Raw genomic sequence first — 71,460 nt, 5'->3', positions numbered from 1 at the left:
CTCACTCCTTTTCATTTGTCGGTTGATCAGCTTTCCTCCCCTCGCCTCCTCCATTCCCCATCTGGATTTGAGTGATTTCTCTTCCTCTGCCGACGATCCCTTCACAGATCTCTTCGAAGCCTTCAGAAAGTGGGATGAAGATGTGGGTTGTGAGTGCTTTAGAGAGAAGCACAAGACATGGAAGCCCAATGCTTATGCCGTGTAGAGCGTGATGGAGGACCATCCGAGTGAGCACGTCACGATGCGCCATCAACCCCTTTGCGGAACCCGAGCTAACGTGAAGAACCTCACTTCCACTACCAAGTTTGAAAATTCCCAGTCATTTCGTCTTGTTATGCGTCGTGTTCTGTTATGTTCGTGACAGCCTATTCCTTGTGTATGGGCTCGTCGTCCCTTTGTTTTTTTTTTTGTTTTACCTTTCATCGTCGTCCTTGACTATAGGGAGGCTCCCACCTGCGCGTGTACGGGCCTCCCCCAGATACATTTGTGTCTATGTTGTTCATTGTTGATCTACACCTTGGGGGGGGGAGGAAGCCTAGATGGACTTCCTTTTTCTCCCTAAAGGATCCTCTTAAGGGGAAGCCCAATAAGCTTCCCCTTAAGAGAGGCCCATCATGGACCCATAACGGTCGCCCATTTTCCACTATATGAAAAGGGGGAGGGTGAACATGGAGGACAGGCTTGACTGTTTTTGAATCCAGATCTCGTTTGTTTTTTGGCAGTTAATTATTGTGTTTTGTTGAAGAAGGTGTTTTTCCCTTATCATCCTGGATTTTCCAACCCTGATCCATCACGAAAGGGAAGAGAGATCCCTCTGTCAATAGACGGGTCTGTTATTTGTTGAATCGGTCGCTGAAGTGATTCTAGATTTCCAGGCGCAGTATCATCATGAATCTCCATCGTTCAACAACGATCTCGTTCACAGAAGATTATTCTCTCATCTAAATATTTGACGTTCGTCCTCGAATCCCACAGTGAAGAAATTTTGCCCACAAATGCAATCCGACATTGGGATTTCTTCTCGCGATCATTACATCAGAGGTGATCTTTGGTCTTTTGATTTCCAAGGCTTCCCGATTCTGCCACTGTCGATCAGGTAACTGCCTTTAAAAAAATAAAGGAATTCCCCTCACATTCCAGAGTTCATCAGGTGAAGATCAAACGACAACATTGTGTCTCTACGACTGTCGAATCTTCTGCTTTGCCAAAGAATCGACAGTGTTTTGATTTCTCCTGGATATTGTCCTCTATTTCTACTAAAGACTGCCTAGATCGATCCCACTCCGACGTATAGAGACATCAATGAAGCGATCACGAACAGTTCGAACCTCCAATCACCTTGACTCACGGAGTAGGATTCACCACCCCTATCTATTGTAATTTGTGTGTTTCGTGGTCAACCAATTGAACGAAGCTACTACAAAGAAACTGCAAGGAACGGTGATGCAGTGACGCAAATCCTTCCATTCAACGGGCGCCCCTTTGATCGATCAAGTGATACGTTCCATATTGCAATCGACTCACCACGGACTTTGTCTGCTTGATGTTCCCGACCACTTGCTCAATGTGGTTACGAAGACCCTTCTGATAAGAAATGACGCTGCTAATCTCAATTAACTGTCCGATGTGGTTACTTCCGAAAGATTACTGCTCTTCTGTCGAATCTAGTGGTGCAGTCCTGGGGGTTCCATCATGGTTGATTCTTCAATTCACTATTTCGAGATCATCTAGATGTCAACGGAGTTGCTGCTGCACTCGTGGACATATTTCTCTGCGCAACCAGACAGGGATCCGGAATCACTGCTAGCCCGGCTTGAAGCACCAGCACAACTAGTGGATCCAGCCCTACAAGACGTCATCGTCACGCTACGCTATCCTCTCCGAGAATTCTCTCTCCCATCACCGGGCCTTCTCATCATGCTAGGACAGTTTCTCCGCATCAGGTTGCTGGTGGTGCCACAGGTTACGTCTACCCCTCTTTTATTTTGCAGTATTAATTACGTCTTTCAGTGCCGATCTCTAAATTACTCATTGCCACGAGTGAGTTTTAACGTGAATTTAAGGGTTAGACACCATATTTGTTTTAGAGAATTTCTTAACGGTGTCGGGTCTGATCGTTGACGGTGTGGACGCTCTTGGATGAGGTGGTTCCCAACTCGTCGTCTTTTGAACTGCTCACACGGGAGTTTGCTCATGAGATAACATGTCAGTGTTGTAGATTGGTCACACCTAGGATCTTCTGACTACTGTAGTGCTTCTTGTTAATTATCTAAATCTAATCATCATTTCACTTCATTAACATCGCATTTAGAGTTTATCCACCAGACGTAGCATGAAGTGTCGATTCCGACCATCGTGTTACATCAGAGCGAGATCAGCGTAGATTGCCAAGGCTTTGGCCAGTCTTCTTATCTTCGCATTATGGTCAAGGAATGGACATAGATTCGTGATAACTTGGACCAGCTCTACGCTTGCTGTTGTGGCTTGAGCTGCCTTTGGACTAAGTCTCCGATATTGGCTGATAAACCTGATGCTCTGTTATTTGAGAATTCCTTCCCACCCCCAATCGTAGAAGCCATATTCTTTTCTATGTAGAAAGTTTTGTTTCTTCTTCTATCAAGTGGGTTCCCACCCTTTGTTGCTTGATCACGAGGAATAATAAATATTTAGGGAATTCATAGACACTAATGAGAAAATTTACATAAATTAATAAAAAATTATTGACTAAACATGTTATGTCACATGTTCAAAATTCATCTTGTGCTATTTGGACTTGACCATCAAAGTGGATAATTTTAGAAAATTTAAGATTTGAATTCAAATAATCAAGCCAACAATTATTGGAATTAATATAAGTTCACCAAAATTCCAACTTGAACAAGGTTCATTGATGTGGATTCCAATCAAGCCCTTACTATCAATAACTTCAATGGCCGAGAGTTCCCAAAGTTAGTCCTTATGATGTTATGATTCAGATCCTCAAGGAAATTAAGTTTCTCCATGGACACAAGGAAACTAGGAAGACTGTGATGATAAACACGAAGCACATCAAGATGTAGAAACAGAATCAATCCAACCCCTCAAATCAACAACATCAAAGATAAAGAAAAGGAGGTAGACTGAAGCAATAGTTTCTAATCCAACCATTGGTTAATCCCTGAAGTGCATTTCACACAGATCAGCAGAAAGTTCTATTCTTAGAATAAATTATTAATTAATTAATTGAGAATCATATTATTCAAAAGGGGAAAGACCCATGTGCAACTACTATCTAATAGGAGACAAGATCATGATATTATCTAGATATCCACAAGACTCAGTTCCAAGTGTCAATATTATGCCTAAAATCATACATGGTAAATTTATTTTAGGTGAGTTATAAAACCTAGTATGTAGTATTTGAAATTTTGCAATGGATTCATGATAATCTCAATTTTAGGGGTTTTAATTTGTCGTTGCTAATTGAGATTATTTAATAAAATATATTTAACCGTATGTAAGAATGTTTAATTAGTGATGAGCAAGGATTGTCTCCACAAGGAACGGTGATTAAAGAATTAATTTCTTATGATAGTGATGATTAACGCGAAAAGAGATGAAGACGAGAGTAAATTATGGGAGCTAGTGATATCGAGTAAAAAGATGTAAGTTATAGGTTCATTTAACTTAAATAAAAGAGTAAGTGAACATGAAGGACACGATGATGGTCGATGGTATGAACGATGGTAGTGGTTGAATGCAGAATGGTATGATGGAGAGGATAGAGAGACGAGATAAGAGAATATAAATGACTAAAATGTAAGTGACGATATGATAAAAAACACTAATTAAGCGAATGATGGTGTTAGAAAAGTAGCAATGTAAGGCAAAGACACTTACCTTAGATCCTTACGTTCCGCCCAAATCAAGGTGATTTATGAGTGCCGATAAGTTCTCCGTCTTCTCCGATGCTTCTCCCCACACACCAAAGACACCAAGAACACTCTTGATGGATCTCAAAACTCACTATCTTTCAATCTACCCACACAAGTAGGAAGAAATTTCAAGATGAATTTCACAGTGATCCAGGCCTTTATTTATAGTTCAATGGTTATGGATGGAAAGAGAAGGGGAAGATGAAGCAATGCTGAAAATTTCAGCTCAATCGGAGTTGTAGATCAAAAGTTATGGCCGTTTGAAGTTTAGCCAATCATAGCCCTTGATTTCCTTCTCTCTCCTCGTCAGCACCCGCGTTTTCTGTTTCCTGATTCTACGCTTTTCGTATTCCGTGCATGCACATTTCGAAGTCTACATGTACCTGAAAAAGGACAAGAAAGAAAGGCAAAGAAAATCAGAAAGAATGATTCTTTCTCGCGAATGGCGTGGCGCCGCGTCAGCGCGCGCCACATCGTCTTTTTTCTTTCTCTCTCTTCTTTTTTATTAATTTATTTTCTCAGAAGTGATATGAGCGCGCCACGCGTTCAATCACGGGCCACGTGTACACGTGGCGGCCCCTTCCGCGCCCATGTTGCTCGTCATTAGGATCAAAAGAAAAAAATGAAAAGTACTTTTTTGTCGTTTTGTACATCGCCATTGTGCGCATTTATTGCGAAAAAAAGGGTGTCTTTTTTTTTTATTTGGCCACGTCATCCTGCGCAGAAAAAAAATAAACATTTGACATGTCAGTCATAAATGCAATCATCGCTTCATGAATCACGAAGCGATGAATTGCATGGCTAATGATTGGTCGACGCCAATCATCAGCGAGCGCTATGATTTGTTGACGTTCGACAAATCGAACAGCAACACGTGGCAGCATGAATAAAAGGACTGGAAAATACTTTAAAATTCATTATAATCAAAATAAAAGCCCAAAAAATACTTATATATATAAATTCTGACTTAGAAACTTCATATATTTCCAAATTTAATGTCAAAAGAATCCAGAAAAATTATATTCTGTCTAAAAAATTATATTCTTTTAGAATCTATATTCAGAAAATTCCCATAAAATATACGAAAGATGTAGAAAATGCAGGAATTCATTCTAAAACTAGATTTAATCATTTTAAGCTTGATAACATGCAAATATGAGTGATCTAATGCAATTAAACATGTGAATATGATCATATTAATGTACTAAATATGCATGTTATCAATTCATTAGATGAGTGAATGGATGTTAAATATTACGCAAATAGTTAAAGAATTTCTTATTTTCAGAAGGCCTCATTGTCATCAATATGAGAGTAATTGAAAACCCACGCCATGCACCTATATTATTATGCAACCTTTTCTTGCCATTGCAAAATCTGTTGCTTATTGGGATGAAGGGGAAATGGAATTTAAATTGGGGTGAAATTTGAAGATATATAATCTTAAGAGATTATCCTTGTGTGAACCATGAAGAGTCCTATCACTATAATTATCATATTCTAGGATATGACGACAAATTATAATAAGATCGTTTGACATCAATGAAATGGATATTAAAAGTGAATAATCTAAACCTACATATTTCTCTTCCAAATAAAATACATAACATGAAGCCCTGAACTCTTAATTCAAATACGCCTTCTTAGGTCCTACGGAGACTCTGTTTGTTATCATATCATCAAATCTAACTCTTAAACAATAGCATGATATTCTCAAGAATGCATAAGTCAGCCCAATGAAGGTAGTTTGGTGAAATAAAATATAGAATCTGGTACATTGTCAAGGAAAATAAAAAAATATTTAATTTACTATGTAATGAGTTTAAAGAAAAAAATTGTGAATTTTTAATATTTTCTATGCTATTTAGATAGATATTGGGTTGGTAAAGTCCATATGGCAACTAAAAACACTAGAATAACTCAAGATGAAAATATAGGGGTAATGATTACAAACTAAAATTTCCATCAGTTGGAGAGTATGTATAGAATATAGGGCTATTAATTTGGGAACAAAAAATGTCAGTACAAGATACCATTAATGGGTCAGATCTTAGAAAGTCTTTTTAACTGAAATTATTTTTTCTTTAACGTCTATACATTATATAATTTTAATTAATTTTTATTTTGAATATTAATATAAAACCTTTTTTGTGTACAGAAACCTTTGCCTTTAGAATAATGACTTTCAGATGATGTAGTTGTCAAGGCACCTTTCAAAGATGTATGAATGCTATGATTTCTGAACTAGAAGGTGGCTAAGATCTTTATATGCATGATTTTCCTGTTTTTGGATCATCATGTGAATCATTCCTGTATAACCCCAAACTTAATTACAAATATTTCACAAATAATATATTACTAAGTTGGGTCAATTGTCTTTTTATTATGGTTCTAAGGTCATTCCTGGACGTATTTGTTCTAGTGCAGGGAGTCAACAAGAACATGATGGCGTTAGACAATCCCAAAATCAAAGTGATCAAGAAATTAATACTGCCCATAAATTTAAAGAAACTTAGAGGTTTCCTCACCACAGAAGATTCCACGAGACATTCATTAAAAAAATTGCTAAGATAACCAAACCCCTAATCAATCTACATTCCAAATATTTTGAGTATCTCACTACAAAAATAATATAACTATATTTACATCTAGTATAGATGGTCCAATTAACATCTAGTACAGATATGTTACATTTAAACTGATTATTTACTTATTGTGTCAAAAAATGTGTTTGTAATTGTGTAGAAAAATGTGTTTGTCCCTGGTTCACCCAAAAGAGCTACATGATTCTGCTTTTCAGGCAACCCATGATCAAGAGAAAAGATGTGGACAAAGAAGGAGAGTAAGAAGAAATAGAAGAAATAAAGAGATAGAAAGGTGGTAAAAACTTTGAGGGGGGATAAGGAAGACAAAATGGACGAAGAAGAAATGGAGGATGAAGGTTAGAGGAAGGAGAAGAAAAAACATAGAAGCTAAAAATAATTGGAAGCCAAAAATGGAGTAAGATTTGATGGAAAAATGAGAGGTTTCCTTTATTTGTAATTTGGAGTCAAGTTTAAAGAAGTAGCATATTCCAGAGAAGTTAATCAAATTTCTTTTTTATCAGTATAATAAGAAAATTGGATCTTCAAACTTAGAAAGTACAATTTCAAGTCTTAAAAATACCTTAACTTCATCATACGCCTAAATCTCAGGTGTCTTTTCCAATTTAAAGAACATTTTAAGGTCCTAGATATGTACTGGGTAATTCACCCGAAACATATGTTGAATAAAATGGTACAGTTGTTTAGGATCCAAAAACTTTCTAAGGAATTTGAAATTAAATATCTGCAAAAATATGTATCTTCGTGACGTTAACAAGCCATATCAAGTCAAATCTAGGATTCCCCTTGTTGGTGAAAACTGTCCCGTTGTTTATTCCACCAGTGATAAGTAGTTAATTTCATGTCTTATAGTCAACCTTCTTTCTTTTAAGATTTTTTATCCTTAAATAGCTTGTGTTCATATTTCTGAGGTATTTATTGACACTCTAATCAGTATCTTTAAAAAAATCAAAGCAACAGCACTGCAATCATCTATATTCATATGCTTATTTTCAAATTAGTAAAAAATAATACTGTGAACACCATTTGATTCCAGTATTAGGGCTTCCTATTCCTCCCAAGAGGAAATCCTTTTTCTTACCTTGCTTAGTATTCTAGACTTAATGTTCTAGCCAAGTCAGGAAATGGCTTAGAGTCTTCGCCGAATCATGCGGCTGTCCAAGAACAGAAGAAAGAAATCTAAAATTTTAAAAAAAATGAGAATCCGAAGACACATCGAAGAACTCGCATAGAAACTAAAACTCAAGATGAAATAATATACGGCAAAAACTTGAGACCAAAAACCAAAAGTACTTGCATAACCACGCCTCACAGAATACAAGAAGATTAAGAATTGAGCATAGAAGACGACCTAGTTTACAGGATACAAAAGCTAAAGAACTGGGTTTATAATCGCCCAAGAGTTGGCATTTTGACATGAAAGAGAAAAGACTTTGATCCATGGACTGGACTGAAGAGTCAGCTCTTAGTTTTGAATTTCATGCATCATCATTAATCAAAGAAAATATTCATGAGATGAAAATAAATTGGACAAATAAAAGAAAAGTGCACAAAATCAAACCGGCCCCGTGCGCAGAGCATCGTCAAGGTCTTCAATTAGATCATTCACATCCTCAATTCCCACAGAGATACGAATGAGGTCTTCAGTAAGGCCCCTGGCTTCTCTGACTGAAGCCGGAATGCTCGCATGGGACATGAAACAGGGCAGGCTTATCAGAGACTTCACGCTGCCTGTGGAACATTAGTGGAGTGGACATACAGATATATTTAATGAACACTGGCTGCCTATTTTTTGCAAAATTATACTTAAGAATCAATGATACGCGTATTGAAATAGTTCTTAACCTATATATCACTTTCTCTTACTTTGCTTAGTGGGGCTAATCCATTCAGCTTCTCTTTCTCCATAAATACTGTTGTAACACTAATTTTTGGAATCAACAAGTGGATTTATAATTCTATCCTTCTTGCCTCTCTGCCTCTACCCTTCATGGCCGCTCTTATCAGGGTGCCTAATTTTTTGGAAAGTTTAAACTTGGAATCAATTAAGGCTCTCTTCGCATAATTTTTTTAAGGGCTTTACCCAATTTTTTGAAAATCAGAGGTAATTAAAATGTCTTTTAGAAAGTAAAGAACAGGAGGCAGTGAGCAATTTATTACCAAAGCTGACTGTAACGCTGAAGTACTTGGTAGTTTCAACAATGTGCTTTGAGAGAGCCAGTGATCCTGTCAAGAAGCTCAGGACAGAGCCAGCGCCTTTAGCCTTAGAGAGGAAAAAACGACAATTACAGAGAGAAAGAGATATTTAGCCGTAATTAGAATAGCTAATCCAGAGCGTAAGATTTTTATAGCTATCGTTTCCCCACAAGAAACCTGAGAGTAGTGCAAACTGCGGCCTGGGTGACCAGAAAGCCCGGCGTAGTTGACTTTCTTCACCCGAGGGTGTGATGCCAAGAATTCAGCGATCTTCTGAGCACTTTCCTGCAAAATGCATCAAATGGTAGTTAGATAGGAATATGATGCTCCTAATATGGTCCGCAGACGGTGATAAATTTGACATTATCATCGTCATTCCCAAATCTCATCATCCGTCATCTGGTATGAGACAAGTGACATGACAATGATGAGACGATGATGAATTCATGAGCGAGAAAATTTGCGGGCATGTGATGTTGATTCTTCGTTGTCATCGACTGGTGTGCCGAGAAGAACAGCAAGGGAAAGCGACGATCAATCAAGAGATAAGGAAAGAGATCGATCAGAGATGTCTACTGAAGATCCAGTGATGTAGAGATAATCACAGGGGCAGGGAATCGCTGATGACTTAATAGAGGGGACCAAGATGTAGGGAGGAGCATGGAGAAGGATAGGATAGAAGAACCCATGCTATTTAAGGCTAACATCCATGGTGTGACCAAAATACCCTTATTAGGTAAAATGACAGAAATACCACAGAAGGGTTGGGAATCGTATCATAATTTAACCTGGACATTGAATCATAATTGAGCACCGTTTTTGCCATTAAAAGATAGGTAGGAGCAAAAGATTCAGGTCAAAATGGGATGATAGTTGATCCTACCTGCTGCCTCTCCACCCTCAAGGCCATGGTTTTAATGCCTCGCAAGCAGAGCCAGCAATCAAATGGAGCTAACCCAGTGCCTTCAGCATTCTGCAAGAAGGCCAATTCTTTGACCAATCTGGATAAAGAAAAAAATACCGATGAAGCTACACCAAATCTTGTTTAATCAGACCCATCAATCTGTTTCCAAAGACTAAGGGAAGAAGATGAGGAGAGAGAAACCTTTCACCCTTAACAGCAAGAACCCCCGCCATGATATCACTGTGGCCACCCAAAAACTTCGTAGCCGAGTGCATGACAATGTCTGGATTTGGGAAAGAAAAGATTATCCACAAATGTCAAAGATGCATGGGCAGAAATACACAGTATTCATAGCACTAACCTGCCCCAAGTTCCAACGGACGTGATAGAACAGGTGACATAATACTATTATCCACCAAGACGATGGCATCATGAGCATGAGCTAATTCCGAGATTCTCTGCAGTGAACAAACAATATAGCATTTTAATAACGTCAATCAAAATCAAAACAAGCTCACAATATTCGATTAGAAACAAGCTCAGAAATTTAATTTCATTAGAATAAATCGTACACGTATATCTGAAATTTGCAGACGGGGGTTTGTTGGGCTCTCTAACCAAACGAGCCTCGTGTTTGGCCCAATAGCAGACGAAACTTCAGCCAGATCAGAGGTATTAACTCTCCTGTTAGATGATGAGCATTCAAATCAAAATTTATCAAAAACCTGCCGATTTTACTAAAATACGTCTACTTAAGTGATACAGCAAATAAAAAATGAAGCCACACCTCACATGTATTCCTTGTTTTGGGACGACCTTTGAAAGAAGTCGGTCAGAACCACCGTATATGTCATCACCCGCGACTATTTCACTACCTGGTACACAGTTTCCAAACGGATTAATAAATAGATGAATCATACAGCCTTCAAGGACACGAACTAGGCATAATGTTCACTGTCACCAATGAGGATGATGAGAGGCCAGTGACAAGTCATTGTCATCCACATCCTTTTCCTTCGCCAAAACGACGATCAAGATGATAAATTGTCGCCGTCGACATACTTTTCCCATGCCAGGATGATCATGACGATGACAAGACGAAATTGCCGCCCTTTCTCATCATAAATGACGATGATGACAAAATGGTCATCGTCATTCATCAGGAGGTAATGTCAAAATGGACATCCTCATTCGTCACGAGGATGACGAAACATTAGCATCACTCAAGCTGTGGATGATGACAACAGATATGATGATGACGAGTTTCTCGCGACAACAATTTTTGTTATCGTCCACAAACTCTACCCAGGCATATGAGGAAGATCAGCTACCTGTTTCAAGGAGACGGGTCACTGCAGCTAAAGCAGCCATTCCACTGGTGAAGCAAAATGCCTTATCAGCCTTCTCAAGCTTGGCCAGGAGACTGAAGATGTTCAGAGAACATTAACCGAATTAATAACATTACTTTAAGCTCATTACAGAGTTGAAAATGAGTGATGAACTAATCACCCTTTCACCTTTCTAAGACATCTCGAGTAGGATTTCCACTCCTTGTGTAGTCATAAGGACCGTTCTCTGTTGCTGAAGGCTACAAACATATAAAAGTAATAGCTAAATAAGCTGTGAACCAGGGAAACTGCGCAGAGTGCAGAAAAAAGTAACATGAATCATAGAACTGAATAAGGGATTCAGATTTCCCTCATAATTATAATTCCTAAAAGGGAAAGTTGACTCAATCATTGAAGGTTCTTGGACTGGCAGGCTAGCGCTCAGTGCTAATCGAGCGCAGAATAACACTTAGGGAAGTATAACTTGGGAAAAAGATGTAAAATTCCGTCATTTTTAATCGGGGATAAATTACAAGATCCAAGTCAGTACCTGCTTGAAAGTGGCAGTCTGGTAAAGCGGCGTGCTCAAAGCATCGTATGGATCGGAGCCGTTGTCGAAACCAGTAAGTATAGTGGATATGCTGGGATCCTTATCTTTCGTCACTGATGATTATAGGTCCGCAAATTTCGTAAACACAACGGAAAACACATCACAGATTAAAGAATATTTCCAAGAAACAAACCGAAATTCGACGGAGACTCCCGACATTGATCCAGATCACCGCCAACCAGCGCCAAATTAGCCACGTCACCGTCTCCGCTCATCTGTCCACGGCACCTCAGATCGCCGTTTGAAGATGCCATCGACGCAGCAGAAAACACGTTCCGAACGCGAAGAAAAGTTAGAGAACTTCTGGATCCCAAAGAATTACCAAATCCCTGCCGAAAACGATCAAAAATCAAGCAAAAATGACAACCTAGTAGGGAATTCCGAGAAAAAGTGCAACGATCCGAGGAAAACTGATCACCTGAATCGGGGACGTGCAGCCATACAAGCTCTTGGGAGCGACGCTGGTCATCGGATCTAGGGTTTTGGTTTCTTATCTGGATTGAAGACGATTCCAATGGCAAGTAGAAGCTGGAGCTTGGCGCTGAAAGGTAGAGAGTTTAGCAACTTCTTCCGACAGTTAAGCACGAAGTCGGTATATAAAGGGGCAAATTAGTCTTTTCAGAAAGAATCTTGTCCTACGTGGCATCTGACGTAAGCCACCTTATCTAATTATGATTTTTATGAGTATAATTTCTGAATTTTTGTGAGTACTACGGTATATAAAGGGCCAATGATTGGACCAATTTCTGAATTTTTGGGCCTAATAGAGGCAGACAGTTTTCAGGAATGGTCTCATCTTGTGCCGTGCCCGGTTTCATGGTCGTTGTGCTGTGCGGTTGTGCGATTTTGTGGCCGTTATTTTCCAATAATAATTGAAGAATTTGCAAAAACCCATCAATAAATCTACTACAACCCTTCAAAAATCAACAAGGAATCTTAAAAATGAGAAAGATTTCGATAATCGGGTCAAAGGAAAGATCCCTTCTCAAGCCCGAGACTCTGCTTTCTTTCACGAGTCAGATCTAGCATATCCCAAAAGAGAAGCTAGTGATCCGCTCAATAGAACGAATTAATCCGACATCACCGAAGGGCGGGAAAAACCAGCTTTCGTTCCAACTCAAATCAGAGATTTCCGAATTGTTTGTCTAATAAAAGAAAGAAAAGAACTCCGATCACACCCATATAAAATCTCAATTTCATACTCCCCTGATTCCCACATTGGCCAGAGCCTCAGGCAGATTGGTTATGCAATTTTGGGATAATTATTTTCCATTCTTCTCTCCAACCTCTTTTATAATCTCTCCATCTCTCTGTCATTTGGCATCTCTTGTTTATCATATCTCTGGCGTTGCTCGTTTCTCACATATCTAGTTATCTCATTTCTCATGTCTCTCTGGCCAGTTTGAGCGGTGTGCGCTTCGGGTTCCCAGCCATGAACCACCCGACTCATCACGCGAGTTCGGAGCTATCAGAAATTTGTCAACATGGGGCGAATTTCCACGCCAAACTGCGTGACCATCATTAACAATAGTTACTAGTTTTGAGACAATCATGAATGTCAGTATCGTCACCCGTATCACAGGCACCTTAAGTGGCAGTGAAGAACTCGTGATCATCATCCTCCTACAGACTGTTGTAGATGTGGTCATTCTGTTTTTTTTTTGTGTAAATTGTTCATTCTGTTTGGTTTCCGAACAGAACAAAACAAATTCGAACAGAACATTGCACAGACCCGTGTGCGGTTCTTTTGTTCACTTTGTGCAAATTTTGTTCTAGTTTTGTTCGTTTAAAAAAAAAGAACAGAACAAAGAACAAGGCCCTGTGCGGTTCTTTGGTGCAAATTTTTTGTTCATTTCAAACGAACAGAACAGAACAACCATGTCTACTCTGCTGTTAAGGAATAATTAACAGTAGTTTAAAAGGAGGGAAAGACGCCGAATTAGGACACACCTTACAGTAAACCAATGAGAAGCCCAAAACCGGCCCAATTTTTACCCCGTAGGACCGAATAAACGCCCATTGTATTAAGCGATAATTAACAGTCTAATGAACGGGGAGAAGAGTATTTAGTGTTAACCTCCTTTGAAGGCGTACTCCTCGAACAAGCCGTCCACTGGGCTGGTCCTCATCCGTGGGGCCGACGCCTCTGGACTGTCCAAATCGAGATCGACGCACTCGATGCGCCTGCTCTTGGCCGACTCCACTGCAGCTTCGGCAAAATCATCCTCCCAACTAATGGTTGCGCGTATTCCCCCCCCTGCAGTCACGGCCGCCCGTCGCCGTTTCGACACCTCCCCCCCACTGCCACCGCCACCACTGTTGCTCGTCCTCGTAAACTCGTCGAGTGTCAGCTCGATCGTCTCCAGAACCCTGTCGCCGTACTTGTTCACCTTGGCCCTGCGTGCAAATCCCAGTCAACGCGGATCGAAATCTCAAGTCAACGGACGCACGTCAGGCTGAGAACTCACTTCCCGATGCCGTTGATTTCGAGGAGTTCCTCTTTAGTCCTGGGCAGTCTCTTGCTGATCTGCTGCAGAGTTGCATTTCTAGACATTCCCAGGTTGGTTAACGGAGCCGAAAAAGTCAACGTAAAATATTATGTAAAAGTCAAAGTCAATGGTCTCACAGGAAGATATGGTAGGCCATGACCCCGTCCCCTGCCTCCTTGACGAGGGCTGTCCGAAGCGCCTTCAAAGCAGAGAAGAGCTTCTCCGAGAGTTTCTGTGTTTGTTGACCAAATGGCGTTGACCACTAAAGTTTGACCACATACCATTGACCTAGCGTGCAAGTAATAATACCTGGTCAACTTCGCTCTGAGTTGACATGGCAGCGGTCTTCCCCATCGAAAGCGAGCCCTTAGCTGGTGTCTCGTCAATTCTGCCAGCAACTTTCGTTGGCTTCGCCGGAGCCGGAAACCTATATAAATAAATAACCCAAGATTGATTCAGGATCCCGAGATAAACATACAAGATTGATTCAATACGTACTTTATAATGATAGGATGTGCATTCGACGTAAGTTTGCACACCTTGGCTTCGTTAACCTGCCCAAAGAAAAGAAAATTAAGAAACAGTTTCTTTTTGCAGTAATCTTTTGGGGAGAAAGATGAACCTTCAAGACGGAGGAGACGGATCCGTAGAGATCGCTCTTCTTGACCTCCTCTCTGAGGAAATCTTCGACAACAAGATGCCGCAAGATCCTGGACGCTTCGTCCTTGCCTAGATGTCTGCCGGCACCATGAAGGCTAAGATTCTCATGTCTGTTTTTTTTAACCTGAAATAAGAAAGAGAGATTGGCCCAGAGTTCATCTTCTGGGCAATTGTTGGGCCGAAAATTGGATCCACTTACAGCTTGGCTGAGGGACCCTTTGTACACATCCAGAAGATGAGAAGAAGAGTACTGCTGTCCCGTTGACTTCACAAGGTCAACCTTTGAAGGATGAACAGAGAAAAGTCAACCAAATGAAAAAAAAAGTAAAAGAAATATATTTGAGTATGTATTACGCTTACCAGCTGCTTTGCGATGGGAGTGACATCTTTATTGACCCAGCTGACCACTCTCGAACAGTTGTCGCAAGTTCTTCCACAGTTCGCTGGGTCGAATTTCTCCCCAAAATGTATGAGTTGCATCAGGCGTCGGCAGTCTGCTTCGTTCTCACAATAATTTACCTGTTGGCGTATAGATCCAGGTGAGTGAATAATTAATTAAATAAATTCAAAATAAAATTAAGGCACCATTCGTCCAAGGTTTCCGATGTTTGATTCAATCACGCTCCCCGGATTGGGACTCCGCCTTGGGCCCAACGCTGAGGGGTTTTGTTCGGCAGCGCTCTGGGTCAGCATGTGCTTCACACGAATCTGCACAGACCCAATATATTACTAATTACTATATTAAAAATATATTAAATAATTATTTTTTTCAAAATTAACAAAAATAAATCAAAACAGATTAAAAAATGAAACCTAGGAAATAAGAAGTGGAATTAACGTAAAATTTAGGACAAATATTTTAATTACAATTATAAATTTAAATTAGGTGGAAAGAGACATAGTCACTGTAGCTGTAGTACAGCACACACGATGATCGTTGACCGTCTCTGCCAGCTCGCCCGCACTCCTGAAAAATGCATTTCAAAATCATGCACAGCATAAGCACGCAGAGTTCAATTAAAGTAATAAATGGAAACAAACCTGATGATAACCCTCAATTGATTTTGGAAGAGAATGGTGAATAACGAAACGAACATCGGGTTTGTTGATTCCTAAATTAGGAATATTAATGAGTGTAAAAGAAAAATTAAATAAAAAATTGTATAACATATAAAATGAATAATCAATACCCATCCCAAATGCCACAGTGGCGCATATTATGTTGACTTCATCCTTGCTCCACTGCTTTTGAACTTGCGTTCTCTGATGAGGATCCATACTTCCATGATAGAACGCAGTTTTGTGGCCCAATTCCTGAAGTACAGTAGACAAGCCATAAGGTTATGGGACGGAAGACAGAATAGAACGAACAGGACTTGACGGGACAGAACGGAATGGAATTTCGGTCCGTTATCTGTCCAAGGGAGAGGAGGAACGGATGACAGAACAGACAGAGGGAGGTTGTAAACATAGAATGATCACCAGCGCTTGATGAGCTAACGAGAGGGAACGGAAAGGAACAGAAGGTACGAAGGCTTGCATTCTGTTTCCGAACGAGGTCAGAACCGATGACTGATGGCAGTAATGAATTGAAAAGATGACGGATCGGCATCCATCCACAAGCCTTAATGAGTCCGTATAGGACTAATTAAGATTTTTTTTTTGAATAAGGAAGAAAATTGGTGGTTAACCTGTTACCATTAATAATGGAAAATATGTACATTAAGATAATTAAGATAATTATGAGTATAAAAGATAAGACAACCAGTAATTTTTCTGCCACTTTCTCGCAGTCCATCCTTGAGAGACAATAAATGATCCCACATTCGTCAAAATGATTTTCCTTGATGAATTTGTCGATGTCTTCCATACATTTTTTTGTCTTTGGCATGACAGAGAACCTGTAAAGCCCTCAAAGAAAAAATAATCTCAGGGAAACTTAAAATAATTTATGTCGAGAAAAGGATATTACCGTAGGTTTGGTCTGTTGAAACTTTGGCGGAACACAATGCAATTGACTAGACTAAGGGCTTGAACAACATCTTCTTTTACACTGGCTGTCGCAGTTGCAGTTAAGGCAAGCACAGGAGTCTTTGGAAACTTCTGTTTCAGAATTCCAAGGCCCTTCCCAAAAAAGATTTTTTTAATTTTGGGATGATTTTACAGGAGAAGTAATTCAATGTCGAAGTTATTATCCAGCTAACCTGGTAATCCGGACGAAAATCGTGTCCCCATTGACTAACGCAGTGAGCTTCGTCAATAACAATTCTAGAGAGTGATCCAGTGGTGTTCAAAGTTTCTAAATGCCTTAAGAGGACGTCACTTCTGCATTCAGAAAGGATTATACATTTTAAATACCGTTAAGTAAGAACCGCCGACTGTAACACATTGTTATTCAGGTCTATGCTGTTTTCAAGTCATTGTTCTCTACATGTTTCAGTTTCACCATGATGAAGAAATCATTCTCAAGAGAGAAAGAGAGAGATGACCAAGATTACTGACCTGGCAACTTTTTCTGGTGTAACATAGAGAAGTTTATATTTGCAATTGGGAGAAACCAACTCTCTCAGGACCTCATGCTGCTCCGCCCACTCCATGTTGGCGCTCAGATATGCAGCAGGAATGTTCGCCTTAAAAATACGGAAAAACTATTTTGTAAAATCCAAATGTTCATCAAGTTTCAAAAGAGTGATCATTTAGGGAAAAATATATATCACCTGTTGCAAATGCATTATTTGGTCTTGAATGAGAGAGACAAGAGGAGAAACAACCAGCGTGACTCCTTGGCAAATAAGAGCGGGAAGCTAGGAAAAAATAGAGAGATACAAAATAATAAATCAAATTGAAGAAATATTTATTTTCAGAACTTATACCTCCATGGTAACCTAAAAAAGACATTTACACAAAATCAATCACAGATTTTCATACGAGTTGGACCCATTGTTTGAATTGACTGCATCAATCTCCAGTACTTGATTTGGACAATTCACGCAGACAATTGAAAGCTTGCCACTCGTTAGTGTAGCTGAGATTACACCCTTTCATTGAATATCACGACTTAGGGAGAACTAAGGCCTACGGATGCATATAGATGATATCATCATTTCAGGAATTTATAAAGATGGGTTTTCCACTTTGAGCGGCCAGCTTTCAGATGGGTTTGACACTAAGAACATGGGCCAGTTGATATAATCTTTGGGCATTCTGCATGTATCCATAATCTCAAAAAACATAGATTTTACCGATATAAAATTCATCTCATCTTCATAAAGTCGACAAATAGAGATGAACTCTTAAATAATCTGGAAGAGGTAGAAACAATAGACCACAGCCTGCATTAATGGATGGTAACCAAAATGATATTATTTTTATGATACACACCTTGATATTATCTTTCATTAGTGTTCCCAGTTTAATTCGTTCATAATCCCAAACGTCACCACTAGTGCATAATCCTAAACCTTGATTGCTCGGTAAAGCAAGAACCGAGAGGTTATGGCACATTACATAGCCAAGGCTAAGTACCAAGCTACGACTCCCAAGGCATTGTCAGAAGATTTAAAAGTAATAATCCAGAGAAAAATGCAATTCCTCTTCGACGCAAATCAAGAATTAGGGTAACTCACGACATAAAACTACACTAAACATATCAAAGTCCATCGTTAGTTTACCAAGGAAAGCTGGCAATGCTCTCATCAGTACCTCCCTATGTAAAGTCATCAGATTGTGAATAAACCCATAAAGGGACTAATAAAAACGGTCTTTAAAAAATTCAAAAGTTGAAGCAGAGAAATGATGACACAACTTGAGGGATGCCCATATAAGGTTACATTCCTTATTGTCCTTTTTACACTTCAGCCCGCTGAAAGGTACATCATTATGTTATGCACATTACTGATATTGGGTCAGTTTTGTAAGGTTCATTCTTTGGGTTAAGCCCTGTTAAGTACTAGATTAAGCATTAGTTATATTTTGTTAATGGGGCTGAACTCATTGACAAACCTCATTATAAATACTGAGGATATGTCCCTTTATCATTTCAAATAAAGTTTACTGTTTCACGACTACGAGAAACTGCTGAACATGGTATGGATTCATCTGTAGGGCGACATATCTCAAGAGAACATTGAAAACTCCACTTCTATTCATCTACTAAGAGGTCATGGCTCAGATGCTAGGCGTGTTCCTCTTCTGATCATTAACACTAATACACCATAGAGTAATAAAATTCCCAATTCGAAAATATAAAACCCAAACCCCTCCAAATTTTATAAAATGGTATGAGAGGAAGTGCAGAGAGAGAGATTTTAAACCTGATAGGTGAGACTCTTTCCGCCACCGGTTGGCATGAGAACAAAAACATCATACCCACTCATAGTCGCATTGATTATCTCTCTTTGGTTTGGACGAAATGAGTGATTGCCAAATACTTTCCTGTTGTTGGCCTGCACCGCAGCTTTTTGGGTTAGAGATCTATACAGCGGGACAAAGACCAATAAACACCTTACAGGAACATACTTCAAGTTTCCTTGTCCATGAGAAATCCACACTGCTCCATCGTTTATCATTTGATCCTTCGATGTAATTAACCTCAATAAGCTTTGGAATAAACGCTTCTCTTTCTGAATATCTTGGTGCACTGGTAAAACTATCTATGGGATAAGAAGTAGGGCTCCAATTCTGGCATCCTTCGCTTGGCACGTACGTCTGAGATTCAAACCTTATTGAACCTGTCCGCAAAGCACTCACTGGAGTCTCGCATTGAAATCTTTGAGAGGAAGCAGTTGAAGCAGACATATGTGATTTCTGCCTTTCTTCAACTTGACCCATAGCCTGAAGATAATTTTCTAGAGAAGAAATTTTCTTGTTGAGTAACAATCTGCCATTAACAAACACATAAGGACTCTAATAAATCTTGAAAGAAGTATTTTCAAATTTCAAGTTTTTATATAAGGAGATTCAACCGCTCTTGTCGTAGTTCCTTCAATTGTTGAGCGCTAAGATCTTCCGCATCATCAAGAAGTTTATTTGATATGGAAATAAGCTTATCTTTCCACTCCTGCAAATGACTCTTTGCTTCCGGGCAACTTGCCAGCTGAATAATGCAATTTTAGTTATACTAAATAGTAACTTCCAGATGATGGTGGATAACAGAAAGAAGAGACCCAATACAGAAAACGTACCTCCAAATTATGGCAACATTTTTCACAGAGATCTTCTGGGACTTCATTTCTGCGATGCAACGGAACATTTCTGCCATTTTCAACAGGAGTAAATGGAGAAAACTTTGATTCATTGCCATCAGGTGTACTTGTAGCTTGATAATGCGCAAGGACTATCTGGTCTACATCAATATCCTGCCACCAAAGTTTATCTAACATTACATCAACCTAAAATTCCTTCTAAAGTAAAGAACATGAATTTAAAAGAAAAGGCCTTATAACTTACCTTCAGAATTTCATCATCTTCATCCTCAACATTGTTAACAGGATTGCAGAAACTCGAGTTCTTTACAAAACCATTCAGTTGGTTTGAATGTAATGAGGGCAGAGACGACGTCTCTCTTCTACCTTTACATAGAAATTTCCGCAGGATTAAAGCTAAAAATCTAAAGGATATACATCACACAGAAAGAAACTTGGGAAATCCAGAAACTGATCACCTTGGCTCTGCATGCCATTTGGACGTGCATAAAAACTTCCATCTGTTCGGTTATTCGACAGGCCGACAGTTTCTATGGGACTAATAGCTTCAGCTTGTCCACTACGTTTAGAAGACCCTAAAGGGTGAGGGAAACTACTGTTTCCATTTGTACCTTGACAGGGCATTGTTGATCCGGGCTTCACATATTGTCTGCTGGCTACCTGAAGGCAAGAAAGACTCTTCCAAGCCTACAATGTATTTTCCATATGATAATTTATAGACATCAGACATACAGAGCAGACAAAGTAAATAACAAACCTTATCGACATCTGACTCTCGCACTTTTTCAATCCTCTGGAAATTATTAATCAGAGGCCTGCAGAAAGAAAAGTTTACAACCGACTGAATTGGTGGCTTAAATACCACGCACAAATAAAATATTCTGGCTTCGGCTGTTAGATGGTTTCGCAATAACAAAGAAGTCTGAAGGAGACTTGAAGACACATGTTTTCCATTATTATGGTCCATTTTACATTCTACAGTTGGTTTGCCTTTTGTCGTTAGAAGTAGGAACTTCGAATTAAATACTTCCAGCATTGAGATTCCCAGCATCGACAACAGATCATTGAGATTTCCAGCATGATTTGATTAAAATTGTCAGCTTCTATCGTTAACCTTTTCAGATAACTTCTGCATTTATACTAATCACCTCGAGATTATTACCGTCAGGGCTTTTGTTCTAAGGTTAGACCTCTAACAAAAAATGAAACCAGGAGATAAGGGGGGAAGGAGGGTTGGTCCACATTTATGTCCTTGCATTTGCTTTTGACCTCAGAACATCAGAAAAGGTGATTAAATAGTAATCTTCCTCAAGGGTTCAAGAGTTAAGTCAGGGAATTGTTTTCTACACTATAGCTGTAGTAAGAAAGAACCCTGAATCTGTATTACACCATCTTACCACACTGAGATGAACGTGCTACTTCTGCATATCCAGAAAATCACCAGATAATGGGAAAACTCTTCCTGAATGCCAGTACAATAGCTGAATGGTCAACCAGGGTACAGTCTCTTTTCTTAAGGCCATGTTGGACATGTTGCTGGAGTAAATGTCCACCGCTGCTTACAGGCATCCAAATCAGATAACATATAATATTCACTTCTGTCAAGACATGATAGATCATCCCAGAAGCTCAGAACAAGGAACGCCATATCAGGCCCGTCAGGCCCATTATCGGATTCTCTAGCTTTCCCTCTTTTACCAAATAACGGCTAGAAAAATAGCCGTTAACCTAGCCGTTGGAGGCATGTATAAGAACGGGATACTCATCGTCTGTAGATGTAACGTCTTGAGTAATAACAAGTAGTTCTGTCTCTTCTTCTAACTCTCAGTCCCAGATCCATAGTTAACAACTTCCATTGAATTCAACAGATGGTCTAAAAGTGTGGCATAAATGTACTGGATGGGATCACTGCTATCTCAAGCTTGCAGCTGGATGGGATAAGATGTACTGGCAGCATAAAAATGATGTATTCTTGTGGCCCTTGAAATAAAGAACATAACTCAGTCACTCATTATAATTGCATCCAGTCAATCGATGACCATTGGACTTTAGAGTAACCAAGGAGAGAGGAAGGCAGGATGATGGGAAGAACACAGTGCCCTGGAAGCTCAAAAAAACATGAGAAATTCATAAAAAACAGCTAACATCTTACTTAGCTCAATCTGCCTTAAATCGGCAGATTGGAGGTTACAAAATTTATAGGTCCGTGATAAGATAGAGACTGAGATTTCATCTCCGATGTCTGACACCCGCCTCAAGCTAGTAATGAACTGCTTGCATTGCCAGCTGGAAGGTTTTGCACAGGGTAGAGAAAAGAAAGAGGATATCCTGCTGATGGTCTAGCACCTCGGATGATGTGGCCGAACCTACTGATGTGGTGGTGCTCTCTAATGTGGCAGTTCTTGCTGATGTGGCAGGGTCCACTGATATGGCACATCCATTGACATGGCAGACCCACCAGAAGCGGTTGCCTTTTGTAGTGGCCACTGTGTGAACGTGGCACAGTCCATCATGATGATGCCACCCACTTTGATGATGTGGAATGTCTATGTGACATGGCTAACTTTGCTGATGCGTCTCCTCACGCTGACACAGCCCAACTCTCGACATGGCCCTGCTGTTCAGATGTAGCACAATAATAGCCTACTTCGTTGATATGGCTTGTTTTTATGATGTGACCCCCTAATGATGTGACTCGTTCAGCTGACTTTCTGATGACAACCTGTTGTTGCTAACTTGGCGCTGATGTTGTCGCAGCAATGTTGCCTTGCAGCTATGACACACAGACATGCCCTACACACAACGCCGCCTGCTGATTTAACAGTACTTCGGCATTGAAGTAGCATTTTTTGGTGCTGGCCTGCGGGCACTATTACTGACTTGGCGAGCCTCAGGCACTCGCCTGGCCCCACTTGTGATGCCTAGATGGTGCTTCTTGGCCCTTCTCCCAAGGTCAACCCCTCAGCCAAACCCATGGTCAAGCCATGGTCAAAGCTGCTGAGAATGGCACAGTCAATATGCGCTCATTCCCACTGACAAACCTGTGGTCATACTTGCATTCAACGCTTCAGTCATGTCCACAGTCAACAGCATGGACATACTGATATGATCTCGTCTAAAGACGTACCGTCTCCGATGTAATTTGAGGACAAGGAGAGTTCCCGGGGTGAAGAAGAGAACGGGAATGGTCAGGAAGAGCCGAACAGAGGGGTAGGGATCAGCCGAGGACAAGCCGCCTGAAGATGCGGTTACGAAGAGACGATCACGAGAACGGGGATGGTAGAGAGGGAGAGAGGACCCAGACGTGGAGAGGGGAGACAGAAAACCTTACTACAATCTTCTTCTTTGCCTCCCTCCTAAAGGGAGGGCATCCCTATTTAAAGGAATTATACAATAGAGAAATGACTAAAATGCCCTTATGGGCTAATACGACGAGACTACCCCTAGATAGGTTCAGAATCCTATCAAGGATCCTATCACATACCCATGATCCTCATCACAGTGAAGGCCGCGTTTAAACTCACAGTCATACCCACAGTTAATGCCATGGTAAATATTGCCACGATGAGTGTGTTTATGCCTCCAAGTCATTAAATCAACTTCCTGGATATGAGTCCCTCCACCTCCAGGTCTTTACCAAAGGCAGGACTAGTGACTGGAGTGAAGCCACAGCAAGGTATCTGTACCGGAAGGTGCGGCTGGATCACCTCCTTTTCACTGAGAGCTAATTCTTTATGTTGGTTTGTCACTGCTTCACACCCAAAAAAAGCAGCAACTGCCTGGATATGAATCTCTCCCCCTCCAGGTCTTCACATCAACTGCCTCCACAACTACACTTCAGCCTTAAGATCCCAATTATGCTCTGATATATTGTTGGACTTTGGATTATTGACCAAAAAGAGGGAGCTAATGTAAAGGGAGGACCCCACAGTCTGGGATCTCAAAAATAGGAGAGAAATTCACTAGAAGAACCCACATAATTTGTACCTCAGTCTGCCTTGAAAAGCCAGATAGGAGGTTACGATTTTACACAGACGCCCCAATTAAGATAGGCCTTGACATCTTACAAGGACTACTTATCAATTATTGATCACTTAGAACTACTTGACTCAGACCAGTTGGGTGCAGACAAAGCCAATGTGGAATCGATTTAGCTGTGATATGTCGATTTGACTCAGAAATGATCTAAAATACACTGTTCTTGGAGGCCTGACAAAATAAGCAGGACAGCACAACAGGCACCGCATGATCAGAAGAAGCTAACAGTACCAATAAACGGGCCATGGGCAGTCGATGGGAATGGCATCACTGACAGGGCAGCTAACAGAGGCAGTTTACAGATAATGATGGGGAAGGGCCTGCCAATGAATTTATGGCAGAGGAATCAAGAACGATCGACATTGTGTCAATCACCACGCTGATACTATGACGTAAGAACTCCTCTCATTGATCTCCGGTAGCCTTGGCAGTTGAAGGAATTTTTTTTTGAAATGTTCCCCATTCTCTCATTTGAAGAAACCTAGTTTATAATTGGGGTGTGACACGATCCATATCAAAATTGTGAGTAAGCTTATGAAATTCAAGTACGGATTAAAAATATCGAGTTTCTCCTGCAATCCAAATACTGGTCTACTGCCTTGCAACCAGCATCCCATTATCCTCATCCAAGTCTTTAAGCCTGTCAGTGCAAGCACCTCTCTGAAACCCCAAGGTCGAATATAACCCCCACCTAAGGAGATCTCCCGCTTCCTTGGGTGATTTCAGATCCAGAGAAGTATAACTGCTTATCCCACCTGTTTCCCCTTTTTACACCATGCTCTTTGGATCCTCCTCTTCTCGGACCAGGTCCCAACTAAGTCCCGATGAGGCATCATGTGCAGGGTCATATGATGGCTGATTAGCCTTCTTTCTTCAAGTGTTCCCTTTGGGGATATATCCATTTCTCCGCTGCTCCTCTCTTAATTTCTTCATATATATAGTTTCTTTCTAAGGTAGCCAATTAAAGGTAGGATCATATAAGGGTGTTACAAGTAGGGGCTCAATGCGCCATGATATACCGACGCAATAGGAGAAACCCTTATATGGACACAATGACAAGGAACATATTTAAAAATAATAAGGATATCGAGAAAAAGATAAATGTACAGGATATGGGAAGAAATGTTGCAAGCTGCCATATTCTGATAATAAATTGTGGTTCTAGTGGCATGACATCTTGTATGTCATGAAAGAACAAAACATTTGGTGAAGGACAGACATCAAAGAAAAGATAGAATTTAGTACTATAGCCCAATATACCCATAGCCATAAAAAGGATAGAGTATCAAAGAATAGGAATTAGTAAAGCAAAGTGAGGAACTGAATCTCTTATATCTTCTTCACTCATCCCTCTCTACCACCAAATCGTCTGCAACAATATGTTAGCGATCATTGTTGTACATTACCGTTAGTAACATGACCACAAAAAAAATGTTGAGGCCAACTATTAGTTTGTCAGACAATTGAAAAGCCATTAACGACTGACATTAAATGACAAGTCATCTGAGCCGTGTGTAAAACTATTTTCAAAGTGGCTAGCCAAAGCATTGTTTCTGATGCTTCTGAGTATGCTTTCATACTCGTCTGTCAGCTCAAGAATGAGCGTGGTAGAAAAATGGGGTAGAACTCTTTTATAATCCAATCCTCCTTAACTTATGCGTTATCTAGGTACCCTGATTTTACATTGAGTCACTTTTTACCGCTGGGACACAGACTCATGTCCAGACCTAGAACAACCAATTGTCTTTCGAAATCTAATCTAACCTACTTGATTAGGTGTGCATCTTTTGTTGGAGTACTTTCTTGATTACTAAAGAGTTCACCCGCTTTGCAGCTGTGAGAGCTAGATCATCTCCGCTGAGACAAACCATGTGTTTGGACTATCAAGCTTTGTATGATCAGACATATGAATAAATGTAGAAAACTTCAAAAAAAAATTAAATGATCCGAACCTTGAGCGTAACATTCTCTCAGCGCTGGGTTTCTGATTATGTAGAGAGAAATAAAAATTTGAGGTTAGAAAATTTTCTTGAGATTTGAAGTCATTGTGAGCTTTGGCGTGCTGCGACCAATTTACTTTGGGAGGTCTCCCTGCTCTTTCGATATTATCCTTTGAGTTTTCTCTGCAGTATATCAGAAGAAGCAAAAGAAAATTGAACTGAAGCATGAGTCTTAAATAGGAGTTTAATTAGAAGAGAAATATAACTAAGGAAAGAATGCAGAGATATTGATCTTACATTACAGATCTTTCTTTCGACATCAGTCAGCTTGCCCGACACTTTACACATGGAATCAACGGCAAGTGCCCCGATGAAGAGAAAATATTAAAGAAGCAGAAATCGTACCAGTTGTCCTGATTTTTTTTTGGAAACGCCCCAAAATTAAGTGTTAAATATCACGCTACAGCTGACTATCTGGTTTCCATTCTCCACCACATGCATCTAAACAAAGAGAACCAAATTTTAAAACTTCTGTAATTCATTTCCGTCAGTAGTATCAGAGAGTTGGAAAGAGGACAGCAAAAGAAGCTTCTCATTGCTCAAAGAACAAGGTGTAATAAAAATAGATGATACGACAATAAAATGCACATTACAGCTATAGAAAATTGGAGAACCCTCCTTATAACAGATGCATCGATTATAACCATTGAAGGGGTTAAGACCCGACCCATCTTTGCTAAACTTGGTGAGAATTTACCATCTTAATGAGAAACTTTTCAGGAAACAGCGGACGGAAGTTATTTTTAAAAAAAGGCAAAGAAGACGGGGTGGGGTGGGTGGTACTCCCCCCCCCCAAGAAGCTTTCAATTTCTTTGGCCAAACAATATAAAATAAACTGTTACGTATTTTCACACGAACAAGGCCTCTCTACAACAGTGTAAATCCTTCTGGAGCAACAGTCTCTATTGTTATGTCAACATTACAAAGTTTGCCGTATCTTGCCAGATTCAAAGCGTATCAGTATCACAAACTGAATTTCGTGGAATCAAATACTTCCAGTAAACAATCTACCCAAACGGGAGTAAGACGAAAGTCGGAACGCATTAATAAAAATGACAAGCACTCAAAAATAAAATAAAAAATTAATACCACGAAGCGGTCGGAACGACAATCTCTATTGCTTTCTCTACCTCACACAGTTTCCCCAACCTTGCTGGATTCGAATTGAGAAGCATATTTCAATCTGAATTTCGTTGAATAAAATCATTCCATCGAACAATATAAAAAACTACAATAGGTCTGAGCGCAAGAATACTAATGACAAGCAAAAAAATAAAGATTAAACAAATTCCTTGCACGAAGAGTTCGGAACGACAATCTCGATTGCTTTCTCTATCGAGCTTCCCCTACCTCACCGGATTTAAATTGAGGAGCGAATTTCAGGCTGAATTTCATTCAATAAAAATCATTACAGCGAACCATATAAAAAACTACAATAGGTCTGAGCGCACAAATACAAATGACAAGCACAAAAACTAAAAATTAAACAAATTACTAGCACGAAGTGTGCGGAACGACAATCTCGGTTGCTTTCTCTATCACGCACAGTTTCCCGTAACTCGCCGGACTCAAACTGAGAAGCAAATTTCAAGCTCAATTTTATTGGAACAAAATCAGTCCCCGGAACAATATAACAAGAGATTGGTGGCCTGAGCTCAAGAATACAAATGGCAAGCACAAAAAAAATAAAATAAATGAATATCACGAAGTTTTCGGAACGACAAAATCTATTGCTCTCTGTACATCACACAATTTCCCCTACCGCTCCCGATTGGAATTGAGACGCGAGTGTAAAGCTGAATTTCGTCGAGCACAATCATCCCAGCGAAAAATATAACAAGCGATAAAAGGTCGAAGCGCAAGAATTCAAATAACAAACACAAAAAACAAAATAAAAATAAATGAGAAATAGAGAAGCGTATTTCAAGCAGAATTTCGTTGAAAAAAATTATTAAGACGAACAATATGACAAGCGACGGAAGGTCAGAGCGCAAGAATACAAATGTCAAGCACAAAAAGATAAAATAAAAGTAAATAAACGAATAGCACGAAGTGGTTTGAACCATATATTGCAAAGCGTATTTCAAGCAGATCTTTGTTAGACAAATTTATTCCACCGGACAATATAACAAGCGGTAAAGTGTCTGATCGCAATAATGCAAACATTAGCACAAAAAAAAAATTACAAATTGACTAACCGCAGGTAGAAATCGTAAAGTACGAAATCTGAATGCCGCCTGCTGAGGATGAGATCAATGCAACGGCAAAGAGAAGCATATTCCAAGCAGATTTCGTTGAACAAAATTATTCCAGCGGACAATATAACAAGCGATAGAATGTTCGAGCGCAAAAATACAAAATACTAGCACAAAAAAAAATTAAAATATTGAAAAATTGACTACCGCGAGGAAGAAATCGAAAAGTACGAAATCCGTATGCCAACCTGCTGAGGATGAGATCAACGCCACGTCAAAGAGGAAAGATTTACACTTGATGCGAACAATCCAGGAGCGAAAATGGAAGAGAGAGGATCGTCTCTATGAGATTTTTCCCGCGTTCATAGGCGCCAAAATGAAGTAAAGGCGCTATTTAAACTAGTCCTTAGTTTACCTGTTATTTTTTTCACCCTCCTTTTATGAAAATTACGAAAATAGACTTTATTGTAATTTTTTTCCCAGATTATTGGCAAACCTTAGGAAATAAATATAACTTTCAATGGCTGCAGGGTGGCCAAGCTTTGTGGTAGAGTGAGATTAGTCAAACATATTTCTCTGATTGGCATTTTGATTTTATTCATAACATTTTATTTTCTTAAGTAGGTATTTACTACCTTTATTTTCCATCACATTTTTCACATCGTAAGTTAACATATTTTTATGATTTGTTAACGAGTAGTTTATGTTGCATGCAGTAGATTTATGTGAAAGGGGCATAATATATCTTGAAGGTTACAATTATAAGCATTCTCCAATACTAATCTACATTTATTTTACTCATTTGGTGTGTAAATATTAGAAGTTTTCCTTGAGATTACATGCATTTAGTGCCAATTTTTCAGATTTATTTTATGAAGAAAAAATAAAATAGTTAACTCCATACGCAGAGGAGAATCGGTGGGAATAAAGCCCCTTGCCTGTACAGGTTGTCCAGATAGGAAAAAGAGGAACAAAGCCCAATAAAATCATGTGTTTTTTAACTTCATCTACTTCTCCTTTCCTTTCGTGTATTCATCCTCCTCTGTCTTTCTCTAAGAGGTACGTTGTGATGTATAATAGTAAGTTGTGAGTGTCTTGCAATTTTTAAGAAAACTGAGAACAATTTTCACCCCAACATATATCACAGATACCCATTTTATATGTATTGAGCAATAGTGGGCCTTCAAAGATCATTCCCTTCATCCATCACTGTCATCATTAGGCTAAATAATGATGGGGATGGCATGATGATATGGGGAGGATAATTTTATTTATTCATGATATTTCTTTTCCCAACAAGTGGCATTCTCTCTATCTCTCTTGTCATTTTCTCTGTCATTTGATTGTTGTGTGATGATGAGTTCATCCTCTCCTTTTGACATCACCACTATACATTAGCTTGGATGAAGATGAATATATCATCGTCCATATCCTAATGATAATGATAATGGATTCATCATCATCCTCATACCATGGTTCTCTTTTGATTGGATAAACCTCCTTCGCTTTACCATTCATTTTTTTCTGTTGGGAAAACATTATATCGACGATAACCATTTGATGTTTGGTCCTATTCCATGTAGGAAACTTTGCGTTCATAACAAACTTCATGATTTTGTTATTTTTTTCTTTGGTTAATGTACATGACATTTGATTTCACATACCTATTTGACATGTGTGGGCACATTATTCCCAATGCTCCATAAAATCGGGTTCATATTAGAGTGCAGACAACTAGTACTTGTTTTGGCCTTCGCCAGGTATTTTCCTCATTCTATTTAGATTTTCTAAGTTGTATGTTTGGGATACAAATTTTTGCATTAGATTCCTCATCCTATGACTAAATTTTCGTTATTCTTTATAAAAGCAGTACATGACAATATTTTTTGATTGGTCTATTTTAACTCTGAATGGTCAACCAGATGGGACATTACCATACCAATACCGGGCCAAACTTTAGGTTAGGTTTTGGCCTTTACTAGAAATACCAGACTATCCAGCCCTACATGTAACATATACTAACAAAATTGTATGATTGGATTTATTTGTCCAATAAAATCCAAGGAGGATTTCCTCGCATAACAAATCTAACTATCCTACACTTGTAGTTTCTTTAATATAAACACCACATTTGTCATGAAAAACTGTCTTTATGTTTCCAGCTCTTCAAACTGAAGACATGCCTCATTATATTGAAATCTCATAAATTGAAATGAGAAATTAAAAGACTTGTGTATGTACCTTATATGAAACTCAGGTCTTATCAACTAGATGTCTTTGTTTTCAGGAAATCGTTGTGACTCCTACTCTCACCCTGATTGGTTACCCTAATCTAACATTTTTATTACTTTAGATGTTACCTAATACATTTGATTGAAACATGACAGAACTTTTGCAATTTATTTATCAACATCCCCATGTTTGAAATAGATTCCTTATATGCTTAGTTTTTTCCACTAGAATCTATAACTAATTTTGTGTTTGTCACTTGCAATGACATTTTTTGTATTTTAATGAAAAAATTACATACTGATACCTTTTTCAATAATAATTGGACTTTAAAATCATAATTTCAATTACTCCAGCCTTTTATTGTTTGCCCCGTCAGTTCATACCATTGATAAGAGTGATCTAATTTGTTCATACAGTAAATATCTAGGTCAAAAAAACCTTATGAAAGCACAATAAATTATATAATGTACATTTCCATGGAAATTTTGTTCGTCAATGGACTTTATCATTGGGTCATTATGTGGATGGTGCGGCCAAAGGGAACCTGGGACCAACAGGAGGGGGTGGTTTCCTTCGTGACCACACAGAGAGTATTCTCTTTGCCTTTTCATCTTTTTATGGTATCCAAACTAACACAGCAGTCGAGGCTATGGCAATTCGTGATGGTTTGCTCCTCTGTGAGGCGCGAAACCTTCACAATTTTGTTGTAGAATCGGACTCATATGTGTTAATAAACTTGCTCTGTGCAGGTACCTGCTCCCAGTGGTCGCTGCAGCAAGTATGGCACGACATCATACAATTTCGCCCCCGCTTGATTAGCATCCGACACCAATTGCGCAAGGGCAACTAGACTGTAAATGCCCTTGCCAACCATGCGGTATGAACTCAAGCCCCTTCTATTCTTTACTCATCTTGACATGATCTCCCTCGGGCAGCTCATGGTTGCCACCGCGTTGAGCTCCTCGGATTGCCGGTTCTTCGCACGCGCCGCACTCTGACAAAGGATAGACCCCGAGATTGGCATATGTCATGGAGCACTGGAGGCGAGAGTGCTTGCCCTCTCGCCTGATTGATGTCCCGCCACGTGCCTCAACGATGCCACCTGTTGACGACATGGAGAGCTCCACACACTCCATGCATCATCACTGCTACGGGGGACCTAGTGAGATGTTGACATGAGCGCCTTTCTCCGAGCACTTACTAGGTATCACTCATATACCTTTTTCTTTTCTTGCACATGGTGTGGATGAGTAGTATCCGATTGTAATTGGGATATTTATGTTCGCTCCACACTTATAGTCACTGATAAAAAATCCACTTCGTATATAAAATCCCCCTAGGTTGCGTCTAGGGCACAGCTGGATTGGTCTACGGGGACAACCACAGAGTTGGACATACCCGGCACAGTGTATTTGCCAATAGAAAAAATATATTGATGAGTTCCTAATTGACCAAAAAAATGAAAGATGTTTCATTCGTATTCACACAATGTTTGTTCTCTTGATGGTGACCATCTAGCACCATAGACCGGTCTCAGCTAGCGCGTGGAGCTTGGGCTAAAGGAGAGACCAGGCCTTCAAGTATTTGACCTAGACAATGAGCCCCCGGAGGTTGACATTATCTTTGTTGTGTTTTTGCCGATTCATTCTAGTTTTGATGGCCATGTTTGTTCGCCTACGTGTTCGTACGAATGGGCCCGTTTTGATCTTGAGTACCCCTCGTACCCCTTTAGCGGGACTCTCTCCCATTCCTTTAGAGGGGAGGCCCATATGACACCCCATGTAAGGGGGGGAGGAAACCCTCCTTTGGGAGGCTTGTTTTATCTTATTTTTATTGTATGTTTTATTTTTCAAGTTATTTACAAAAATGCCACGACAAATTTGAAAATTTGGAAACCCTAGCCTGTTGTCGCTGCCATTGCTGCATTCGTTGCCCACGGCCCACTCAGCCAACACGCCCGCCTAGCCGCCTACACCCCCCGCTTGGCCACCCGCGTTTGTGCCCACACACCTCTTTCCCTATCTCATGCTCATTTATTTCTGTTAGTACCTCCCGGGCATGTCACCACCGCTAGGGTAAGGGCAATATAGATAGGGTCAATGTTATGAGAGTTAGGATTTCTATACGTACATCCTTGGTTGGACCCATCAAGGGTGTGCGCACTAGCGGCAGTAGCCTTGCTGACACCCACGGTCTACAACCCGACGTGTGGGTCATTGGGAGCCTAGTGGCGTGGCCATGTTCTGCTTACCGTGACCTAGTGGTCATCGTCGTTTATTGAAGACGGTCTTGTACTTTCTCATCAATTTTCTCGATGCTTTAGCATTGTCATTCACATGCATCACCCCTGACCAATTGAATCTAGAATTGTCTTCAATCCCGACACGTCGTTTTGCATCAACTTCATTATTGTTAATGTGTTGTTTTGTGTTGATTTTTGCCGAGACTTATCATCTTTGAATTTCTCATTGTGAATCCAAGTAAAAATGTTTGTGGATCTACCAAATTTGGATCTCAAAGTGATTTTCTAAAATTTGGACGTCATAGAGTTCAAACCATTTTGGCCCTCAAATATCAAGGATAAACTTAGAGGGCTTCGAGCATTGGGGGTGTCTTTATTAAAGCCTTTGTCTTATGTCATAATGACAGCCATTAGAATTGAAAGATTTTCTCATGAGCCATCTTTTTATCCTTTTTAATATACGAAGAGTGCAAGCCAATCACACATTATACATCTCATTTTATACTTAACGATAATATATATATTATAATTAAAGTTCATGAATACATTCAATGACTAAGTGAATTGTGTTGAAATCACAAAATGACGATCCTCAGTCTTTAAACACATGTTCTTTAAACACATGTTCTAAACATTTCTATTCAAAGGATACTCAAGAAGGACATCAAGACATACATATAGTATAGTCATGTCTGATCCCACTCATGTGATGAGTAAGGGCGATCCTATAGCCACAAGTGTAGAGATGTTAAGGATATGGGAAGGACAATTTTATTTATTCATGATTTTTTTTTTTTAATAAGGGTATTCTCTCTGTCTTGCTTGTCATTGCCCTCATCATTTGATTGTTGTGTAATTATGAGTTCATCCTCTCCTTTGACATCACCACTGTACATTGGCTTAGATGAAGATGACTATATCATCGTCCATATCCTAACAATAATGATGATGGATTCATCGTCATCCTCATAACCTGGTTCTGTTTTGATTGGATAAACCTCCTTCCCTCACTCATTCATCTGTTTCTGTTGGGAAATCATTATACCTATGATAAACATTTGATTCTTGGTCTTAATTCATGTAGAAAACTTTGAGTTCATAAAAAATTTCATGATTCTGTTTTTTTTCTTTGGTTAATGTCCATGACATTTGATTTCACACGCCTATTCGACATATGCGGGTACAGTATTTCCAATGTTCCATAAAAACTGGATCCATATTAGAGTGCATACAACTAGTACTTGTGCTGGCCTTCGCCGGGTATTTCCTCATTCTCTTTAGTTTGTCTAAGTAGTATGTTTTGTAATGCAAAATTTTGCATTAGATTCTGCATCTTATGATTGAATTATTAATATTCTATGTAAAGCAGTCCATGTCAATATTTTTTGATTGTTCTATTTTAATTCTGAATGGTAAACCTATTGGGACAGGACCGTACCAATATCAGACCAAACTTTAGGTAAGGTTTTGGTATTTACTATAAATACCGGACCATCCAGCCCTACATGTTGTTGGGTTCGAGAGGCCTAGATCTGAACGAACAATCAAAACGATACGTAGCGAAAGACATTTGCGAATCGAACGGCATCATAAAAACTATTGAAATGATGTACCTTTCCACGGATCGAATCTGTAATTTATTGGATTACGGAGTGAGACAAGTCGAGCTGCTCACGTGTGCAGCCTCTAGACGTATCCACACAATCCTCGGCACGTTGAATCACCTCCTTCTTGTTAACGAGCCACGTTCTACCTCCACCGTCGTCGTTACGTCGTCCTGATCGCATCAGGCATGGACAGGGGTTGTGGGGAGAAGGGAGAAGAAGGGGAAAGGCCCCTGAACAATTCTTGCTTGGGTCAATTTCGTTCAAGGCCTTCCCCTATTTATACTAAGTGGATATAATTCATAAAAAAACCCCCAAAACTTAAGTATATCTTCCAACATCCTAAAGACCATTTGCGTGTGACCCTCTAGGCCCATGTATTAGTCTAGTTAATGACTCCAACGACCCAACAACCTTTAGTGGCCTTCCAAATTAATTAATTATATCAACATATAGATTAATTAATGTCAGATCAATTTAACCCTATCAATAGGTCGAGTCTCCGACACGTGGGGTGCCAAGCTACACCTCGTGTCCTAGAAGATACAAAGGAGTGTATATTGACTCACTCATGGAACCTGTTCATCATCAGTTACCGTGTATGTATAATCCTTCATCCACTTGATGCTCCTTGGACGACTTAGGGTACGGTCAATTGTCAAACCCTAATCGGTCATCCGAGTTAGTACTGATGCATTCGGAAATCATCGGGAACTCTTCTTCGATATTTCACTAGCTTGGCCAAGGACTTCACCGCATCGTCTTCCTTTAGCTTTCACCTTTTATACCGAGGGTGGACAATCCCATATTGACCACTCAATTGTCTTTGTGAACTTCTTGATGCACCCAAACTAAGGCCGTTTAGAATCCCATAATTAGAGACTCGTTGGCCATAGCCAAAGTGCAACCGTCCGTCCACAAGACGTCTTTGGTGTCTCAAGTCTAAGGACCACTTACACAATTGTGAAGCGAAACAACCTGATTGACAGTTCGGTATAAAACCATTCAGGGATTCGTGTGGATCAATTCAGTGAACTCTTTCCACTAAAGAGCACCCGCTATCTATCCTTAGTGTCTCCACACTAATGGCTACATGAACGACCATACTCATCATATATGTGAGGCTAGATAGTGTTATTCTATCCAGTTACTTTGATGTCCTTCTCATGTATTCTTTTAGTAAGAATGTTTAGAACACATGCTTAAAGACTAGTGATCTCCGTATTACGATATGATCATAATTTACTAAATTCAATCATGTATTCATGGACCTCATTATAAGCATCACACGTGCACTATAATGAATATGATGTATTAATGAACATGGAACGATGTGTGGAATGTGTGATTGGCTTGCCGGCCACATATATTTCCATCACATGTAACATATACTAACAAAATCGTTGATGGGAGACCATCTCGCCAACAACACCAAAGGATGCCAGCAGCCAATTTGAGCCGCTCGTGTTGACGTTTGCGACCCGACTTTCAAGTACACATTCTAACGACATGTCGTGATCATTTTATTTCAGTTTATTTTCATGTCTTTTATTTTAATTTCGAATTGTGGATGGGCCTTCGTGTTTGGGCCTCGTCCATTATGTGTTGTTTTCCTTAACGTTTGTTAAGGGAAGACCTCTCGTCACGAGATGGTTTCTCCCTGTTTGGCCCAATTGGACATACCCCCTACACTATATAAAGGGAGGCATGCCCAAGGAAGGCCTTTGGGAGTTGATTTGAAAGTTGAGTTTCTTCAATTGGCTCTTGCCCTCCTCCTCTTGGAATTTTATCATTTTCTAGCTCAGCATAAATAGTGGGAATCGCCCACCCGACGTCCTACCCTCGTCGAGATTCACCATGGAGGAATCATCGTTGATAATCTCAATTTTAGGGTTAAAATTTGTCGTTGGTGATTAAGATTGTTCAATAAAATATATTTAACCGTACTTAAAAATACTTAGTTAGTGATGAGTACGGATTGTCTCCACAGGGAATGATGATTAAGGAATTACTTTCTTATACTAGTGATGATGGACGAGAGGATCGACGAAAGCAAGATTTGAGGATGTGAGGTAGTGATATCGATAAAAGATACGTCATTATAAGCTAATTTCACTTAAAGAAAAGAGTAAGTGAGTGTGATGGATATGATGATGAACGACGGTATGAACGAGGATAGTGGTTCGATATGCAGTGGTACGATGGCATGGATGGAGAGATGAGAGAATGGGGACGTAAGTAAGTGAAGTGATAATGAAACGTTGATGAAAACCTATAACTATGATAACGATGATGTTGGGAGAGAAACAACGTAACGCGAAGACACTTACCTTAGATCCTTACGTTCTGCCAAGATCACGGCGATTTGCAAGTGCCGGTAAGCTCCCCCTCTTCTCTTTTGTCTCTTCCCACACACCCAAGACACCAAGAACACTCTTGATGGATCTCAAAACTCACTCTCTTTCAATCAGCCCACAAAAGTGGGAAGCAAGTTCAAGATGGTTTTTACAATGATCCAGGCCTCTATTTATAGATTAGAGGGTATGGATAGAAAGAGGAGGGGAAGATGACAAGTTATGGCCGCTAGAAGTTGAAGCAATCCTAGCCTTTAATTTATTCTCTCTCCTCATCAATGTCATCAGTTTGTGCATGTTAAGAAGTCAAAGCACTTGGTATTCTGTGGCTTTTCGTATTCCGTGGCTTTTCATATTCCATGTCTTTTTGTATTCCATGGTTTTTCATATTCCATGGCTTTTCGTATTCCGTGGCTTTTCGTATTTCGCGACTTTTCATATTCCGTGCCACATGTACATGTCAAAAGGACAAAAAACAAAGAAAAAATCTCTTTCTCAACGCTGACGTGGCGGCGCATCCGCACGCCACATCACATTATGCCATAAAAAAACCAAAATACTTAAAATTTCATATTAAATCAAATAAAAGCCCAAAAAATACGTATAAATATATATTTTGAATCAGAAAAATCATATCTTTCCAAATTTAATATCCAAAAATTCCAGAAAAATCATATTCTTTCTCAAAAAATTATATTATTTTAGAATATACTATTAGAAAAATCCTAAAAATATAGAAAATTCAGAAATTTGTTCTAAAAATAGATTTAATCATTTTAAGCTTGATAACATGCAAATATGAGCAATTTAATGCATAAAGACACATAAATATAATAATATAAGGCACTAAAAATGCATGTTATCAATCGTCACCACACCCCTGTAGCTGTTTCTTGGAGCTTGCATCAAGAACGTGAGTTCTTGATCAGTTCTTGTTCAAGAAGTACCAAGTGTTGGGTTCGATGCTTTGGTTCGTCCATGGAAATCACATTTCCATGGATGCAGAAGCGTGGTTGATAGATTCTCAATCGATCTTTTAAAAAAACATTGGAAGTATCTTTTGGGGAACTCGTTCCACCCTTGACTTTGCCGCTCTGAGATCGTTCTAAAGCTGTTCACGCATCCAACCTCTAGAAATGTCCATGCGATCACTCGACGTTTGGATCTCTACGTCTTCTTCTTCAACTCTTCTTGAAAATCTAGAAGATCTCCTCACCATGAAGACACTCTTCCTTGGATGAGTGGAAAAGAGAGTGAAGAGGGGGAGAGGCTTTGAAATCAGGCTTGCATGGGTGCTTCCACTAAGACCCCTTTCCCTCTTTATATTTCACTTAAGGTTTTTTCTCAAAAACTCTATAAAGTAAAATATAGCCGCCAATGCCCTTATGACCTTGTGCCTGTGACCCTCTAGGCCCATGTATCATTCTAGTTGATAACTTTAATGGCCCAATAACATTTATTGACCAACCTTATTAATTTACTATATCAACATATAGATTAATTAAATAAGGATCGATTTAACCCAATCGATAGGTTAAGTTTCCAGCCCGTGGGGTGCCAAGCTACACCTTGTGCTCTAGAAGATACCAAGTAGTCTCGAACTCTCTCATGGAACCTTTACCATCATCGGTTACCGTATATGTATAATCCATCATCCGCGTGAGACTCTTGAATGACTTAGAGTATGGTTTATTGTCAAACCCTAATCCGTCATTTGATTAGTACTGATGTGTAACGGGGATCATTGGAGAACACCTTTCTCCAATATCCTCACTACCCTGGCCATAGATTTTTCTGCATCGTCTTTCTCGAGTCAATCTCCTCTTATACCGAGGCGGATGATCTCATCTTGACCACTCAATCATCTCCGTAAGCTTCTTACTACATCCGATCTATAACTTATTTGAATCACATGATTAGAGGCTCGTAAGTCATAGTCAAAATGTAGTCGTCCACTCGCGAGATGTCCTTGGTGTCTCAGGTCAGTGGATCACTTATACAAATGTGACTTGAATCAACTTGATTGACGTTTAGGTATAATACCATTCAGGGATTCATACGGATCAATTCAGTGAACTATTTCTCCAAAGAGCACCCACTATCTGTCCTTAGTGTCACCACACTAATAGCCACAAGATCAGCTATACTTACCAAATAAGTAGGATTAGCTAGTGTTATTCTATGCGGATAATTCGATGTCCATCTCGACTATCCATTGAATAGAAATATTTAGAATACATGTTTAAAGACCAGTGATCACTGTATTATGATATCATCATAATTCACTCAGTCATTGCACGTATTCGTGGACTTCATTATAAACATCACTTAGAATAATAATGAACGTAAGTATTTTATTCAATGGACTTAAATAAACACGGTAGTGTGATTGGCTTGACGGCCACATAATATCCATCACCATGAACCCTTTTCTTGGACTGTTCTTGAAGCTGCCACTACCGTCATCGCCGTAGCCACGCCGTTGCCACCGCCATTGTTGTCCGCGCCTGCGCGCCCTTTGCCACACGCCCTTCATGCCCTAGTGCTCGTGCGCCCGCACACCTTCACTCCCGTGCGCCCGCACGCCCCAGCCTGCGTGCCCCAGCTCCCGCGTGCCCGTACAACCAGCAACCTGCGCCCCCCCCCCCCCACAAAACCACAACCGCCCCTCGTCCACCGTGGCCGTCATCGTCCAAGCGTCAACCCGCCTACGCGGAGCGCGCGCAGGACCACGACCACGCCTACGCAGAGCGCGCGAGATTGGATATCACCTGTGAGACGACTCCTTGCCACGGAATTTTGGGTCTCGACCCATTAGGTACTGTCGTCCCCCTTCGTTCGCAGTTGAATTACTTCTTACAATGACATTGATTTTGTGTTCCGTCGCCCTCAAATTTGCTGCATTGTGATAGGATTAGCCACCCAAAATATTGAGAGTTAGACTATTTCCTTGTGAAACCGCTAGACCTTGTCGATAGAGGCTTGGACACCACTGGGTATTAACAATACCTCTCATTACTTAATCGTCTAGTTGGTCCAAAGGGACATTGAGGAGTCTGATTCTGACTAGTCAAACTTCACTACTTAAATTTCACGTCCGAATCTGTCAGCCCTGTCGAATATTAATTCATTGATTTTACATGTTCATTTAATCGCCATCCTTGCATCCTTGACCATTCCTCGCCTTCCTCGTGTTGTAACATGTGTCGATCAATCATTGCCGCATCGTGTTACATCAATCATATGATTGGATTTATTTGTCCAATAAAATCCAAGGAGGCTTTCCTCGCATAACAAATCTAACTATCCTACACTTGTAGTTTCTTTTATATAAACACCACATTTGTCGTGAAAAAACTGTTTTTATGTTTCCAGCTCTTCAAATTGAAGACAGACCTCATTATATTGAAATCGATGAAGCCTTAATGAACTTTCACTTTTTTTAATCTCATAAATAGACATGAGAAATTAAAAGACTTGTGTATGTACCTTATATGAAACTTGGGTCTTATCAACTAGATGTCTTTGTTTTCAGGAAATCGTTGTGGCTCCTACTCTCACCCTGATTGGTTACCCTAATCTAACATTTTTATTACTTTAGATGTTACCTAATACATTTGATTGAAACATGACAGAACTTTTGCAATTGATTTATCAACATCCCCATGTTTGAAATATATTCCTTATATGCTTAGTTTTTTCCACTAGAATCTATAACTAATTTTGTGTTTGTCACTTGCAATGACATTTTTTTGTATTTTAATGAAAAAATTACATAATGATACCTTTTTCAATAATAATTAGACTTTAAAATCACAATTTGTAATGCAACAAAAATACGAGATCCAGATTACATAAGCATATTATTTCAATTATTCCAGCCTTTTATTGTTTGCCCCTTCAGTTCATGTCATTGATAAGAGTGATCTAATATGTTCTTGACAGTAAATATCTAGGTCAACAAGACACAAGAAAGCACATTAAATTAAATAATGTACCTTTCCATGGAATTTTGTTCGTCAATGGACTTCATCATGGGGTCATTATGTTGCATCTTTAATTATTGATGAGTTCCTAATTGACCAAAAAATGAAAGATGTTTCATTTTCATTCACACAAGCTTTGTGTTCCTGATGGAGACCATCTAGTACCGTAGACCAGTCTCAGCTAGTGCGCGAAGCATGGGCCGAAGAAGAGACCTGGCCTTCATGTATTTGGCCTAGTCAACGAGCCCGCGGAGGTTGACATTATCTTCGTCGCATTTTTACCAATTCATTCTAGTTTTGAAGGCCATGTATGTGGGCCTACGTGTTCGTACGAATGGGCACGTTTCCATATAGAGTACCCTCGTACCCCTTTAATGGGCCTCTCGCCCATCCTTTAGAGGGGAGGCCCATATGACACCCCTATGTAGAGGGGGGAGGAAACCCTCCTTTGGGAAGGAAGAAAAAGCGAAAAGCTTGTTTTATCTTTTTTTATAGTATTTTTATTTTTCAAGTTATTTACAAAAATGCCACGGTGGATTTGAAAATTTGGAAACCCTAGTCTATTGTTGCCGCCATTGCAGCGTTCGCTGCCCACGGCCTTCTTGGCCACCCTGCCTGCCTAGCTGCCTATGCCCCACTCGGGCACCCGTGCCTGCGCCCACACACCTCTTTCCTTTTGTCATGCGCATTTACTTATTTTAGTACCTCCCGAGCATGTCTCCACCACCAGGGTTAGGATAGTATTGATATGATCAATGTTCTGAGGGATAGGATTTCTATTGGTACATCTCTGGTAGGACCAATCGAGGGTGTGCGCACTAACAACAGTAGCCATGCTCACACCACCGGTCTACAAGCCGACGTGTGGGTCATTGGGAGCCTAGTGGAATACTGTGACCTAGTGGTCATCGTCGTCTATTGACGCTGGTCTTGTACTTTCTCATCAATTTTCTCGATGCTTTTAGCATTGTCATTCGCCTGCATTACCCCTGCCCAATTGAACCTAGAACTATTGTCAATCCCGACACGTCATTTTGCATCAGCTCCATTACTGTTAATGTGTTATTTTGTTGATTCTTGCTGAGATTTATTATCTTTGAATTTCTCATTGTGAATCCAAGTTAAAATTTTTGTGGACCTAACAAATTTTAATCTCAAAGTTGTTTTCTAAAATTTGGACATCACAGAGTTCAAACCACTTCGGCTCTTAAATCTTAAGGAATGAAATTAGAGGGCTTCGATCATTAGGGTGCCTTTATTGAAGCCTTTGTCTTATGTCATAATGACAGCTATTGAAACTGAAAGATTTTCTCATGAGCCATCCTTTTTATCATTTTTAATATACTAAGGTGCAAGCTAAATCACACATTCTACATCTCATTTTATACTTTATGATAATATATATATTATAATTAAAGTTCATGAATACATTCAACGACTAAGTAAATTGTGTTGAAATCACAAAATGATGATCCTCAATCTTTAAATACATGTTCTAAATATTTCAATTCAAAGGATACTCAAGAAGAACATCAAGACATCCATATAGTATAGTCATGTCTTATCCCACTCATGTGATGAATAAGGGTGATCCTATAGCCACAAGTGTGGAGATATTAAGGATAAATAGATAGTGGGTGTTATATGAAAAAAAAAATTCACTAAATTAATATGTATGAATCCCTGAATGACATTATACCTAACATCAATCAAGTTGAATCATGTTATGATTGTGTAAGTGGTCTTTAAACTTGAGATACCAACTACACATTGTGGACAGACAATTGTGTGTTGATTATGAACTAAGTGTCTACATTAAAGAGATCCCAAACAATATTAAATCTTATGCAATGAGTCGACGAAAGTGATTGCATGGTAAACATATGATCATACGCCTTAGTATTAGAGGAGATCAATTCAAGGAAAATGTAGCTCAATTCCTTGTCTAGCGTAGTGGAAATATCAAAGATGTTCTCCAATGTTTCACCATGCATCAATACTAACCATAATAACCTACTAAAGTTAAGTGATTAACAATACCCTAAGTCATTAGGAAGTCTAGTACGACTGAAGGATTCTATATACACAATAACCAGAGACAGTATAAGTTTTAAAATAGAGTTGACATAATATTTTGCATCTTCCAGGGCATGAGGCGTACCTTGGCCCCTCATGCACTATCAATTTAACCAATTAATAAGGTCAAATATTTATTTTGTTAATCAATACATAGGTGATTTAGTTAATTAATAAGATCAGCCCAACAAAGTTAGAGTGCCATTGATGTTATTAAATATATTGATACATGAACCAAGAAGATCACACACACAATGTTTTTGGTTATACGAGTTCAGGGGCTTTCATTAATTGTTCCAAATGATAGGGACTTTTAAGAAAGCTCCTAAAGATTCCTGAAAACGTCCTAAACAGTATAAATAGAGAGAAGAACTTAGTTCTGGCAACCTGGTTTAAACAAATAAGACCATAACAACTGCTCTGAAGATCGTTTGGATACGTGAAGAAGCTAGGCATCTAAATAACTCTCACGCAAAACCAACAAAGATGCTCACACACAAAACCAATAAATCACAAATTTGGATTGCTGAGATAAGAGCATATAGATAAATAACTTGACTCTATTTTATTTCGTTGTTTTGGTCAGATCATTTACATCAAAGACGAATCTTAGAAAGCGGTATTATCTTCTCCATTGTTTTGTGTCTTATTTCTCTAATACTTGATCTCTGCCATAAGACCCCAAAACAGAGAGAAAGGAGAAACATGATGAAAAGAAAACATACTCATCTAAACAAAGAGAAAGATAAACAAGATGAAAAGAAAACATACTCAGGGAAAGATTGGCCACTTTTGATCACCGCTCGCATAGGAGATGATGTTCCTCTTGAGAAATGGAATATAATTTGCCCCATGAAAGGCCGCTGCCCTCAGAAGATTCAGAGGTGCTGCGTCAACTGAGAACGCCTTCTGGAAGCCATCAAGAATTGTCATCATAGTCGCATTTGCTGCTTTCCTCTCCTTCTCATACCTCCTTAGCAGATTAATCTACAATTAAAATGATGCATGCATCTTTCACTTTCGCATATATGTAGAATTAAAATGACATAAAATCGCACATAAATTATTATTTTATAAAATCGGATAAATTTATTTTCAGAGAGTCAATGGGGAAGAAAAACTATGGGACCCAATTAATTCCCATCGTTAACAAATCAAATATAGAAAAGAGAAAATGGGGAAGAAAAATAACCAGGTATAAAGTCTGACATACATGTTGAATTAAATCTTATCAAATTAAATATAAAAGAGATAATTGGGTATCAGTCACGAAATTTCCAATTAAAATAACAGAATCAAAAATAAATAAATATGGGGGAGAAAAACAATGGAGTATAAACCACTTTGGCATAAATGTTGAATCTGTCAGCAGGCGCTTTTCTATTTCTTTTTATTTGTTCTTTTTGTCTGTCAACCCTGTATTTTCTCTATTGCATAAGTACCCTTATGAGGTCGGATCCACCATGTTGGGCCTGAGTGGACCTAATAGATGTAATCCAGTATAAGTACTGGAGAACCTCTTTTCATTAGGTTAAGTCATATTTTCGAAATATCCTCTCTCTCTCTTGGCGGCTAGGGTTAGAACAGGTGGAGGAGACAACAAGGAGAAGATCTGTCCTCCTCATTGAGCAGCTGGAAGCTGACAGAATCAATCTTATAAAATAAATATAAAAGAGAGAAAATGGGTAAGAAAAACAGGGGGTATCCATCATTCTCGCATAAATGTTGAATTAAATATCATAAAATCAAATATAAAAAGATAAAATGTTGAATAAAATGGGGTATCTAATTTTCTGCAATGAATGCTTAATTAAATCTGATTAAAATCAAACTCAAAAAAAGAGAAAAATGAAGAAGAAAAATAATGGAGTTTCCCCACCTCTCCAATGTCAGAGCCGGCGCAGATGCCATCTGCGATGATTGTGGCGAGGGCGGCAGCATCTGCAAATCCCAAGTTGACTCCTTGGCCAGCCAAGGGGTGGACAGTGTGGGCTGCATCCCCAACAAGTGCAACCCTCCTTGCCACGTACCCCTGCGCATGCATTAGTGAAAGAGGGAAAACCATTGTTTCAGAGTTGACCCCCACTACCCTTGGTGGGGCCATGAATTGCTCTGCTGTCAAAGATCGGGCCCACCCAGTCAGACCGCGAATCGTCTTCACATACCCTCCCAAGAAGTCATTCTGGGTGTCGTGTCCGTGACCCAACGCGCGATCAATTGCTGCCGCCAACTCTTCCGTGGGCATTGACTTGTGAGAGGCAGCTTCATCGGGCCGCATGGTCCAGACCACGTTACTGTATCTGTCGCCAATGGGGAGAAGTGCGATCGGTCCGGAGGGGAGGAACCTCTGCCACGCACAATCGTTTTCCTTAACATGTTCCACAGTGCATATTATTGCGCTTTGAGAGTAGCTTTTTCGCGTTGACTTTAGCGCCGCCATTGCCCTCACATTAGAGTTTGATCCATCTGCTCCAACCTGCAGAAGAGAAAAAAACAGAAGCAAGAGAAGGAAAAAGAGGTACATCATCTGATTTGTTGTCTAAGATAGACTTAGATTAGTAGGATCAAAGTGGAGAAAGTTTCATGTGTTACACACAGTTTGAGGCTAAATAACGGTTACATGTCCGTTGTACCACATATTGGGCCCGAGTTGTCAGGCCCAATACTCGTCTTCTGTATATTTTTCTTATGTTGAAGAGAAACACGGAGCCTTTCTGTAATCTTCTTCTCTGCGTGTCATTTTTCTTATCGACCGAGATACCAAATCACAGGGTATAGCATTTATAAAATGATTCTTCAAAATTCAATTTAATATATTTGATTTCCTTGAATCTTTGACATATCTAAAGCGCAATCTTTTACAAAAATATATTATGATAATTTAAAATTCATTTAATAAGAGGGGATTCAACGTCCTTCAAACCTTTGAGTAATTTCACTTTCATTCGAGCAGGCCGCACAGAACAGCATAAAAAGTATAACAACACACAAATGAAGTCCTATTGATTAGAAAACAAAAGCTTTATCTATAATTTGAAAATAATAGTCCATTCTGACGTTAGAATGAAAGTTTTGGAAATGAAATTGAGTAATTTTAATCAAATCTCAATTGGATCGGTCCAAATTCGAAATCAAAGCAGAACACAGATTAAAAAATAGGCATACCACCAATCTGGCGAGGAGGCTATTTCCATCGCTGAGATCAAGTTTAATGGATGTGCCAGGTGAGGGCTCTGTGGGCTCTGGTAGATTTATGATCTTGCTTGTAACGGACGGTGGAGATGGGACGATCATGGAAGTTAACTTTGCCGGGTAGAGCTTCCAGTGCAATTCTTGTCCTGACTGGGTCATGATTTTGCCCAGAAAATGGGAAAACAGAAAAGAAAAATAAAAGATCGACTCTATTCATAGTCAGTACAATGATTTTTTTTGTGCAAATGCGTTTAATCAAAATCGAAAGACTTGAATAGACACGAGAGGAAACGGGAGTTCATCTGCCAGTCACCTTGAAAGAGGACAGGAGAGCGTGATGAAGCACTTTGTTCTCCACCACACATCTGAAAATGAAATGAATGAATTGCATCCAGAGGGATGTCTGATAATGATAAAAATGGATTGTCATAGACATACCCTAACCATCTCTTTCCCACGTCTTGGGCATTATACCGGGTGTAACCCAACCCAGTGTAATCCCAAACCTATTTAGGAAAACATCACACTTTCAGTTTTAATCATTAAAGGTATTTAAATCAAGAAGAATATTAATATTATATTTGAAAAATTGAATTAGAAGAGTAGGATAAAAGTGGCTCGATAACCACCTGCATCTTATCAAAGTATGCATGTCTTTGCTCCTCAACATACTCCCAGGCCTTGATATCTGCCGGATTGAGGAATAAATATCTCACGAAGTGAACAAAAACCTGATCTATGCATGAGTTGGAATTATTTTGAACTTTACATGAGAAAAAGGATTTTCCAATGAAAAGGTTTCTTTCCCTACGATAGAAATGCCCACTAAGTTACAGCCGGAAAATTTTCCCTTGATACTATCCAAAACATTGTTAACAAAGGCCCTACATGTGATGCCGACATGGGCACACTATTCGAGGAAATATGATCTTTGCTACGTTTTGTATCTCTGTTAAGGGACATGACAGTCTTCTGTGTTACCTAAGTATCTTTATACATCAACCCTTAGAATTGAGAAGAAAAGAAGAACATTTTATTTCTCAATCAATTCTTCCGTTCTTACAAATATAATCCTACTTAATCTATAATGGATCCACCGGGAGCTACTCGGGTTGAAAGATACAACAGAACGTCACAAAAATATCGTTTGCTCATATAAAGTAGTAGGCAATTTAAAAGGATTTACCTCTGAAGAAAGAAATTGAGGCTGGAGTCACTGTACTGACCCTTGGGTCTGGTATCTCGCTTCTCTTGAAGCTGGCATCGAATTTCAGGGCAGGATTATTATCAATTATCGCCACTTTTAAGTGCTTGGTCATTGGATTTCTAGCTTCAATGAATGAAAAATACAAGTTCAGTCTCCTTGCGCATCATACATAAACTAAAAACTTCGTCATTTCCAGGAAAACACAGAGCTAGGACATCCGGGCCACATTGTCTTTCCACGCAAAGAATTTCAAAACAGAAGTTAGTCTTCTCTTTTTTTTGGAAAAGAAAAGTTAGTGTTCTCCTGTGGAGAGCTCGTCTAACTCGTTTTTTTCTCTTTAGGAGTGGAAGTATGGCAATTTATAGCTCTTTTCACGTTATCTAGAAGATTAGAACCCCATTTTGTCACAGTATTAGCAATGATGGATTCGGTTATTTGTTGTTTTTTGCGACGAAGATTCAAAAAATTATAGATAACACTGTATACATCTCATTGCGACGATCCTGATCATCATCTTACGTATGTTGCAACACCAGAACGTTGATGCCGAAGTTATTCTAATGATTTTGGTCGTCTACTTTTTTGTGACAAAAATCCAAATTATCGTAATTCACCCTTGAATACATTCTATTGCGATGATCTTGATTATTTACATGGTATAATAATAAAACTAGGCCGTTGAAAATGTTCGTAAGCTAAGGGATGTGTCGAATACGTACAAAGTGCGCAAACAAAAGCCATGCCCACCATGCCTCCCCCAACAATTGCAACGTCGTACTGTTCAATCCTCGACGTCCTCCCCAACTGATCCCCTTTTTCCTAAAACAAGATAGGGAATGAGAATAAACATGATAGAAAATAATACGTAACTATGAGTAATATAAGTAAACCGCAACACAAATTCAATTATATGCAATTCAAGAAGATGACAGTCAACATGAAAGGCAATGTCATGCAATAATAAAAGTAAACCGCGAAAATCGATCGAGAAATTTTCATGTAAGGATTGTACAGTATTAACGTCGCCCTGGGAGAAAGAACCATCTGTAGCGCTGCAAAAGTTCTTCTCATGAATCCGTGTTAATTGAGGACCTTCGGTTGCATTTCTCCCGATAATCCTATTGGCATAATTCGAGGCGCAATCAGACAGTTATCAAATAAACTTCGAAAGAGTAGTTCGTGCTTGCTTACTGGATATTATACCTTCGCGAGGATCTAAATACTACTGGAATCCGCATCTGATGCAGCAGTATGGCAAATAATGATTCAAAATTGGGCTCTCGATCGAAACAAATCCGTTTTCTAGCTCGTTCGTTGTCGATCTTTCGATGATACTTTCACAGCGACGATTGCAGGAAATTTGAAAACTCTTAACAAATCCAACAGAGGAATGAGGAATCGGCTCTGACGATCACGAGTCTGTGCCGATCGTTCTCGTCTCCGAGTTCGTAACAATAATCTTATGTTCTACTAGTTCACCTAAAACTTAGTATTAGGGCTCATCTTTCTAGCATCAAAATGGATAAGCATGTTTAATAGCAATAAGCATGTTTAATAGTCCGTCGATATAAGATTCACAATTTTTATGTGAATAAGCCGCATTTTGTGAATTTCCAAATGCAGTATCCCAACATTTCTCAATAGTAAATACTGACGCCTAAAAAATTAGAAGTTTTTTTTCCATTTTTTGGATTTCTCCTTCCTCGTCCTCATCCATGGGTGCAGATAGGGAACGGCAAACGTCACACGTCACGGTGACGACACCGTGATGGATGACGTGACGGTCAAGGGGAAAAAATTGGAGACTCGTGCCGGTGATGACGACGGTGACGAAGGTCCTCAGACAGGTGATGTGACGGGGCAGACGTCACGGATGATGTCGATGACGGATTTGTAAAAACATTTAAAAAGGAAAAAAACCTTTAAAAATTTCTCTGTCCAATACAAGGACGAGGATAATCTGTTTGCGACGGAGGAAATCTCCTCCATGTGCTGACCAAGATGAAGGAGATCACGGAGGCCTACTTGGGCACAACGGACCTCTTCTGCAAGTGCACGGACCCCATGGTGAAGTGCCTGCCGGACGCCAAGATGGACAAGAGCTCCGTCCACGACGTGGTCCTGGCCGGCAGGTCTACCCGAATCCCCAAGGTGCAGCTGCTCCTGCAAGACTTCTTCAACAGCGAGGAGCTCTGCAAGAGCATCGACACGGACGAGGCTGTGGCCTATGGTGCGGCAGTCCGGGCAGCCATCCTCAGCGGCAAGGGCAACGAGAAGGTCTAGGACTTTCTCTCCTCAACGTCACCCCGTTGTCTATCAGCCTGGAGACTAAAGTTCACGTCATGTATTTCTGTCACCTGTGACGGTATTGGCGTCCAATGGGGGGACAATGATGTGACGATGCGTGTGGTGACACGTGATGAGAATGTGACAGAAACTTTTAAAATGTTGGGATGTGTGATGAGACGGTGACGTGATGAACTACTCGTCACATCACCGTCCATCACCATGCGTCATCCGTCCCGTCACGTCCCAAAGGTGTCGTTCCCTAGTGCAGAGTAAGGTTAAGGAGTCGGATAGAAAGGATGACGGAATAGACTGTGGACAGTTGTAAACCTAGAGTAAATCACGGTCGCCAGTTGTTGGGACATCAAGAGATGGGACATAGACGTTAGGATTTTAGTTTTTAGTATTTCCACAGACGTTAGGATGGATAAATCCTGACACTAGGGGATAGAATAGAGGTTGTAAGACTATTTGTCCCCTAACATGTACAAGGTAGTCTTGGGTGATATTAACCGTATTCGTACCCAATAACCTGTTATTATTGGAACAAATATGCAACCAATTTGATTATGGTAAAGATATCAGAAAATGTTATGGTTTAGCTGATAACAATGAAGGAGAAATAATTACGCCTGCCTCACAACACTGCATCACCCTCAACCTTTCCAATTTCAAATTTCCAAATGTCAGCTTGGTCAACATTTTGACATTAAAAAAATATGAAAATCATTGACAGTTAAAATTTTGACAATATGTATCCTTTTCCAAACATGTTTACCAGTCAAAACATGAAACACACATTGATAACAATCATGATATCAAATAGCATGCCAAAGTTCCTCTTAATCCTAATCAGTTATATCAGACATTTGAAAAAGGATTCCCAGATATCCAACAAATTTTCTACAAAATCCTTTTTGAGATAGATTAAGATATTAAAAGTTCCTGGACGATTTCGATAACGTTCATCGCATGAAAAATTCCCCTTATCCGAACTGGATATCAATAATGGATTCTCCAATACCAATCAAATTATGAACAAAATATTTGTAAATTTCAATAAAAATACAAAATATAGATAAAAATACTAACACCCAATCAATTACCTGACATCTGACGTCAGATGTTGCTAGCGGATTCCATGATAATGAACAAAATTGGAACAAAATCCTTGTTAAATCACTTAAAATATGAAACACTTGCAAATAATGATTCTTACAATGGGTACCATACAAAAATTCCCCAATAGTCTAATCAATTATCCGGTATTGGATATCAGATATTTGGTAACGGATCCCCCATCACCGAACAAATAAACAAAAGCATTGTCAGTATCAATTAAAATACAAAACACTCATGTATAACATTCATGACAACGAACACCTACACAAATTCCCCATGATTCAAATCAATTATCCATTATTAGATATCCGACATTGGTAATGGATCTCCCATCACTAAACAAATTTAAAACAAAATCCTTGTTAGTATCAATTGAAATACAAATAACTCATGTATGACATTCATGACAACGGTCAATGAATAAAAATTCCCCATTATCCAAATCAATTATCTGATATCCGGTCAGATATCGATAAGGGATTCCTCGATACTGAGTAGGGTGCAACCATTCAGATAACGTATAGGAAAGTGGGCACTTGTATCCGAATACAAAATGAGTTTCATTCGACTTTCATTCGTTATCTACATTATCGTATTCGATATCTGATATTTGTTATCGGATATTGATGTCGGAATACGAAAGGAATATCAGACGTTATCTATTACGGGTCTGTTATCCGCTATCGAGTACGGATATCGAATAATAGGAAAGAATGGGCCAACAATGTTCTTATGTTCTTAGGCGACTTCGATTTCGACTCGAGCTAGGGCTGTGATTTAGCTGGTGGCACTGGAGGGGGCCAAGGAGCTGGAGGAGTTGCTAGCAACGGAGCGAGACGTGTTGGTGAAAGTTGTTGCTCGAACCTCGAAGAGCAGCTAATGTTGAAGACGTCGACGCCACCAATTGAAGACAACTGCTGAAGACCACTTGGCACTATTGAAGACGTCGGTGCCAAATCCATATGACGAAACAAGGGTTCTCCTTGCTTCAAGAGTTCAGGTCTGTCCTCCACGCGAAATTGGTTCATCATGCATCGATCTGTACTTATGGATATTATTTTTAATTATTCATAATGTGGAATTGCATGCCGCCACACATGCCGCACACGCGCATAATGATGAGGCCTAAAGAATTTTATGTGGATGCCCCCAGGCCCAATGCATGGGAATAAGGGGTAATAATGATATGCAGAAAAATTCATGACACTTTTTCTTCCTCTTCCTCCAAATTATTCCATAAATATCCAATATCTTTCTAACCATCTTCGATCCCCAAACAAGGATCAGCCAATTTTGCCCAAAGGATGATCTCTTCTTCTTCTCAAACAACTTCAGCCTTCACACTATTCATTAAACACAAATGTTCATCATTCTCAAACAACTGTTTAAGGATCTTGAAACTACTATGTTACTCCCAACATTCTTTACGTCAACACCTGCTGCTGGCCTGCACACACTGTTATGCCCCACCTGGACTTGGCCTACCACAATATGTCCCTACTAGGATTTGACCCCCTGACTTGGGCTTTGATACCAATCTGGTCACAATGGGCCATGAATTCTCCAGACATTAATTCTCCTCCTCTATCGGTTCTGAAATTTTAAATCTTCACATTCTTCTCAGTTTCATCAATGCTCTTAACATATTTTAAAAACACCAAAGGCAACATATTTTTCTTTTAGAAATGAAACCCCCATCAATCGTGAGAAGTCATCAACTAAAAGAAAGAAATACTTGTTACCTCCCCAAGTAGGCAGAGCAATGGGTCCACACATGTCACAATGTATGAACTCCAGTGGTTTTCCAGCTCTGAGCTGAGATACTACTGGAAATGAAGATCTCCGTATTAGATCTGATAAGGACTTTGAAGACTGAAAATTTAAATGTCCAAACCTTTCGTGCCATAGCCAAGTAGTTGATTAAGAGTCGACTACAACAAAGCCTTTCAATGTGTTCAACGTCAACAGATACAAATGTCCCCTTGACTTCTTCACTTTCGCTAGTAAATTCCCGTGTCTGTCATAGATCACTAGGCTACCAGCTTCCTAATGGAAATATATGTGGCTGGCAAGCCAATCACACATTCCACATCTTGTTTCATGTTCATTAAAACAACATATTCATTATAGTACACATGTGATGCTTATAATGAAGTCCATGAATACATGATCGGACTTAGTGAATTATGATGAGATTATAATACGGAGATCACTAGTCTTTAAGCATGTGTTCTAAATATTCCTATTCGAAGGATACGCCAGAAGGACAACGAAGTATCCTGATAGAATGGCACTATCTAGCCTCACTCATATGATGAGTATGGCCAGTCTCGTAGCCATTAGTGTGGAGACACTAAGGATAGATAGTGGGTGCTCTTTAGTGGAAAGAGTTCACTAAATTGATCCGTACGAATCCCTAAGTGGTATCATACCAAACTGTCAATCAGGTTTATTCACATCACGGTTGTGTAAGTGGTCCTTAGACTTGAGACACCAAAGACGTCTTGTGGACGTTGGGTTGTACTTTGACTATGGTCAACCAGTTTCTATTCATGGGATTCTAAACGGTCTTATTTCGAGTACATCAAGAAGTTCACGAAGATGATTGAGTGGTCAAGATGGGGTCGTCCACCCTTGGTATAAGAGGTGACAGCTCAAAGAAGACGATGCGATGGAGTCCCTGGCCAAGGTAGTGATATATTAGAGAAGAGTTCTCTAATGATTTCTGAATGCATCGGTACTAACTTGGATGACCGATTAGGGTTTGACAGTTGACCATACCCTAAGTCGCCCGAGGAGCATCAGGTGGATGAGGGACTATACATACACGGTTACCGATGACGAACATGTTCCACGAGTGAGTCGGTATACACTCCTTTGTATCTTCTAGAGCACAAGGTATAGCTTGGCACCCCACGAGTTTGAGACTCGACCTATCGATTGGGTTAAATCGATTCAACATTAATGAATCTATATGTTGATATAGTTAATTATTTTAGAAGGCCAATATAGGTTATTGGGTCGCTGGAGTCATTAACTAGATCGATACATAGGCCTAGAGGGTCACATGCAAATGGTCTTTTGGACGTAAGAAGATATACTTAAGTTTTGGAGTTTTATGAAAAATACCCACTTAGTATAACTAGGGTAATGCCCTAAACGAAATTCACTCAGGACACAATTATTCAGGGGCCTTTCCCCTTCTTCTCCACTCTCCCCACACCCCTTCTTCATCCTCGTTGTGATCAAGACGACATAATGATGAAGACAGAGATTGAATGGAGCTCATCAACGAGAAGGAGGAGATCTGACGTGCCGAGGATCGTGTGGATACATCTAGAGGCTGCACATTTGAGTAGCTCGACTCGGCTCACTCCAGGATTCTAGAAATCACAGGTGCGATCCGTGCAAAGGTACTTTGTTTTAATGGTTTTATTCATGTCGTTTGATTCGCAAAAGTCTTCCACTGCGTATCGTTTTTCCATTTGTTCATCCAGATCTAGGCCTCTAGAACCCAACAACTGCCATAGGATGAACGCGCATATTTGCTGCATGTGGTTGTTGCCATGCAGACAAAGCTAGTCGAATATGAGAAGTTGTTGTGGAACAATGATGCCGTCCTAGCTACCTCATTAATTGACCCATTTCGCAAGGGGTCAATGTTGGACAAGACATCATATTTGAAGGTCGTATCATTTGTTTGAGGAATTCTCCCTACTACACTGACATCTTCCCATGACTGACGCAATACAACCATGCCCCCACATCAACTACCATCAAAGGCTTGGGTCAATCAGGCCCTTAGCAGTGAATCATTTGCTAGAATAACCTCATCAGCATCACCTTTGGAGGAACTAGAGACATTCCTACATACAACACACCAAGGAGGGGGAGACTCGACACGTGCCTGGTGGGGAAATAAGGGTGTTCTTGTTTATCCAACACTATAAAAAAATTCATGTGAATTTCTATCAGTGCCTAGTGCTCCCTCAGTACTAGAGAAGGGTGTGCGCTGTAATGCAAAAATGGTGGCGTGGACACCAACGCATCGACACCGGAAGTGCCGCCACTATCAATGAAGTCAACGTCTTTGCTACGGACACATCGCCATAGTCAACCGAAGTCAATGCCTCCGCCACGGACACACCGCAACCGTCATCGGACAAATTCAACATACCAGCGTTACGCACGTCTCCACGCATGTACGCTCCTTCACGCATCATGACACGTCGTCAACGACAAGTCAACAATTGCCCCTTGGCGTGACACAAAGCACGTCCCTCGTCTTTAATTTCTCGTCATTAAGTTATATTTTCTCTTTCCTCCAAGGCCTATATGTATAGGCCATTGTTTCAAGAAACAGTTAGGTAGTCATTATTCAGGAATTGAGTTTGTTTCTAACTCTTCTTGGAAGACTGCCCAGCCTCCCTTACCCCCTTCTCCAACCCTACCACCGTTGCCTCCGTCGCCGTCGCCGCCATCTCGCGTCGCCGGTCATCTTCCTCTCCATCTCTCTCTTCTCCTTCTCTCTTACTTTCTTCTCTCTCTTCCCTCTCTCTCCACTGCCCAGGGTTGTCAAGGCTGCCCGCCCTTGGCCGCCCAGGGCTGCCGCTTAGGACTGCCCAAAGACCACCCTCGCCCACCAGGCGCCACCAGGCCGCCAGGCGCCCCTAGGTCGCCCCATGGTCGCCCCATGGCCGCCTGCCGCCCAAAGGCCGCCCAGGTCGCCTGCCAGGGCTGCCCAGGTCGCCCCAGGCTGCCCAAGCCGCCCAGGTCGCCCCAGGCCGCCCAGGCCGCCAGCTGCCGCCCAGCAAGGCCACGGCCGCCCCCAAGCTGCCCCAGGCCGCCTGCTCAAGGCCGCCCAAAGGCCGCCCGCCTAGGGCCGCCCAGGCCGCCCCCAGGCCGCCCCAGGCTGCCTGCCCAGGGCCGCCCAAAGGTTGCCCCTGGCTGCCGCCTAGGGCCACCCAAAGGCCGCCCAGGCCACCTAGCCAGGGCTGCCCCAAGCTGCCTGCCCAGGGCCGCCCAAAGGCCGCCCTAGCTGGCTGCCCAGGCCGCCCCAACCAGGGCTGCCCAAGGCCGCCCCCAGGTTGCTCCAGGACGACCCATCCCCAGCCTGCCCGTGCGCGCCCGTCTTGCCCGTGTTCGCACTCGTCGGTCTCGTTCTCTACCAGGGTCGTACAATGCCTGGAACACCCAGATTCTGTCGTCCAATGGGCCACTCAACACCCGGATTCGCCCAGTCTTGTAACGGTCAGAATTTCCCGCAACCTCTTCACGCACTACGGTGCCGAGGTACGCCTGAACCCTTTGGTGTCGAAGTGTTCTCCGTCCAGTATTCCACGAGAAGTCTCCACCGCCGTCATATTTGATTTGATTTGGATTCTCCTACAATTCTCTTCGAGAGTTTCTTTCGTGACGTGAATTCGGGTATTGATTTTGGTGCCTTGGCATCATCGCGGTGGGTGAAGACAGTACTCCCCCCCTCGACGAGGATCGGAGCTGCACCACCAGTATTTCATCGATTTTAAACTCTAAATTCGACCATGTGGATTTCTGTGGTCTGTTTTATCCCTCCATACATACCCGTCTAGCACCCTTTACCCGTCGTTGTCGTATCCACCCCCTTAGTCGCCCTTCTCATTAGCTGTCCTGCATCAGAAAATTTGCACCAATTGTGCGAATTTTTGCACGCACCAGAGGGCATGTGCGATGTGCGGTGCGGTTTCATGCATAAATCCGCACCGCACATCGCACAAATTTGCACAGTTCATTGTTGTCGGGCCAGGGTGGCACCAGCAAAGGCGGCGAACATGCCGCCAGTGGCCACTTCGGCTACCACCGCCGCCAGATTTTGTTAATGGCGCAGGGGGTGGAGGAAGCGGAGCCGGCCGGCGTGGGGGGCGTGGGCGGTGGGGGGGGGGAGGGGCTCTTCATCGCCGTTGGGGGGGGTGGGGGGGGCGCGGGCATCGGCTGTGGGCAGGGAGGCGAGGCCGATGACGACGGGGGGGGTGGAGAGAGCCAATGGTCATCAGCGAGAGAGGGTGCGGGGCGGTCGGTGGGATCGGGGTTTTGGGGCGCGCGGGGAGGAGGGGAGGTGCACGGGCTGCCGTGGGGGAGGGGGGGCGCGGGCAGGGGTGGGGCGCTCGTTGGTGGGGGGGCGGCGAGGAGGGGCAGGCAACCGGGGGAGGAGGGCGGGGGGTGGAGGGGGGGGTTGGGCGCTGCGGGCAAAGAAGGGGAAGAGAGGGGGTGACGGGGCTTCAGATGGCGGGGAGGGTGGGCGATCGTTAGCGAGAGAGGGCGGTGGGCGGCGGGGGCAGGGAGGGGGCGTAGGCAGAGAGCGGGGTGGGGGGGCACAATGGCCGAGGGAAGAGGGCGGGGGTTGGAGGGGGGGGGGCGCCGTGGGCGGAGGAGGACTGGAGAGAGGGGGCAACGGCCGGCGGGGAGAGGGGGGGGCCGCCGGCAAGGAGGGGGCGCATGGGGGGGGGGGGGTTGGGGGAGCACCTTAAAAAAAAATCGCACAGTCACACATAACCGCACCGTACATACTTGTGTGTGGTGTGCGGTGCGGTGTGCGGATATTGTGTGTGGTGCGATGCTCGAAATTCACACCACACAACACAAACGTACTAAAATAATTCGCTCGCACATTTGGACCTTCCCTACTCAGAATGGTTGTTCTCCGCTAATAGATCAATTGTCACCTATGAGAGATCACATTTGGAGGGGACGAGTATTGAGGCACTAGTCTGTGTAAAGTGTTAGTGTCGAGGAGAAAAAACTAAATGGTACAATATTTGCCTTGATGGTGACATAGATGTTGACCCAGATACATCAGGAAAAATTCTAGCTTATATTTTGTTATGTTATACATATGGATGGTAAATTGACATGGCTTTTTATTTCAAATGTCGTGGTAACTTCAGAGCAGTAGGACTCATGTGACGATGCATTACATGGAATTTACGATGAAGTCCATGCAGCGTTGTCAAGACGAATCTAACCTTTTTCCCAAACACGGAGAAACACTTTATTTTCAGAACTCTTTTCTTACTACAAGTACATTGTCTATAACTTGTTTGACATATGATACTTTTTACTTTATATTTGAGTACTATAACCAATATTACCTTAACCATATAGACCACGACAGGTGCCATGTCGTCAAGCGATGAACCAACAACAAAACATCGACACCTACCACATTATAATATGCGTCTTCTTATTCAACGCGTGGTGAAGAAACCACAAGACTCAACTGTGCACGTCTTGAACTTTGACTCTGAAGATGATGGCGATAGTAATGGAAGGTCTAGCAAAGATAACACTTTCAATGCCCCTCAATTCTCACCGGAGCAAATTGAGTTGATTGATGCTAGTACGATACGAATCCTTGCAAGCCTTCACTTCATTCCAACTGAGCCCATACCAGAGCCGCACATCCTAGTGAGCTGCGATTCATTTTCTGAGCTATGGACAGACCACACCTATTGGACCCGCTACAACTTCATCCCAGCAGTGACTAACTTTGTTGAGTTTCAGGTCGTCCATAGCATCCATAAAAGGCAACAACCATCACCGAAAAGCGACAGCGGAGGAAACAAATGGCTTGAGAATGAGAACCTAAGAGGTTTATTATGTTTAGTTGTTTAAGGACCACCTTCCTTTTATAATGTATGTTTGGTTTGACTTCCCAACTTTATATCAACGTGGAACATGGGTTAGCATACATACTTCAACATTTACTATGATTTTTCCTATACAGCTTCATATAATAAATATTATTAACACAAGTGAACCTTGTGCGTAATCTGTTATCCGCTCCAATATTGTATTCGTTATCCTCTTAATGATATAGACATCCGATATCATTATCACACTAACAATGTCTGGAACCGTTATCCATTCAGTAAGGCATAACAATATCCGTTATTGATATCCGATATCGATGTCGTTCACGTTCGACATTTTTTAGCGTACGGATAACACGTTATCCGATCACGGATGACGCATACGAATATCGTTAGCTACTCCCTAATACCAAGTAAAATTTGAACAAAATCCTTATGAATATCAACATCCGATACCCGTATTGGGATCTTATATCTGAAGAGTAGCACCTTAGGACTCACTAACCTCTATACTCTTTACAGGACATTAATGTACCGGGCCTAGTGAATCGGGCCTTGCTTGAACAACCAACTCGGCCTGGGCCGACCCGGCCCGGACTGAGCCGGCCCGGCCCGGCAACATTAAGCGTCCTTATATTTATTACAATGCTTAGAAAATAGATCTGGAAAACGCGGAACTCTTTCTCTCTCTATCTCTTGCTCTCTCTCTCTCTCTTCTCTCATCTATTTGTTCTACCAGCTCTGACTTAGGGTGGGGGAGCTGAACGGGGGAGAAGTTTGGTGAGAAGAATTTCACGGTCGATCTTTGTATTAAGCAGATCCGGTCGCGATGCTGCCGGCGGCTGGATCTCTCGCTCGAATCGCTTCTTTCATCTTCTTCCTCGTCGCCGTCTGCGCATCGGAGTATGATCACAAGGTGAAGGCTGTTCGATACGCCGATTTCTTGCTCAATCTGTTTTTTTATGTTTTATTTTCTGTTTATTTTTTGTTTTTGGAGAGTTTCGAGGTTTTGCTGACTGCATTGCGAAGCGTAGATCTGTGCAAGTCTTTTTTCAGATCTGCGCTTTCTTTATGATGGCTGGTGGCTAGTTTTCTGGATGTTAGTTTGTGCTGATATTTGTTGATGCGGCAGATTAGTTTTTTTTGTGACGTTTATTTGGATCAGATATGGCTGCACCTCATTTTTTTCCCTCGAGTTTTATATTTTTCCTCATAAATAATTCAGATTTAGGTTTGAGCAAACTTGTTTTTGGGTTACTAGCGTGTGCCCGTAATTGTAGGGAGGTTCATCGCTAGCATTTTTGAGACTTATCCTGTTATCTGCAGACTCCATACTCGATTTTCGTCGTTTTTCTTCACGTCAGAGTTGAGGTTTATTTATAAGATTTTTCTCAATATACTTGCACTTTTTTCATGGTCTAGCGGCAGAAATGTCTTCAGAGTGAGACCTAGCTTTCAAATATACCTGAATCCCTTCAATCTTATGGGGAAATCTCAAATCTTCTTGTGCTGCCTTCTATTTATGATTTAATGTTAATGTGCGGATGTTATTTAGTCCAGACGCTAATAATATATTTGGGCTATTAAAATTATTCACGACACGAATAATTTCACACTAAGTTGATCAATTATGGGAATTTTTCACTCTATCCCCTTCTTGTTTTTATCTTGGCTGTGATGCTCCGAGCCAACTTTCCTTTTTTTCTATTTTTCTTGAAAATTTTCAATTATAATGCCTAGATATGCTTGACACGCTCTCTTTTTTCATTTCGTCACTCATACCTTCTCTTTTTTCTTGAATAACTTTCATACGTTGATGCCTTCATCTGTCCTTCAACTGTCTATTTCTTTTGCTGTTCTGAGTTTTCCCCCGTATTTTTGCTATCTTTTCATTTCTCTATTTTATTGCAGTACCAAGACGATGAACGTGTTACTCTGTGGGTAAACAAGGTTGGTCCCTACGACAATCCTCAGGAGACATATAACTATTACAGTCTTCCGTTCTGCCGGCCTGGGGAGAATCCTACCCACAAATGGGGTGGACTTGGCGAGGTTCTCGGGGGCAACGAACTAATTGACAGTGAAATTATTATAAAATTTAGGAGTATGACTCGCGCCTTTCATCTATTACTTGCATGACACCCACAAGAGGTGTTCAAAGAACTCATTTCTCATAAGGATTTATTTTGGGTATCTGCCTGACAGAGGATGTTGAGAAGGCTTCAATTTGTCAACTTAAACTTGATGAAGATAAGGTGCAGCAGTTTAACGAAGCAATTGATGATTCGTATTGGTTGGAGCTCTTCATGGGTATGCAGTCACCTGATGATTAATCGATATTCTACTTTGAAATTTGTTGTTGTATGATCTGTTAACTCCTTTATACTCTCTTTTTTTGCATATATTGGGGAAGCAGATGACTTACCGTTGCGTGGTAAATTTCACTAACCATTATCCGCATCCTAATTTGCCTTCTATCAGACATCATTAATGTAACCCTCGTTAAATTCTCAGGCCATGTTGGGGAGTTCCGAACAGATAAAAATGAAGACAGAAAATATTATCTTTTTACACATAAGACGATCCATGTAGAATATAATGGTGATCAGGTTTGTTGTCCTGACATTCATATAGTATTTCATGTCGATCTGAGCTTTTCAATTTGACAAGAGCTTGAAGACCTTTTTTTTTAGATTATTCATGTCAATCTCACTCAAGATGGGCCAAAGCTGCTGGAAGCCGGGAAAACATTGGACATGACTTATTCCATCAAATGGGAGAAAACAGATATACCTTTTGCTCAGCGATTTGACATTTACCTAGACCACCCTTTCTTTGAGCATCAGGTAGAAAATTTGTCGGCATAATTTCAATCAATTTCTTTAGAGAATGATTCTTATGCTGTCATTCTTGTGCCTTGATCATCCCTTTTCTATTAATATTTTTTTCACACGTGTGTTATTTTATTAGTGTCTTTTTTTATCAAATTATATTTAATTTATGAATAGGATCTCTTATGTTTTTTCCTTTACATGGATAGATTCACTGGTTCTCCATCTTCAACTCTTTCATGATGGTCATCTTCCTCACTGGTCTGGTGTCGATGATATTGATGAGGACTCTTAGAAAGGACTATGCCAAGTATGCCCGTGAAGACGATGACCTTGAGGCGTTGGTGATTATTTAAATAACTGCTCTCATATAAAGTTCTAGAATTTTATCTTAGGCTATTTTCTGTGATGTCCTCTGAATATCAATTTTTTACAGGAAAGGGATGTTAACGAGGAATCAGGTTGGAAGCTTGTCCATGGTGACGTCTTCCGGTCTCCTCAGAGTCTGGCCATTCTCTCTGCTCTTGTCGGCACTGGCGCTCAACTGTCTTTGCTTGTCCTTCTCGTGATCTTGTTGGCAATTGTTGGAACATTATATGTCGGGTATGAATATTGTGTTTTAAAAAGAATTTCCTTTAAAAACATTGTTTTAGAAACGCTACATCAATTTTCCATTAGGAGGAACAAATATATTTCCCTTGACACCAATAAGCTTCATTGAAGCTAAATCACACATCCATGGATTTCAATACGATTTGGTTTTCTCAATTGATGCATCTACAGTTTTATCTGAAGAGGGAAATTATTTCTGTTTTTTCTGGTTTATTTCAATACCTTTCTCTTCCTCCCTTTTTCTGTGATTCATCAGAAATTATTTCTTGTTCTCTCTCTATGACGTAGGCGTGGGACGATCATCACAACCTTCATTGTGTGCTACGCTCTCACATCTTTCGTGTCCGGTTATGTCAGTGGTGGACTCTACTCCCGCAGTGGCGGTATTGAACTCTCCCTTTGTCTCTCATCTTCTCTCGTTCACACATCGTTTGAGATCATTTTCTCTCTCTCTCTCTCTATTTCTCTCATTTTCTGAGATCTCTCTCTCTCTCACCCTATTTCACTCATTTTCAGAGACCTCTCTCTCTCTCCCTATTTCTCTCATTTTCTGAGATCTCTCTCTCTCTCTCTTGTCAACTTTCAGGTAAGAACTGGATAAGGGCAATGATTCTTACCGCATCACTGTTCCCATTCACATGCTTCGGTGTGGGGTTCATCCTGAACACGATTGCCATCTTCTATGGTACTCTGGCTGCCATTCCCTTCGGGACGATGGTGGTGGTGCTGGTCATCTGGGCTTTCATCTCCTTTCCGCTGGCCCTCCTCGGCACTGTTGTTGGCCGCAACTGGAATGGTGCTCCGAACAACCCCTGCCGTGTCAAGACCATCCCCCGCCCGATCCCGGAGAAGAAATGGTACCTCACCCCGGCTGTCATCTCCCTTATGGGTGGTCTCCTTCCCTTCGGCAGCATCTTCATCGAGATGTACTTTGTCTTCACGTCCTTCTGGCATTACAAGGTGAGAACGTTCACTTCTTTATCATCCTCCTTTTCTGTCTCTTTTGGGAATGTATTGCCGTGTTTTTTCTCTGTCCCTTATTCATATGACTTGATAATCATGGATGAGGATGATGATGAATTGACATTGTCATGGTCGTGGTCATCAGGTTTCCAAGAGCCATTATTGTCATCCTCGTCATCACTGTAGCCAATCAGTTGATGACTCATCCTCATCATCATAGTCACTGGTTTTCCAGAATCCATCATCTTCACCATCATCCTTCAGTTGGTGACTCCGCGTCATTATCATTGTCATCCGGTTTCTTAAAAAAGTCATTTTCATCTGGTTTCCAATAGCCATCATCATCATTGTGGCCATCATTCATTAGCTGATGGTTCATCATCATCTTCATTGTCATCTTGTTTGCAGTAGCGTCATCGTTGCCTTAATCCATTGGTTTCTAAACCAAGATAAGCATTTAATCATGTCAATGTTATCTGTTTTCCATGGGCCGTCATCATCATTATCACCTCATCCATTCATTGATGATTAATCATCCTCATCATCATTTTTCAGCAGTTTCCAAGAACTGTTTGTCGTCCATCTGTCAAATTTGTCATTGTCATCATCCTCCAATAATGATGAGGATAATAAAATTTAGGATGAGGATGATGAATTTGTCATCATCCACCAACATATTCTAAATTAGAAATTTACGGGGTAATACTTTTTTTGAAATATAAAAGAGGTGAACACCTGATGAATTGGTGAACCCCCATCAGGACCTTACAGTTCCTTCACCATCAATTTTATCATATTCAAATCCTTCCCTCTCTACCTGTTGCCAGCTGGAGCCATGCCACCTTTAATCCATCCTCTTCCTGCATGACTCAATCTGTAGAAGTCGTTCTTCCCCTGAACAACATGTCCTTTTGATGCAACCATTGCTCACAACACCGCCAATGCTTGGCCACCTTCATCGTATCCTCTGGCTCTGTAATTCTGAACTGAGTCCCAGAAAGTTTCTTGAATGTCACCTTTACCATTGATAATATCTGGCTGGCCCAAATCATGCGAGCTAATGAGCACTCAAAGAAGAAGTGACTGCAGTCTTCTTCCCCGTTAGAGCATAGCAAACATTGTGACAATGTATCCAGTTATAGCCTTTTGAGAAAGACTCTTGTGTCTTCTTTGTGCCAGTAGCCAACCAAAGATCCTCACCTTCAGCAAGACTCTTTGTTGCCATTTGAACCTGCATGCCCGGATTAGTGACCTGTCTTCCTCTTGCCCCTCCCAGATTCGCGTGTTGGCCTTCTGGACCAAGAAGGGGCCATTTGTCCATGCCCAACTGTTGAACCGTGTACTGAACTCTATTGGGCACCTTGGAGGACTTCTCTCTCTCTCTTATTTTCCTCTCTCTCTCTCTTAACTATATCCCACGTGTGACCTTCTGTAAGTGGTCACACGTGGGACATTCATTTTAATGCTATGTCACACGTGGGAGCCTTCTTAAGTGGTTCCCACGTGTGAAGTTGTAATGGAGCCTTTAAAGGCCTCCAAAAATCCTAGCCGGCTAAGTTGGTTTTTTTTCCAACTGTCTAAGGCGCCGCCCAGTGGAGGAGCTCTTCCTTCTCCCTCCTTTCTCTCTCTCAGTCCTCTGTATCACCTTTCAACACCAACCATGCTACTCTCTGTCATTAGGTCTTAACTGGATTAGGGATTGTTGCATATCCATGAGTTCAGACACCCACCAGTCAGATAAGGCACCCTGTACGATCAGGTTCCATGCTCCATCCCAACAGTCCTTAACCTGTTGAGCGACCGCATACTTAATTTTCTGTTAATTAGTCACTACATATATGGTCGCATTTGTGTATCCATCACTTGTGTTTTACTGGTGGGTTAAATCTCGATTAATTTAACTTGTTACAGGTGTACTACGTGTTCGGGTTTATGCTGCTGGTGTTCCTGATCCTGGTGATTGTGACTGTCTGTGTGACGATCGTCGGCACATATTTCCTGCTGAATGCGGAGAATTACCACTGGCAGTGGACATCCTTCTTCTCTGCAGCATCAACCGCCCTTTACGTTTATCTCTACTCAGTCTACTACTTCTGCGTTAAGACCAAGATGTCCGGCTTCTTCCAAACCAGCTTCTACTTCGGTTACACCCTCATGTTTTGCCTCGGCCTCGGCATCCTCTGCGGTAAGCTCTTGTTTTTACTGTCTCCCTCTCTCTACACCCTCATGTTATATCTCATGATTACTCTGAATTTCACTTGTTTCACTGACCTCCTTGTCTCTTTTTAGAAATTGTCTTCTCTATATGCTGGTCTACTTTATTTTCATGTGTCTTCCTCTGCCTAAATGTATTCAGCTCTCAGAATTTCACTTTCACCAAAATCTCCCTATTTGGTTTCATTTAAATCTCTGCTGTTAGCTCTCTCTCGCTCTAAACCTTTCATATATCTATAGCTACCTCTCTCTGTCCAATTTATTTGTTTCAACTTATCATTCTGAATTTAACGGCTTTCTATGACTTTCCACCGTTACTCTTTAGAATTATGTTATTCTCAATAACTACTGCTCTTTGCTTTTCTTTTTCATTTGTCTTCCTCTTTCTATTTAATCATTTCTCTTTAAATTTCATTTCTGATGGACTCTACCCATTCGGTTGCTTTTCCATCTCAAAATCTCCTCCAAGACATCGCTTCTCAGTTCATCTACATCTGTCTTCATTTTGACTGCAGTTTTCCGTTTATCTACCTTCCTCTGGGCAGACATCACATATCTGTACATCTACCCCTTTACCACGACTTCAGTTCTTTTCACATCTACCTCTCTTTCAACGTTTACAGACTTCACTTGTCTCTCTCTCTCCCACTCCACCTACAGACTTCACTCTTCTCTCTCTCTTTACATATCTATCTCTCTCTCTCCTGAGGCTTCACTTGTCTGCAATCTGAATATCCATCTCTCTCTCCCGCAGGCTTCACTTGTCTCTCTCTCTCCATCTCCACCTCGTCATCGTCATCCTTCGTCCGTAAATTGCTGACGGATGACGATAACGACTCTTCAGTGCTCGCAAGTCACTTTCTTTTACTCTTTCAGATGACTTCAATTATATCCCTCTCACTCTATTCTGAGATCTTTCTCCTCTATGTTTATCAATATCTGTCTCCACCCTTACCTGGCTTTTTCTCTATCTGCTTGGGCTTTGCTTCTCTCTGTATCTACCTCTTGCCATAGCTTCTCATTCTCTCTCTTGCTCGCTCTCTCTCTTGCTCGCTCCCACTCTCTTTTGCTCTCTCGCTCTCTTGAGGTCTCATTCTCTCGCTCTCTTGTTCTCTCGCTCTCTTGTTCTCTCGCTCTCTTGTTCTCTCGCTCTCTCGCTCTCTCGCTCTCGCTCTCGCTCTCGCTCTCGCTCTCGCTCTCGCTCTCGCTCTCGCTCTCGCTCTCGCTCTCGCTCTCGCTCTCGCTCTCGCTCTCGCTCTCGCTCTCGCTCTCGCTCTCGCTCTCGCTCTCGCTCTCGCTCTCGCTCTCGGCTTCGCTCTGGCTCGCTCGCTCTCGCTCTCGCTCTGCTCTCGCTCCCGCTCTCGCTCCGCCCCGCCCGCCTCGCCCGCCCGCTCGCTCTCGCCCGCCCCGCTCTCGCTCTCGCTCTCGCTCCCGCTCTCGCTCCCGCTCCCGCTCCCGCTCCCGCTCGAGAGCGAGAGCGAGAGACTGTGTTCATTTTTGTTTAAAATTTAATTTTTGTCATCTGTCTTCTTCACATTTTCCCTTTTCTTCTTTCTCTCTCTCCTCTCACATCATCTATTTATCTATCTACTCGCTTGTCTCTCAGGTGCGGTGGGATATCTTGGTTCTACCATGTTCGTGAGGAGGATCTACAGGAACATCAAGTGCGATTAGAGAAGCCAAAGTGATGGAATGGACGGCCGTGATTCGTCGTCTTCAGGAAAAAAATCCAACATTCGATGCCCATATCTTTTTTCTGACCTTTTTGAAGTCCCCTCTCTCTCTATTCTCCTCTTGCTGGAGAGCTTCTCTCTCTCTCTCTCTAGAACTGTTATTCTGTAATCCTTTGTATTAGCTATCTTGCTATAGGCTTCTTCTGTGGCTGTAAAATTACTGTTTGGCCCAAGTGGTGAATAGCCACGTGTCCACCTCTCATTGGTACACACGGCTACGATATGGAATTTCCTCAGCTTACCGTTATCATTCCCTTTCTTTCCAGTAGGGTTCAAGGATTCAATCTGATCAATTGAATTTTAAATGCATAATCTGCAATTGAAAAATTCTGATTGATCTGATTGACCCGTCCATAATCTGTGATTAGGGAACATTATGATCTGACCAAAGTTTGGCCAGACTGGACTGAACTTATGCCCGGCAATGCCGAACTCATTGATGGATAGTCCACGGGGCTTGTCATTGAGGTGGGGTATCGGGTTGGACCATCATCGCGGCTTGATGAGCTCGCCTTCCCCTTTATCCTGCTTGCCCCTGTCAGGTTGGAAGATCTTGATAGCGGTATATAGCTCCATTCAGTAACTTGTTAGGCAGGTTTTGGAGATGTCTATGTGAGCAAAACCTAGATTTCATCTATTTTAAGTGGTTAACTTGTGCTGACAATTATTCTTCTAAATACCCAAGGAAAACTCATGCACTATCTGCATACATGGAGAAATCTCATGTTGATGAGCTTCTAAATCTCTTCTCAAATATCTGATGGCAGTGAGGATAGAATAAGGTGAGACCTTCATTATTCTTCGCTTTCCTGCCATTGAAGTCAGCTAACTTAGTTTGGGGAAGTGGGCTCAAACGGTGGGTGAAGTGGCAGATGGAAAATATGCAGTGCTTGCAAAGCAGTTCCTCTATTTGCGCCTTGAGTGCTCCATGGGAGCGTCTTTTTTACATGATGAGGGATCATGGCTTTTCATAGAGGAAGATTATCTTCATAAACTATGTCCGTCCTTCTGAGTATGAAGTGTTGGGTTATCAAGGATGATGAGGAATTCAAAGAGGATGAAATAAAAGTGGAGGAAACTAACATGGAGGAAGTTTAAGGCTACATAATTTTATGATCATTTTTAGTAGGGTTAATATCAGTGTACAGCCCAAACCAGGTCGAAAGTCTGCGAGCTAACCTTAGCTTTTTTTTGGCATGGTATATCCCAAACTCACTAAGTCGTCTGCGATATATCCTGGTGATGACGTGGAGTCCATCGTGGCTGCCAGGTGGATCTTCGGCCAGATTTTGACCTGGCGGAACCCACATGGAAGCCACGCTGGATTCCACGTCATCACCGGGATATGTCGACCTGCCAAGGGTTTTCTGATAAGAGAGAGAGGGGCACTCTAGAGAGAGAGAGGCGGCCTAGAGAGAGAGGAGAGAGAGGTTCTAGAGAGAGAAAGAGAGGTGTTCTAGAGAGAGAGGCATTTTGTAGAGAGAGAAAGGGAGAGAGACCCGACTGAAGTCTGACAGAACGCCTCTCTCTCTAGAACACCTCTCTTTCTAGAGAGAGAGAGGTCGGGTCTCTCTAGAGCGCCTCTCTCTAGAGAGACCCGACCGAAGTCCGGCAGAACGCCTCTCTCTCTAGAACACCTCTCTTTCTAGAGAGAGAGGTCGGGTCTCTCTAGAGCACCTCTCTCTCCCTTTCTCTCTCTAAAAAATGCCTCTCTCTCTAGAACACCTCTCTTTCTAGAGAGAGAGAGAGGTCGGGTCTCTCTAGAGTGCCTCTCTCTCCCTTTCTCTCTACAAAATGCCTCTCTCTCTAGAACACCTCTCTTTCTCTCTCTAGAACCTCTCTCTCCTTCTCTCTCTCTCTCTAGGCCGCTTCTCTCTCTCTCTATAGAATGCCCCTCTCTCTCTTATCGGAAAACCCTTGGCAGGTCGGCATATCCCGGTGATGACGTGGAATCCAGCGTGGCTTCCAGGTGGGTTCCGCCAGGTCAAAATCTGGCCGGAGATCCACCTGGCAGCTACGATGGACGTCATCACCAGGATATATCGCAGACGACTTAGTGCGTTTGGGATATACCGTACCAAAAAAAGAGCTAAGGTTAGCTCGCAGACTTTCGACCAGGTTTGGGCTGTACCGTGATATTAACCCTTTTTAGTATTATTACTTAATTATTTTAAGTTATTTTTTTAATTTTAGGTTTTTAATCATTAGGAATTTTTTATAATTCTTTCAGGTTAATTCAACGAGGAGACACCAAATCAATGCCCAATTGGATGTGCTATGATGACCAAGTGGAGACAAGGAGAGGTTGTAAGACACATCTCAGGCGGACTATGTGTAGTGGAATCCCTTAAATGAGAACTTTAGGTTTTCTAATATGGACCAAATATATTTTCGTATAATTCATTATTCATTGTACTGGAAGTTAATATCAAAATTTATTTTATTTATTGCATTAGTTCAAAGAGAAAACTTGTCTTTTTATCTTTTCATATTGTTTTCTTATTGCTTAATTTTGTTTTTAAAATTCAGCAATAGTTTCAAATTATCTTCTTTGATTTTGAGAAGTCATTGTGATCAGACCTAGATCATTCTGGACCAGAATGAGACTAAACCATGAATGGACCACTCTATAGGTATAGGCTTAGGTTTTTGATAAAAATGAGACCAATATCATCCATCCCTATCCATGATCGAGAATGGGCAATCTGATCAAGGGCCTGATTCCTGACCAGTAATGCAGTTTGTGATCAATAACTTGATCTGGTCATCCATTGACCATACAACATTTAGTAATAGCTGATACTTTGTAGACTACACGCACATCATGCTTAAGCGTATCTCATAGTTATTTGATAAATATCACTGATCTTGCAGACCTTAGTGTGGAGATTAATAATAGATAGTGGGTGCCCTTTAGGGAAAGAGCTCACTAAATTAATATATATGAATCCCAAATGGTATCATACTTAATTCTCAATCAGTTTGATTCATTGCATGCTTGTGTAAGTGATCCTTAGACTTGAGACACTAGCGGCACTTTGTGGATATATGATTATTTTTCCACTATGAGCTTTTGCATTTTTAATCATGAGATTTCAATAGAACTTAGCTTGCACACAACCAGAAGTCCATGAAGGTGATTGGGTGCTGAAGATAGGATCATATGTCCTCATTATAAGAGGAGAATAAATCAAGGAAGATGATGCCATTTCTTCCCCTGCCAGGTAAATGGAAATATTAGAGAATGTGTTTGATTATTTCCATTGCGTTTCAGTACTAACTTGAAAGATCGATTAGGTTTAATGGCAAACTATACATGATAATTGGGTGATGGTAAAGGTTCTATGAGAGAGTTGACATACTCCTTTGTATCTTCAAGAGAACGAGGTGTAGTTAGGCATCCCATGGGCTGGTAAGTCAACCTATCAATTTGGTTAACTCTTTTCTTGATTAATTAATTTATATGTTGATAGAGTAAATGAATAATGCCAAAAAAAAAGTTAATGGTCATTAGAGTTATTAACTAGATTGGTACATGAGCCTCTTGGGTCACACAAATATTGGAATTTGATGAATATACTCATATTTTAGGAGCTTGTAAAATTCTCAGAGATTATAAATTGGGGAAGTCACAGATTTTTAGGTACTCATGCAAGCCACAACTGGGAGCCCTCCCATTTATTATCTTGCTCCAATTAAAGCTTGCCTTCTAGTGAGACTAGATGGTGAAGCAGCGCTGTTGAAGGGATTGATGAGGATGTCCAACATTTTGAATATGAAGTGGATATGTCTAGATGCCAGACACATTAATTGCTTGAAACGATTCATTCCAGTAATTTTTTCCTGGTGCAGTGATCCATATTAGCCACTATCCTATCTTGTCATTACTTGGACTACCCGCCAATCCTCATCATGTTGAACTTACATACACAGACCTCCTTTCCAGTTTCACACTATGTGGCTACAACATGATGGCTTTCACAGTTTTGTGAAAGGTCACTAACATGCTGATAGATCCTATTATCCCATAGAAAACCTCAGTTAAAGACCGAGGAACATGAAACTCCTCAATGAGTGATGTAAAAGACATATTTGGAATATCAACCCTCAGGTCAAAGCCCCCAAGACAGAGCTAGTCAAAGTCAATGGACTAATACAATCTAGGAGCATGGGTTAGGTGATCGAGCAGCTTGATGTTATACTATGATGATATGATATCCACTAACTCCAAAAAATACACATTTAGTTGCTGCGTGAGGGTGATCAAAATATGCATTTATTTCATGCTTTGATCTTACATCCCACATATTTTGATAATTACAACCCAAAACAAATGCAAGAGAAATGAATTGAGTACTTTATTACCTCTGCGACAACCAATACATCAAAGTATCAATTATGCTTCATTCTGTCCCTTGTGAAAACCAGGAGAACATGCCCTCATGACCATACCTAACAGGATAGATATCAAGAATATGGCCTCTTTACTTCATAGGAACTAGGCACTTGACACAGATGGCTTCTTTGTAGATATGAAGGACATGTCTTCTTATTCTAAATATTTTTAGAACATTGGGACATGAGAGGCACATAGCTAATCAAAGCTATCAAGGGAATATCTACCCTCAAAGTGTCTCTTAGGATTTTGAAATCCCCTTTCATTTCATTGATCTTGAAAGCAACCAGTCCAGTTGCTCTTAGAGACTTCTGACCCATCAATATTTGGAATGTATGCTACAAGATTACATCTAAGATCATTAAGATTAGACCAAGGACTCTCCTTGATAGGATTATCTCTCTGGAGCAATCTGGTTTTGGTAAGGGTAGGCATATTCATGATAAAACTTTGCAAGTCCAATCCCTTAACTACCACAAACCTGACTCTGGTGGCAGCATCAAGCTCCACATGGAGAAGGTATTTGACTGTATAGAGTAGAATTTCATAAAAAAATCATGAGATGCTTTGACTTCACCATCGAGTTCATCAATCTTGTCAATGCTTGTATTTGAGAGTATCAAATCTCCCTATTGGTGAAT

At 40.9% G+C, this 71,460-nt stretch overlaps 4 protein-coding genes and 1 pseudogene across 6 annotated transcripts; 2 read left to right on the top strand and 3 right to left on the bottom strand.

Moving 5' to 3' along the window:
* Positions 1-7,982: 7,982 nt before the first annotated feature.
* CBL (cystathionine beta-lyase) lies at positions 7,983-12,102 on the bottom strand. The gene is made up of 13 exons (XM_078577643.1): positions 11,974-12,102; positions 11,689-11,884; positions 11,496-11,608; positions 11,135-11,205; positions 10,949-11,040; positions 10,405-10,492; positions 10,190-10,301; positions 9,979-10,075; positions 9,819-9,900; positions 9,597-9,714; positions 8,891-8,998; positions 8,678-8,780; positions 7,983-8,248 (listed from the first exon to the last, which is right to left on the bottom strand). Exons 1-13 carry the CDS (start codon positions 12,022-12,024, stop codon positions 8,073-8,075), a joined length of 1,407 nt encoding a protein of 468 aa, XP_078433769.1. The 5' UTR covers positions 12,025-12,102; the 3' UTR covers positions 7,983-8,072.
* Positions 12,103-13,420: 1,318 nt separating this feature from the next.
* Positions 13,421-28,032, bottom strand: RECQ4A (DNA helicase (RECQl4A)). The gene is made up of 27 exons (XM_078577642.1): positions 27,036-28,032; positions 26,184-26,387; positions 25,899-26,069; positions 20,666-20,723; positions 20,367-20,595; positions 20,153-20,274; positions 19,888-20,061; positions 19,669-19,799; positions 19,223-19,583; positions 19,018-19,149; positions 17,422-17,508; positions 17,207-17,334; positions 16,909-17,029; positions 16,677-16,828; positions 16,470-16,605; positions 15,895-16,018; positions 15,746-15,816; positions 15,603-15,671; positions 15,290-15,412; positions 15,065-15,223; positions 14,904-14,984; positions 14,667-14,828; positions 14,543-14,598; positions 14,354-14,471; positions 14,182-14,276; positions 14,024-14,101; positions 13,421-13,952 (listed from the first exon to the last, which is right to left on the bottom strand). Exons 2-27 carry the CDS (start codon positions 26,204-26,206, stop codon positions 13,628-13,630), a joined length of 3,486 nt encoding a protein of 1,161 aa, XP_078433768.1. The 5' UTR covers positions 26,207-26,387; positions 27,036-28,032; the 3' UTR covers positions 13,421-13,627.
* A 15,145-nt stretch (positions 28,033-43,177) lies between these two features.
* Positions 43,178-48,505, bottom strand: LOC144705727 (FAD/NAD(P)-binding oxidoreductase family protein). Of its 3 annotated transcripts, XM_078578518.1 has the most exons (11): positions 48,226-48,502; positions 48,047-48,152; positions 47,754-47,853; positions 47,014-47,157; positions 46,457-46,515; positions 46,266-46,333; positions 46,141-46,192; positions 45,801-45,977; positions 44,515-45,111; positions 43,407-43,622; positions 43,178-43,303 (listed from the first exon to the last, which is right to left on the bottom strand). In XM_078578518.1, the coding sequence occupies exons 1-10, from the start codon at positions 48,270-48,272 to the stop codon at positions 43,407-43,409; spliced, it is 1,566 nt and encodes a 521-aa protein (XP_078434644.1). In that variant the 5' UTR covers positions 48,273-48,502; the 3' UTR covers positions 43,178-43,303. The 3 variants fall into 3 exon arrangements, with proteins under 3 accessions (XP_078434644.1, XP_078434646.1, XP_078434645.1); XM_078578520.1 differs by having other exon boundaries at positions 43,178-43,544; positions 48,226-48,505; XM_078578519.1 differs by having other exon boundaries at positions 43,178-43,622; positions 48,238-48,502.
* A 359-nt stretch (positions 48,506-48,864) lies between these two features.
* On the top strand, positions 48,865-49,413 carry LOC144705709 (heat shock cognate 70 kDa protein pseudogene; annotated as a pseudogene).
* Positions 49,414-58,735: 9,322 nt separating this feature from the next.
* On the top strand, positions 58,736-66,673 carry TMN1 (transmembrane nine 1). The gene is made up of 12 exons (XM_078577853.1): positions 58,736-58,986; positions 59,982-60,174; positions 60,276-60,380; positions 60,487-60,504; positions 60,585-60,679; positions 60,764-60,916; positions 61,111-61,245; positions 61,338-61,504; positions 61,802-61,896; positions 62,100-62,473; positions 64,388-64,661; positions 66,297-66,673. Exons 1-12 carry the CDS (start codon positions 58,900-58,902, stop codon positions 66,362-66,364), a joined length of 1,764 nt encoding a protein of 587 aa, XP_078433979.1. The 5' UTR covers positions 58,736-58,899; the 3' UTR covers positions 66,365-66,673.
* Positions 66,674-71,460: the final 4,787 nt, after the last annotated feature.

The sequence above is a fragment of the Wolffia australiana genome, chromosome 7 (assembly GCF_029677425.1).
Source record: "Wolffia australiana isolate 7733 chromosome 7, ASM2967742v1".
In the NCBI taxonomy this organism is placed as follows: domain Eukaryota; kingdom Viridiplantae; phylum Streptophyta; class Magnoliopsida; order Alismatales; family Araceae; genus Wolffia; species Wolffia australiana.
Note: the sequence above shows the minus strand (reverse complement) of the source record. Positions and strands in the feature narration are given on the sequence as shown.

Bases quoted from the DNA above. Each gene is read 5' to 3' on its own strand.
- LOC144705727 (XM_078578518.1), bottom strand. From the start codon at position 48,272: ATGCGGATTCCAGTAGTATTTAGATCCTCGCGAAGGTATAATATCCA. The intron at 46,334-46,456 runs GTGGTTATCGAG...TTTCCTAAATAG, and splicing joins CATACTTTGATAAGATGCAG to GTTTGGGATTACACTGGGTT. The intron at 46,193-46,265 runs GTATGTCTATGA...TTTCATTTTCAG, and splicing joins GTGGGAAAGAGATGGTTAGG to ATGTGTGGTGGAGAACAAAG.
- RECQ4A (XM_078577642.1), bottom strand. From the start codon at position 26,206: ATGTCGAAAGAAAGATCTGTAAT. The intron at 17,335-17,421 runs GTGATATATATT...CGTATTTTTAAG, and splicing joins AAATAATGCATTTGCAACAG to GCGAACATTCCTGCTGCATA. The intron at 16,829-16,908 runs GTTAGCTGGATA...TTTTTTGGGAAG, and splicing joins ATTTTCGTCCGGATTACCAG to GGCCTTGGAATTCTGAAACA.
- TMN1 (XM_078577853.1), top strand. From the start codon at position 58,900: ATGCTGCCGGCGGCTGGATCTCTCGCTCGAATCGCTTCTTTCATCTTC. The intron at 60,680-60,763 runs GTTTGTTGTCCT...CTTTTTTTTTAG, and splicing joins TAGAATATAATGGTGATCAG to ATTATTCATGTCAATCTCAC. The intron at 64,662-66,296 runs GTAAGCTCTTGT...CTTGTCTCTCAG, and splicing joins CGGCCTCGGCATCCTCTGCG to GTGCGGTGGGATATCTTGGT.
- CBL (XM_078577643.1), bottom strand. From the start codon at position 12,024: ATGACCAGCGTCGCTCCCAAGAGCTTGTATGGCTGCACGTCCCCGATT. The intron at 11,206-11,495 runs GTACTGACTTGG...ATATGTTTGTAG, and splicing joins AGACTGCCACTTTCAAGCAG to CCTTCAGCAACAGAGAACGG. The intron at 8,249-8,677 runs GTAATAAATTGC...AATGTTCCACAG, and splicing joins CAGCGTTACAGTCAGCTTTG to GCAGCGTGAAGTCTCTGATA.